The following is a 61,753-nucleotide window of genomic DNA, read 5'->3' as shown; positions in this document are numbered from 1 at the left end:
TGCTCTACAATTTCTGGCCCAATTCGGCCCAAAACCAGGTTAGGCCAAAATTGCCAAATCGATCTTGGTTAAGATTAGGGCTGGGGAAAAATACTGAAATACCGGCCTTATCGTACCGAAAAAATATCGAAAATACCGAATTTTTGGTATACCGTGACTTTCGGTACGGTATGATACCTTACCGAAAAATTTCGGTAAGGTAACGATATGGATTTCCAAATACCGCGGTATACCGCTGCATACCGAAATTCGGTATATACCGTAAATTAGGTATATACCGTAAACTAAGGTATATACCACAAAAATATAAACACAATTATATATAAAATATATTTTATATATTTTTAAATTATAAAATCTATTGTCAAATATAAATATAATTATGAATAAATTATATTTAATTTATTTTTAAAATTATAAAATATAAATAATATTCTAAAAAATCTAATTTTCTATTTTAATTGATGTTGAAAGTAAGGTATACCGAACTTCGGTATGGTATACCGAAAATGAGGTACGGTATCGGTATGGAAAATCGTCATACCGAAAATAAGGTATACCGAAGTTCGGTATACCGAAAACTTGGTAAGGTAAAGGTATGATTTTTTCGCATACCGTATTTACGGTAAGGTATACGGTATGGTGGTTTCGGTAAGGTATACCGTACCTACCCACCCCTAGTTAAGATAATGTATCATGTAATTTACTAACTCTATTTGGTAATATGTATTAAAATTAAATATAGGTAATATTTTTCAAATGCTACTAATTTCTATTACATATATTTAAAATATGAAGTGCAGGATTTTTCCACTCCCGAAATTTAAGGAAAAATCTTAATAAATATAGACAATAGTATAAAGTAAAAACCAATTCACTGATCCTTTTGATTATAGGATTACTGATCCACCAAATATCTGATCAAATCTGGTGTTCAATTTAGCCGCTCCAATCAACTGGTTCACTTAATCAAGATTGATGTAATAATTTGAATTTTCAAACTGCACTATAAAACTAAAGACAAGCGACAGCAAAAAACTACATTGTCAGATTAGATTAATCGGAGGAAGAAAATGTACATTAATCACTCCAAAATGGCAATATTCATATTCAGTTTGATTTCTTATTTGTTAGCAATGGAAGCAAGCATGTCGAAGGTGGCACTAGATTCCAATAATCAGGAAATCAAAGTGAACTGTTCGACGACTGATGGTTGGGCGAATTTTTGATAGTAGTAAATGCAGGTAATGAATATAGATCACGACACAAGGAATTACGTGGTTCGATTTACTGAGGTAAATCTACGTCCACGGGAAGAAAGGAGGGCAAGATTGTATTGCTTGATCTGGTTTTCCAGCTTACAAATACAGACTTGCTATATGATATTTGATGTCTAGAGAGCTCTCTCTTCTCCTCTGTCTATCTGATCTAAGTTCTATTTATACATTGAACTAAGATCGTGGCTTGCATCACCACTAACTAGGTCGTGGCTTACATCATCACTAATTAGGTCGTGGCTTACATCATCACTAATTAGATCGTGGATGTCGTGGAGGTCATGAGATCCTACATGGGTCCACCACTAAATAGATCGTGTAGTGGAGGTCGTGGAGGTTCTGCATGAGTCCACTATCTCCCAGTTCGGTCGAATACTGAGACCGAACTGCTGAACTATTGCCGAGCAGCTTTTGCCGATCTGAGAGTAGAGCTTGATTGGTCGGCTTTTACCGAGCTGTAGGCTGGGGCCGAACTCTTTGGTAATGCCGAACTGATACTCTTCCTTGGGCTTTGGGCTGATGGGCCGTCACTGCTATTGGGCTTGTTTAGTACGTACCCCATCACTACCCCCCCGAAAAGCGAAGTGAATCACTTCGGCGAAGCGAGTCACTTCGGCATTCTGGATAAAGGTACGGGGAAGGCTGACGTCAGGGGACGTGCCTTGCGCGTGACTGCATTAAATGCGACAGTAAAATCCGGCCGTTGAATCCTGAAAAGGTGGGATTCGAAACGGTGCGATGATTTTGAAATCTTCTCCGAATCTGATAAATACGTCCTTTCTTCATCAGTTGAACACTTTTGCTATTGCTTCTTCTGCATTCTCTCTCTTTCGCGTAAAAATTTCCTTCCGCTTTCAAGAATTTCTTCAGAATTTCTTCAGACTTTCAAAGAGTAAGAACTATGTCTTCTTCTTCTTCTTCTGAGTCAGGTAGCGGTAGGAAAGGGGATAAGGGGTCTTCTAGCCGGAAAGAATCCGGGGAGAAGACCGTAGAGTATTTTCACAGCATCTTGAGTAAGGATACTGTGATATCCCTACACGAAAAATATTTTTTTCCTGGGGGGAAAGTTGCGATTCCCGACGACCTTCATAGGGCTGACTCGCCGCCGGAGGGTTACGCCACCGTTTATGAAGCCGGCTTGGAATGCGGGCTTCGTTTCCCTCTTCCCCCTGCCTTTGTAGAGCTGCTTGATTTTTTTCAACTCCCTTTAGGTCAGGTGACTCCGAACTCTTGGAGGCACTTATCGGCCTTTGCTGCCGAACTGCGTAGGTTAGATAAGGATCTGTCTCTGAGGGCAATCCTTAATTTCTTCCAGTTTAAGAGAAAAGGATCTTGGTTTTACTTGATCCCTTTACAGCCTTTTAGGGCCTTCTGCAAAACCAAGTGGCCAAAGTGGCAACATCGCTTCTTTTTTTGTAATAGGACAGCGGCTCCGGGCTTTCCCTGGAGAGGGCCGAAGTCCGTGATTCTAGCCAAATTCAATCGTGTGTAGCATGTCTAGTGTCAATTTCAATTGACACTAAGATGAAGTGGTATGTCCAACTCATTTTCAGAATGAAAAGAAAAACAAATGTTAACTCGCCATTCGACCCATCCCCTTCATTTTAGGGCACATAGATACACATTCCGACCTATCAACAATGTCATTTTATGCCACATAGATATTTTGTTCTGCCACGTAGGATTCAATTTAGGCAAAATTTGATTTTACGAAAAATTGACTACATCCTCAAAGTTGGTGTATTGATAGATTTGGTCCATGTATATTGAGTTTTTTCCTTGTGATATTTTCTTTTATGTAGGGAAAGAGTGTACATTCCTTATAGAAAGTCGTTCATATACATGGCCGGAGAGGGGATGGGAATAACCTACGTCGTAGCGGACGGTCAGGGGCCGATGAATGAAACTGCTACTTTAATTACTCAAGGAGACAACATTATTTTTAAGGGCATAAGCTTCACTGTAAGAAACCCTAGTAATCATAAAACATATGTGTGTGTCACTGTGTGTGTGTTGCTAAACGGAGGCATGATTCTAGCTGGCATTGACTCCGTTTGTTGGGATATTCACACGTGAGTTGTCCTATAATGGAAATGAGAAGTAAAAATAGATCACCTTGTATTTAGTGAGTCAATCCTATAATTAATTCATTTTGAGATGGAACCTTATTAGGATTTGGTTGATCTCCTTCACGTATCAGGTACGCTTCAATGAATGAGATTTTACCTAGTCCTCGTAAAATCTGACATAGTAGGCCAGAAGTAAAATCTGTCATCTAGCAACAGAATTAACCGTCACATGGATCTGTGTTTATTCAAAATTAGTAGTCTTTTCTTGTTCAGTATTGCTAGATTGTTATTACATGGGTTGTTTTCAAAGCAGAATTCTTACAACTATCCGCGGATCGGACCGCAGAATCCGATGAAACCGGCACTAGCAGCAAAGGTCGAAGGAGACAGAACTGCGTTTTATGGATGTGGATTCTATGGATTGCAAGATACACTATGGGATGTGTCAGGAAGGCATTACTTCAAACACTGCACCATTGAAGGAGCTGTTGATTTCATCTTTGGCTCAGGCCAATCCATTTATGAGGTAATTTATTATTACAGAAAATTGTAGCTAGAGATCATTGTATTATGTTTCACTCCGTTCGCCATAAATTATACATTTGAGATTGCCATGACATTTTAGAAATGATCAAATGTGATAATTAATGGTGTATGAATGAAGTACTGTATATTGTTTGTAAAAAAACGATTGTGGGGTATAAAATAATAGTATCTTAGCATTCTTTAATTTTTATTGCTACAATTCATCAATTGGTGCACTCAATTTGTAACAAATATATCTCTCTCTCTCTCCAGAATTGTGTGATATCGGTTTTAGGTCAAGATCTAGGAGAAGAAGGCATGGGATACATCACCGCACAAGGAAGGGACAATCCAAATGAAACAAATGGATTTGTATTCAAATATTGCTATATAATTGGAAGAGGTAAAGCATATCTAGGAAGACCATGGAGAAAATATGCCAGAGTTATATTCTACAAGTCATTCATGTCGGACGTCGTTGTTCCTCAAGGATGGGATCCTTATTTCAACTCCGGCGGCCTAGAGTACGTTTAAGTTTAATTTTAATCCATCGTTTTCATCTTAACCATGGATAAATTAGTACTATCTCTGTCCATAAACAATTATCTTGGTTATGCATGACACGAGTTTTAATGCAAAATTAATAATAATTGATATTAGTGTACTGACGGTCACAAAGGTCGATTAAGGTAAGTAGAATATCCTCAGACTACAACGAAATGAATTAACTTTGATTTTGGACGTTCGATTGTAGGAGCCTATTGACAATCGCAGAGATCGATTGTATCGGACCCGGCGCTAAGACTTTGGGAAGAGCGGCATGGGCAAAGAGTAAGCTGAGTGGTCAAGGGTTGCAAGACTTGATCAACATCAACTACATTAATAGCGATGGATGGCTTACGCCAACATGATCACTGGCAATCAATTGGAAAAACATTGACACCTCAAGCTTCATAATTAAATTCACTGATCATGTACTGTTAGCCTGTTATTGATTTCTTGCAAAAAATAAATAGTTGGATAATTGGTTGTTCTCTTTTACACAAATACACTCATTTCATAGGTGATATAGTGATGGAATGAAATCTATATGTAGTACAAGTTTATTCATAACAAAAGGGAATTATTTAGTTGATTGGACAATTTACAAATGCAAGCAAATATAATTTACTTTTGTAAATGCAAAACACATGTTCAAATCATGCAACTAAACCCAACAATTATGTATGAGGGACTATATAAATGAAACATTTCAAAGGAAAAGAACAGATAAAGAAAGAGGTTGCTGAATGCAACAAAGTCTGATAAAGAAAATTTCAATTTAATTTGACTAGAGAAAAACAAGAGGCTCAGAGGAAAAGAACTGCAAGTTGAATCAAATCCAAGAAGCAAATAAGTAAACATCAAAATTGCCAAGGAGAAGAGCTACAACACACTAGCTTCAATATTTGATCGGAGCAATGACATCAAGTTGGGAACCAAGCTTCTCTTGGGCGATCTTCTCAGCTTTAACCCTCAATTTAGTCAACTGCTTCTTCCTCTCATAAGTAACCTGAGCTCTGTCCTTCCTCTTCTTCTCCAACTCCTATAAAACATAGGAGCCCGATGAATGTAAGAATAGCATATACCAGCAATCAAAATGTGATATAATATTAATAACATGCAGCTCAGACGAACAGAGTAATTACTTAGTAAGCACAGTGTAAACGCCAGCATAACTGGAAACATCAAGACAAAATCAAAGTCTGGGTGTATTTGGGTTGTGAAGAATAGGCCAGATATGGACAGTGCCAATAAGATTTCATACTTTCAACAAGATTACAATTTTTTCATCTATTCCATGATCAGAACAGAGCATACACATGACACCACAATTTTGAATGAAACGGGATTTCAAAAAATGTCATATGTGTGCACTACATAAACAACAGTATCGAAAGGAAAACGCTTTCCACAGTTACATATACTATGAAATCACCTTCACAGCAACTAGGAAATACTTAAAAGTCATAGTTTTTAAATATATATCATATTCCCTCAAAACAATCAAAATGATGATGGAACTTACCCTGATGGTATCATAATGGTTCCATCCAACTTCAGATGACAGTCTTCCCAATAAGCAATACTTGTGCCCAGCTTGGAGCCTCAAGACCCTTTTATCAAATTACAAAATAAGGTTAATAGTTTTTGCATAGAAAACAAAATTATATTTTCCTTTGATGAAACACAAACTCACTTAAGAGCATCTGGAATCACCATCCTCTTGATCTTATCATATGGCGGAGGCACACCCTCGTACACCTTAAGACGAGCAAGAGCAGCTTCTCCTCTCTTAGTCTTGTGAGGAATCATTCTGTGATAATACATTACTAAGTTAGCACAATCAAAATGTAATAAATTCAAACATTTGCAAATGGGATAAAATTTACAAACGGCGTAAAATTGCTACCAAGCAGTAACCTATAAAGCATGGACTCAATACAGAATCGAAGTTTAAATCAACACATGATTAAAATTTAATAACGATCTGGAAACTGAATAGACTAACCATTAGATCATATTGTAAACTTCACATGTCAAACCAAAGCTAAAATTGCATTACATGCGACACTATACCGAAAAATTATCTTCAATTGAAGGGAAAAACTGAATTAAACATTCATGCGAAGTTCAAAGAGTATTAACAGATCCAAATCGGAGCTGAATTATCAAACACGTAAACCGCAATCAAAGATGAAAAATCATACCCACGGATAGTCCTCCAGAGAATCTTCGAAGGAGCACGGAAGTGGATGGGGCCATGAGACGGCTTGGTGTTCATACGCTTGCGGAGGAATCGCAGGTACTTCATTTTCTGGCGAACGAGGCCGCCGGAGAGGCAGATTTCCTCGCAGCGGACGACGACGACTCTCTGGCCGTTCAAAAGCTCCTTCGCCAAAATAGAGGCAAGACGCCCGAGCATGTGGTTCCTGGCGTCCACCACCACTCTCTTAGCACAGATACCTGAACCAGACACCATTTTTCTCTCTCTGATCTGCTCTCGGATGAAATGAGATGACGGCTGTGGGGGAGATTAGGGTTTTGGGGTGAAGCTGTATCTATTTGTATGTAGTTTTTGGTTTAGTTAATAGGGCTGGAAATTGGGCTTTATGAGTTGGGTATCGAATCTGGTCTAGTTGAATTGGGCCTAGAGTTTTTATTTTTCAATACAGTATTCAATTCGTTTTTCTGGATTTTGATTTTAGGTTTTAAATAGATATTTTCTATTTTTCATTACTTAACTTTGGAATCTTACAAGTTATACATGTCAGTATTTTAATTAGCTTTCAATTATTGATTGTGAATAGACTTGAGAGGTCAAAATTATTCTCACGTCAAATACACATTTATGTCAAATATTTTTCAAATGTAACATGATAATTGTATTGTTTTTTTATTTTTGTAATACTTCAAAATGATGGTTGGATTTACAACAATTCTTAAATTACACTACATACCACTTTATGTCGTTGTATTATAATTGAACACTAACACCAATAATTGATGAATTATTTATCGTTGTTACTTTTAGTACTTCATTGTATCAATGCATTCAGAGCATCAATTTAGTCTTATATTTATTACAGAAATTTTTAGGATTCAAATCTCTTCATGCAAAAAAAATATTTTACTAACTCAAGTATATTTAGATATGTAGAGTTTCTCATACATTTCTTAACACGTATATTAATAGATGTTTTTTCATATCCTAGAAACCAAACTGAAATGCAACAAAAAATCAATAAAAACAAGATTATCTCAATTGCCAATATCTCTAAGCAGCTAAACTTCAACATTCACAAATATCTCTAATAAAAGCCATAACATCTCCATGAGAAGATCCCCCTACACCACTTGCACTCTTACAAATCTCCTGCACCTCCTTGGCCCTTCTTCTCCTCTCCTTCGCCTCCGGGCTCCCGGAATCCATAACCCTCAACACAACCTCTGCAATCTCATCCTCTCCCACCAAACTATCATCCCCCTTCTTCACTCTCACCCCAAACCCCCAATCTTCCACCACCATCTTACTATTGGTAACTTGATCCCAAAATATAGGGAATGTCAGCATGGGAAGGCCAGCAAACGCGCACTCTTTAGTCGAGTTCCACCCACAGTGCGACCAGAAGCCCCCTACAGAGGGGTGCGACAACACCTTCAACTGATCGCACCACGGCACTACTATCCCTCTGCCCCCGCAATTCTCCTGAAGGCGATCCTCCTCTCCACGCCCGACCCACAAGAAGCGGACTCCAGCACGGCTCACGCCACCAACAATCTCGTCGAACTGGGCTTTCGAGACAGAGAGGAAGCTGCCTTGTGAGATGTAGAGAACAGAGTGTTGAGGCTGAGCATCCAGCCATTGGAGGTAGTGTGGCTTGTCATCATCAAGTGTGGCATTGAAGGATGGTATTGCAAGGCCTAGGGAGTAGATTTTGGTGGGAATGGTTTGTCTTAAAGTGTCAATGACTTGGGATTCTAGCTCATAGACAGAGGTGAAGAGGAGATATTGAGCTTTTGGTACTAATTGAATTGCTTCTAAGGCATGAGGTAGAACTTCTTTGCCTTTGCCATGGATTGGACTTGGGAGATCTATGACTCTAAGTGGAGGGACTCCTGGGATGTAGTCTACCAAGTTTTCATCTTCTTCTTGATCTGAAAATGCAATGTTATGTTTCGATTAGGCACATTTCATAATCTTTTATGCCAACATAACTGAGATATGTATATAAAATGGCATCATTAGAGTATGTAGCTATGGACAACATGGTTCCCCATCTACCCACATAATGACTCAAACCCTTGGCCTATTGGTTAGAGAGGAAGCGTCTTACCAACTGAGCTGCACTTTATTGTCAAAAATAAATATAGATGTTATCATAGGTATGTGTGTACACTCTGTCTCAACTCTATTCTTTTGAGGCCACTTAATTTGAAAATAAATATGGAGTATTCCACTATAGTAAGAGCATGTTGCCGAACGAAGTTTAATTAAATTATGGATCATCCCGTAATTTGAAAAATCAAGTGCAAAAATCATGAAGTTGAATTTGTTCACAATTATTCTACAACAAATTTTTTTGTGACATTGTATCTGATATTGTAGCCATGAAATCATAAGTGGACGACGCCACTAATAAATAAATGATGTCGTGTATCCATAAAGAAAACAATATCAATAATATATTACACGTAAACGACTCGACCCAATTTGCCAGAATTTAAGTAAATTTCACTTCCTCTCTTAAAGATAACATGTAGTAGCTTAATTATGTATTCCCAATATGTGAAAACTAGCTACTGCTGGAAATGCACATGACTGTAAATCATACACTTGGAAATGGTTAGTACTTTTATTCTCTTTTAATGATATGGGCTATGTCAAATTAAAGTGATAGTGACATATCATCTTGTAAAGAGATAAGAGAAACAATAATATTTCAAGAAAATACCAAAACATGAAGATAAAAAAAATGAGATGTATATAAAAGAAAACCGACCTGCAATTTTGGAAGGGGAATGGTGGCGTTGGAAGATGAGATCAGAGTGGTGAAAAATGGAGAAGACGGTAGCCGACATGGTATAAAACGAAGCCACCGGAATATTCCGCCGGCCGCCGAGGCCCACCACCCACGTCATGTACGTGTCGTAGACGATGACGGTGGGCTTCGGCGGCGGGAGGCGGTCGAGGAGCTCCTCCACGGGCGCCTCCAGCTTGGTGAGGACGGCGCGGTAGAAGGTGGGGAAGTCCTTGCCGCGGCCTATCTCGGAGGGGATCACGTTGGGGACGGTGTGGAAGGCGAAGTTGGGCGTCGGCGGCGGGGGAGTGGAGGCGAGGAGGGTGAGCCACTCTTCGGTGACGAGGAAGGAGACGGTGGTGTCGGGGCGGGAGTCGAGGATGAGGCGGCAGAGGTTGAGCATCGGGTTGATGTGGCCTCGGCCGGGGTAGGGGAGCGCCACTATGTGGGGGGGGAAGTTTTGTGCGGCCATGTTTCTGCGGCGGAGATGATGGTGCTTGTCTACTTATTGGTGAAATTGCAAAGCTAGAGGCATTGTTTTCACATACTCCTATTTATTGTGTGATTGTTTTAGTTGGTTTTATGTACCTTTCATTGTTTTAGTTTTTCAAATAAAAATTTAATCACAAAGTGTTATTTTTGCATTTTAGGAATGTTATGTTTTGACTCAGTTCAAATCGGATTCGAAGGGTGAGGAGAAATAAGGAGAAAATAAAATGTAGTAGAATATACAACAAAATGATTTATTTATTTTTTAGCTTGGTTTGTCTCTTTAAAAATGAAACATTTTCTAAAAAAGAATATAATATTATTTTTATTTTTTCATTTCTTTTATTTTATTCTCTTTTCATAAAATCATGTGTTGAAAAATAAATGTTGGATGTGATTTATTTTGAAAAAAATAACTGCGATTAATTGCAAATATATTGAAATGAAATGATTACTTGCAAAAGTGAGATATTTTATTGCAGAAATTCATTTAAAATTTCAAAGGTTGGGCTAGGCCCGATGGTCCAATTTAATGTAAAATGTTTTGGGGCCTTCCACTACTACATCCTAATACAAAATAATTTGGGCTTTCCACTATGGAATATTGCCACATCAATATGGAGAGTATACACTGCTACCTGTACACCGTATTCAAAATAAATTTAAAGTGAAATCTTTTAGGTTTAAAGTGAGACTATTACATTCACACCTACCACAACACACACTATCAATTTGTTAGAATTCATGTCAGATATATAATGGTAATTTTGTTTAGGAAATAGTATTTCTTAAACATAATCGGTAGAATCAACATAATACAAATCTCTAGTAACAAGGAATGACAGATTTAGGCGGAATCGGGGTCATTCTATGCTCACCAACTCTGCTCAATTCTATGTAACGAGTCTTATGCTCTCCATTCACTACTGTATGCGACAGTTGACACATGCCGATATCAATCTTCAATTTCTATTGTGTCTGATCCTACGAGTTGTATCACTCCTTGACCTTAATGCTAGATGCTACCACAATCAATTCTGGCCCATTTCTGATAAGTCAACCCATATCTGAGCAAAACCATAGACGTGTGGGGGAGAAAGCGTTGACCTTAAATTAAAACGTTGTAAACTATTACTAAATGCCTTCTGCACATTTTGTCTTGCTACTTATTTTCCGTGGCTTATATATACATAAAACAATAAAAGGCCAGCTTGTATTTTAGATGCATGTTATAGGACAGACTTAACATATGGGTGTTGAGCCATCGAATCAAAGGGTCCACACAAAAAACTCGGTACAAATGCATCACTAAGTAACATCGATCACATGTAAATATCTCAACACATTCACTCACATGTAATATCTTAATAATATCACTCATGTCCGTCACCTCCAATGTTAAATTTTATGAACACGAGGTATAATTTCATTTATTGAATCGTACATGATACGTGAAGGGAAACCATCGATCGAAACCCTGGCTAAGTTTTATCTCAAAACCAATTGTGACAATAATGTGAATATGTCAACAATAATGAGAACAAAACCCAAAACCACATAGATTTATGATTATCTTGGTGCACAAATTCATACAAACATTATATTTGTATATAGTTATACATATTATATCTTCTATCACTTCATATGCCATTGTTTGCATGGATAAAACTGAAAATTTGTTGAACTGAGTTTGCCAGATCTTCAGCTGTGAACCTTGCCTCCCCATTGATCTGCAACACACAAAGATTTAACAGAATTTCTAAGCAATATTTTCTCATAAACAAACACATGTTTATATTGTGATAGATCATACCTTGATATTGAAAGAATAAAGAACAGTTTGTTCAATAGTAGTGATATTAGTATGCAGAATAGTGAGCTGCAAATCTTCAAGTGCAGCAATGGTTTGGATGAGCTGTCCATGCCTTCTCCTCGACAGAATCTTGATCAAAGCATCAAACCCTAAGAGCTTCACCTCCACATCAGCTAAAAATGACTTGCTCTCCGCGGTTTCTTCTCGAAGACCTGCAGTTTCTTCATCATTTGGAATGGCTAGCATCTGAGGCTGCTGCACGGCCGTGGATGGATCTCCAGCTGGCCTTGCCCCATCTCCGTACAGCCTCCGCCTCTTCTGCGACTCGAGGCATTGGAGGAGCTGCTCCAGCTCCCTCACAAACTCAATCGCTCCACCAATTATAGATGCTTGATCACCCTATATATATAATACATATATCAATTAATAAAGTTAGATAGAGCTAAGAAGACATTTCACATTCTCCTTAATAAGGTTTCATCAAAATAAAGATTAAACTCAAATTTACCATAAATTAACAAACCTTGAAAACTCCTAATTTTATTTCAATATCCGAATATTAATCTTTGAGGAAAGATGGAAGATAAAAAGATAGAAAAATTTGCCATGTGTTTTAAGTTATAACATAGTACAAAAATTCTCAAAATTTATTCAATGATAATATTAAAAAAATTATTTATTACCCTTACTTTACCACGTAGCTCCGGCAATGGTCTAGCTAGAAAACCTAGACGGTATGAAAATTTAAAAAAAAAAGGCTAAATGAAAAGTCACATCAAAATTTACCTAAACAAAAAGGCGATGAAATTATCGACAGATAATCCGTTGGTAAATATACTGACAGAGGTTGGCACGGCCAATTTACGGTTCGATGAATAACCCTAATTAAATAAATTATGTAGAAAGATTTGGTTTACCCTTTGAACATAGGAGCTAGGCATGAGAGACCTCAAGACACGAAGATGCTCATTCATTTGCTTCCTTCTATTCCTCTCCACAGCAATATGAGTCATTCTTTGGCTCTCAACTTCTTCCACAGTCTTCGAAGTTCTTGGCCTTTTCCTCTTGCTCTTCCCTTCTCCTTGAGTGCTCTTTTCCCCACCTCCCACCACCCCTTGCTCTTCTCTCTCTACATCCTCTCTCTCCTGAGAGGCGATCAAGGAGATGCGGTGGTGGCTCTCGTCATCATCTTGCTGCAGCTTGAGGAAGAATCCGTCTTCTTCCTCGGGCGCCTTGCCTTGATTCAGCCCTAGTTTAGGGCCGAAGTCGGCAAACTGCATCACATCTGCAAAGCTCAGCTTGTCGAACGAATTCGACCCGCAGAAGTTGGATGATGATATAAGTGGTATTGCTCCCATTTCTTGATTGATTGAATCTTGTTGTTGTTGTTGATGATGGTTGTGAAGCTCATAGTCAAGTCCAGGGAAATTTTCCTGCCAAAGAGAAGGCTCCATGTAAGACAACATTTTCATGAAATGATACATCAATTTTGTAACTTTAATACAAGAAAAAAGATTCTTGGACCTATGTATATTTATATCATACCATGTAATTTCCTTCTTTCTCCATATATGTGTGTGATTGGACAAACCCTAGGTGGGCTCCAGTGATCAAGTGACAAAACCCTTGTGATTTTTAATTATTTTTTACTGCTGAAAAGGGTCCACCAAAAAACCTGTTCAAGTTACAGCAATTATGAAGATATATCTTGTCAAATATCAAGAGAGGCATAAACAAATTAATGATTGGGTTTGACATATCATATGATGACAAAAATGATTAATCATACAAACGAAATAAAGACACAACGTGATGAAACAACACTACCCTCCTTGAGAAACAGAGTGGAAAATTCAAGAGTGGGATTTTGTACAGAAAATATTGTATATGTGATGAATGAAGATACATACTTATGATCTGGAAGAAAAGGGAGCTGATATTGTTGTCTGAAGCAGATTTATTTTTACTTTATAATATGCACATATATATGTGTGTGTGTGTGTGTGATTCATGAGGTTGGAGAGGAGCCTGTGGATTAATTTCCACCTCACACAAAAAATTAATTATCATGCTACACTTTTTTCACCCTCTTTAATTAATGCATATCACAGGTTAGCACCACCACCTTCTTTTTCATGACTGCTGTAATTGACCAAACGCTCGAGAGATCTAAACCCTTTTGAACTTTGAATCTTGAAAATTGATAGATGAGTTTTGATCTTATATTTACTACACTAAAAAAGCATGGATTCCTCACCAAAAAAAAAGCATGGATTATCGACAGAATTGTACACACATTAACAAGATCAAATCTTTAGGTCACACATATAATCTTTGTTAAACTAGCCAAATTAATACTCCGTATATATTTCAATTTTTATTTTGTGATTATGATGAATTATGTAGCATTCAGAGAATTGAAGTGTTTCAAATGAGTAAAGAAACCTTTGGAAAGACATCCGTAACTAATGTTAAATTAGTTAGAAATTAGTTAGGATTATAATTATAATACTGAAATTTCTAATAAAAGAATATTCAAAATTAACTTATATGATAAGCCTCTTGTAAAATGCACGGGGAAGAATAACTTATAAAAATATTCTAAATTGGTATTAATTTGAAATAAGTTTAATTGGATCTCACCATATTCTTTTAGGCCAAGCCTCTCACACTTCGTTTTTCAAAGTGTTGTTTATATCTCGTTTACTTTTTCAAGTATAGTAGTCTTATCTCTCTTGTATGTCTGTCTTTTAGGCTATTGCAAGTTACTCAGAACCAAAAAATGACAATGCGTTAAACTCATAAAAAATAAACTAAAATGAGTAAATTGTGGATATTTACTAGCCAGTGAAATTGCATCATTTTTTTAACATCGTGTATATTGTTTTTGTACCGAAACATACCTCAAAGAATATTTGTGAAACTAAGATATCTACATGGAGAGAAACCCAAATTTGTTAGCTCCTCTTGACTGACTGAGATTCTGCAGATGAATGGCACTTGACTACTGAACAACTCCTGAGCAGCTAGAACAAATCAACATTCTCCATGGAAACACGCGGAACGAACCACAAAAAGTTATCTTCAACGCTAATGGATTACGAGCTGAACACAAAGGGTGGTGGGTGTGCAGGCTCTTCATCGACAGGCATGGCTGTGGCCGGTCCCTGCTGCCCAGGAGGGGCTGATCCACCAAACATGTCAAACAATGACGAGGGCATATCAGTGATAGAAAATTCGTCGGGCTCATCTGGTTGTAGATATTTGAATACCACGATTCCTGAAGATGCTTTCTTAACTGGCGTGTATCTGCTATCATCGAAAAATTTGATGAATTTCTCTTGAGAAAGCACTACCCTTGCAGGGTTGGTTAAAACTTCATACGATGGCTCAGGTTCTGTTTTCTCCTCCGCGTTGTTATCAACCTGACAAGAGAAGCAAAGAGAACCCCGGGTTAAGCAAATATTAAGTTCACACTTACTGAACAGCAAAGGCAATGAAATGTCATTGCAAATAATAAGCATATTAGAATCAATTCACCCTCTAAGAAATGCTTCATGAATGAGATCCCAGAAAAGGAAAGCATATGAATCATAAACAAAGTGAGAGATAAGAGAGGGAAGTGTCAATATTATAAACAATGGCATCATACAAATATTTACCTGCATAGAATCCCCATCCTGGTTGATTGATTTACCATTTACAGGACTTGTTTCTGCCTTCTCGGCCATGATGTTCTCGAACAGACTCTTCCTAGCCCTGCTTCTCTCGGCCTCTTTATTACGATCCCTGATTGCCTTTGCCAGCTTATCGGCCAGCTTCTTGGACTGCTTCATCTTAGCTTTCATTTCCTCGGCCTGCCTCCCGGACTCTTTCTTAAGAGCACTGATTTTGTCTCTTAATGATGTTGATAAGATTGCAGTGTGCATATTAGAAGTTATACCAATCATGGGGACAGTAGTAGGCTTAGGGTATGCAAACAATGACGGCTTAGCTTGCGATAGGAAATTAAACTTGGGTATATTCAGGTCATCGTTCACACCAATTAATGCAGTCGGTGAGAATGCCAAACTGATGAAATAGAGGAATGGGTGCCAGAACCAGTATTGACTGAAAACAGCAAGACCAACAACGGCAGTCATTCTATCATGTTTTGTCTTTGAAAGTAACTTGATGGTCACATTCCGTCCTCCAGCATCTATAATCCCTGAAGCTAATATAGCACCCATCACGCTCATGTTATCTTCGTGCTCATTCATGATTATCTCTCTCAATTGTCGCCTAAATATTTAGCAAAAAGGGTGAAATGAGAAAAAGATAAAGCATAGATAAAGTGAACATGAAATTCAGATACAATACCTGAAAGCACCAGCACGAGCGTCACTAGCTTCACTGATCTGAACCATCACCATTGCCATTGCAATTAGAGCGCCTTGACGGACAAAGTCGACAACGTCCGATGTTAGTGGCTCTAGCAACGATATGGCCTCAGAAAGCCCGGTACCTGCACAAGCAATCCCAACCGCCAGTGCAGCACCATAACGTATGTGTGGATTGTAGGACGTCGATGACAGGGAGACAGTTCGAGGGCACTACATGTTAAAGAAGTTAATACAGCATCAAAATAAATGCAAGTTGATTTCTCAAAAGTCTCAGAGACCATCAATAGACAGCACAAAAGTAGGAATAAAAATGGAAACCCAAATACAAAACCTGTTCAGGATCAGAGTACAATACAAATCCAAGGGCAAGAACAGCAGTTCGTTTGACATCATCGCTTGCATCTGATACGGAAAAATGCAGCAACTTACGAATGGCCTTATTGTTTGATGTTCCTCTGTATGCCAAGGCTAATGCATATATGCCTCCATAACGCAATACAGGGTCTTGATCACTAGTCATTTTCTCAATGAGTCTATCAGCTTCTTCCTCTCTTCCATAGACTGTAAGTGCTATTCCGAAGGCCAAACCCCTGTTATCATGTCAGAGTCAAATATAAAGTGATATAAAAAGTGGTTAAAAAGTCTCTCAACCTCAGATTCACGAATAGTCACCTAATAATCTTCTCATGTTGGGTTTCATGTGCATCTGCAAGCATAAACCAAGCCATCTCAGTAGCAGTTCCAGCCATCACTAAACCCAAACTAATACCAGCAGCCTGACTAGCAACGGCACTGTCAGCATAGAACACATCATTTACTTCCTCATAGACTTCTTCATCAGTAGTGCCTAATGCTACCAAACCAAGAGCCAGGCAGGCACCATGCTGAATGACCTGTAGCATTTTATCATAGCAATATGTTACTAATTATTGCTTGGGGGAAAAGGAGGAAAGAAAAACAAGTTTTAAAGAATGGCTGGACCTCTGTTTTAGTGCGCCTTAGGGTTTCCAGCAAAAAGGGTGTTACGCCTTTCCCATGATTTGCATGAATTAAACCAAGAGCATACAATGCTCCACTTTGCGAGTATGGACAGCCACCATCACCCCCATCCTGCGGCAAGTAAGGTGCCATGAGGGACCTTCCTTGTTGTAGTTGACCACGATAGATGACGCCAAGTCCTGCGGTTGTACTGAATTTTGCCCAATGTGTGGCCTTCGCTACCCAGTCCTGACATTTCATTGAAGTATTGGCTGAAATAACACCAAAAAACGGATGGAACAGAATCTTATGAAAAAATGATGTTAACAAAGAAATATGTGCTTACCATATTTTCACTCAGAAATGTCACAACAGATGTTCCAGCATGCATAATAGCATTAGCATATACAATTGCAGTATGGCAGACTCTATTTCTCGTCACAACAGACTGCTTTATTGTCTTAAGAATAAGGAGATCTGATCTGTAAGCAGACGGGAAATAAATGCATCATGGATTATAGAGATTAAAGACAAAAATAATATAGCCTTACTTGTTATGGCTGTGCAAGAAATACTGCATCAACTGTATGGAAGTTTCTCCATCCAGAATTCCTATGATTTTTGGCAACCCTTCGGCATAAACTGCTTCAACTGGATCAGTATGTACTGTGCCTGCTTGATATACACCTGTTATTTGAGCATCCTCCGTTGTCAGAGCAATTTCAGTTTCAGCAGAATCTGGCTGAGCTGACTCCGACACCTGAGCAGACTCTGCAGGCTGTGACTTGGGACTGGGAAGCAGATCTCTCACCTTCAAAAGGAAAGCTGGATTCTCATTTTCCACAAGATCAAATGCAATCTGAAATGCCAATAGTGCATCATCGACATTGTCTGATCTTAAGAGTTCATACAATATGGTTGCAACGCCATCGGGCTCATCTAGAAACATTAGGTGCTGACACATGCTCAAATAATCAGGAGATGGCAGCTGCTGATATATTTTGACCATAAGGCGGAGTATCTGTAGAACCACATGTCAGAATGCATGCATATAGCAAAAAAAAAAAATCTTAAATCACTCGAAACTATGGATCAAAATGCAATTCAATCATTCCAATATGAAATTAATCATCGTCTGGTTGTAATTTAGAGGCCGACTGACATAATACAGACTTAGTTTTGAAACCTCCGAAATGAAGGTCTACTCCAGTCTCTGTATACAACACAACTAGCACAGAAATATATATGCTAAAGTAGGTTACCCCACGTCGATACTCCAGCTGTTTGACAAAGGAATGGCAGACATCTATGCAATAGTTAATTGTTGAATGAACATTGTCACTTTTTACAACTGCTTCCTCAAGCTTATCCAATCTTCTACATTCAATTGCCATCCCTATCGTTTGTCGATATTTTCCATCTGTTGTACATCTGTAAAAATGGAGAACAGTCAGCAGGAATACACATGTCAGGAAACCACAGAATTATGTTTTGTAACAGCAAGCTTACTAGACATACTTATCCAGCATTCTTTCAACAATCGCTTCCATCCTAGGGTCAATCATTCTCTCATCAATCGCTTCCATCCTAGGGTCAATCACCGGTGATTTATCGTTCATCTCAGCTGCTTTGGTCTTCAGCTTTGCATATTTGTCTATTGCTTTAGCTGAGTGAGACAAGAATACAACATATACTATTAAAAACAGTAAAGCATTAAAGCACATCCGTAGGGGTAAGACAACAGCACCACTAATTACTCATACAAAAACTATCAAGTGGCCACTGTCATCTTATTGAAAAAGAGAGTAGAATAAGAGTGAAAAATTTTCAAAGGGTAACCAAAAATTTCTCACCGAGTAGAGCACGGACGTAGTCTGAGTCCTCAGATACATCAAAAAGAGGGCCAGCTCCCAGAGCATAGGACAATGAATCATTCAGCTCACCCAAATAAAGGAAAACCTAATGATAGAATGCACAATAATTTTAAGAGAAAATAACTTAACGTATGTCTGAATTGAAGCTAAATTCTTTTCACATAGTTGATACCACTAAATATATTCCTAACTAAAAATAGCTCCTATTCAAATTCAGATCGTATGCTTCTTCACAAAATAATGAAATATACAAGTTAGCACAGGCAAGATGATACCTTTTCATGCAACTGTGCAACTTCTTCAGGACCTAGCAGCAGCAGTTGTAGTATTTTTATGATGATTGGAATGCACTTATCCAGATAGCAATACATGTATGATAATATTATCTGCCTTGTATCCGCAAAATAACCTATACATGCTCTTCCAAAATAAAATAAAACTTACAAGTTATACTAAACAAACTTATTTAACAATAGCAGCACTTCCGTCATCCAAAGCCACAACAGTTTGGACTCACGCTCTCAGTTTCTCTCTCACAAACAAAATTGACTTAAGATTCTATTTACATCTACTTATATCATAATAAACTTTATGTGAATCTAATACAGCATATCCTGTGTATTTCTAATGTGGATATTGACTAATGTTCCTCAACTATGTTTGTGTTCACAATGTTCCAACTGGCAGCACTGGTGTTTATTGTTGTATGATTTTTTTACCCCCAGGTAACATTGGCAGCTTTTATACTCAACATGGGATAATGAAGTTAAATATCAAACATGTTCCAGCATTGGAAAGCTTAAGATTGTACTTACATATGTCTAGTACATAAATACACGCTAAAGTTACATAGTAGAGCATTGCATAACTAAGTTTGACACACTAAGCTCTGACATTATTTTCATTAATTGAAACATAGACTCAGTAGAATAGGAGTATAACTTACTAAAAAGACCGTTTTACAAAGAAACAAAAGTAAATAAATATATATACCACTCACACTTTCTTCAGCACAGTCAAATAGTACTAGATTAAAAACAACATAAAACAAAAATAAAATAAGTTATAGTTTCTGAAGAATTAAAATCAGAGAAATATTTCATGACTCGTCTGCATAACAATACCTGACAAATAAAATGACACACGTATATAATTTTCTGATGGACCAACCAAATCAAATATCAAAACAGAAACTGAATTTTTTTTAAAGAATGAGATATTTCACCTTTGATAGCAGCAACAAGGCAGCTAGCTCCTTTTGGCCATAATCTTCATCTTCATACAAACTTTTTCTGCAACCAAAAGCAAAAGGAGACGATTCTTCTCTCATGAAAAAAGCTTCAGATTGACTAAATATGAGAGACATGGCTCATACAATGTTTGATAACATTTATAAAAAGCTTATCACCATGTAGCGGATTTGCGGTCATCAAAATCAAGAGATATATCATAGAAGATCTCAGGATGGCTAGTTAATATCTCACAGGGCACAAATCGCCAAAAAGAACTGGAAAGCAAAATCAAAACATTAACAACTCAGAATGGGCAAGCTATAACTCAACCAATGATATAAAGTTTGCCAAAATTTATGCACAATGCAAGAAGAATCTAGTTAAAAGTACGCCAACAGAAATATTACAGAGTAATAATTATCATGAGAGAGTAAGCCTATATAAGAAACAGGCAAATGTATACATACAAACATTCAATAATCTAAAACTGAATGTCATAGCCCAAACAACACCAAATCTTAGCTCTGTTTGAGTGATTCAGTGTTCAATTTCCCGCCACTTAACTTAATGTCTTCAACACTACAGCAAACACCTGAATGCTAAATTCCTCAAGTTTTGCGTATATAACCACAATGTTACCCTAATTCAATCCAAATTAGGCACAAACTCAGCCATTCATTCCCTCAAAATCCACATCACAAAGAAGCAATAACTTGATAACAATAACCCAGCAATCACGACAATGCACAAAATTCCAGTTCATAATTCAAATTAACTTAAATGCTTACATAAGCAGGATGCAATCGGCAACCTCAGGCCAGAAGTAGTCGACAAAGGCGTTGAGATGGGTGAGAGCGTGCAACTTCAGCGTCGGGTGAGTTTCCTTCAGCATAGCCAGAAGTCCACCGGCAGAACTCGCCTTCAGCGCCGGGTGCTCTGCAGCCATTGTAGATAGATTGGGGCTAGGGCTTGAAGATGATAGGAAGATTGAAGAAGATTACGAGAAATCCTATTGAAGTGTTGGCGGTTTATTTTCTTGGAAAAAGGGGCAAAGTTTCCACCTGAATGAATAGTGAAGCAGTTAAGCTTTTCCCCGCCTTTCAAATGGTTTTTTTATTATTTCAAATTTCCTCTTTAACTTACTTTATTTATTAATAGGTCCCTCCACTTTTCAATCATTCTGATAATTGATAGACATATTTTTAACTCAACGATTGATCAAATGTTAGAAGAAAATTGATACTACTGCTAGTAGTATTATTAGTTTAGTGTGAATTAATACTAAAGAGAAAAAGTAGAAGAGAGAACCAAAAAAAGTGGTTAGTCGTATTGCTAAAAATAGAAAGAGAATAATTTTTCTGTATAGATAAAATAAAAAAGGTCGACAATTTCTAATGGATGAAGATAGTACTCCAAAATGAAAAGTGATATGCCATTCGTCGACAAACATAATATACTTCATTCATGTGCAATTAATAGTCATATATTTTCATTTTCGGTCATCCATAAAAGTTGCAACCTTCTATTTCTGGTATTTTATCAATTTAATATGTTTGGTCTTATTCTCCTCCACTTGTGATAAATCAAAAAACTATGTTTTTTTCTCCACGTATCATATTTTATCAGTTTTACAATAAAATTTATATAATCAATTAGTAAGATATTGATAATGGACGAACACGAAATATGCATCACACATTTTGAAAAGCACATCTTGTACATTACATATAAGAAAAAATTCACACATAATAATCTTATTTCTAATGCACCAACTTTTCATTAAAGAACTCTGTCATCTTATAAACATGTAAACAATTAAGTACTTATTAAGAGTACTCATTAATAAGGCATAAAGTTATATCGGCAGTTGTGTGGATTTAATTGATGAAATGCATGTACGTAGTTTGAAGACAGTTGGAGAAGATAGTGTGGATGATTATGTGACTATGCTCATGAGTTTATTTGACATGCATTTTTCATTTTAGGATTTCTTTTATGGGTGATATGATGGGTTTCGTCTTCTCGTTGTGTTGTTGGTTTATTATTGGTGGTTATGCGGTTTTGACGGTTAGTATCTTAGACCATCTCCAATCATACACCAAAACTCATTTTTGGTGTACACAATTTCTCCAACCATCACTAAATCTAAACTCATTTCTGGGGTTTTCAATGGAATAACATCATACTTGGTGTTACTGTAAAATTTTTGTGATATAAATATCCAAAAATAGTGTAAATTTTAAATATGGTGTAATAAATGGTTGGAGTAAAACTACTTTTTGATGAAACACATACTCAAAAATGGATTTAAGTTTGATGTAAATGGTTGGAGATGACCTTAGCGACTGTCCAAAGCACGTGTGGATGTGCGCAAAAGCATGCAAGAAGCTAGTGGCTGCGAGTCACGTGGTATTTTGTTTTTTATTTCAAAAATAAATTTATTCATGTATTTTTTAAGTATATGATGATTATTGATTTACGTATTTTGGTGATTATTATGAAAAATGTCAAAATGATAGTACCTTTTTTATGCCAACTAAAATTTAGAAAGTTTTTGCCATATTTAATTAAGTAGTAATTCTAAATTATCCTAAACATGGAAGTAATGGTAGATTTATGCTCAACCGTTTAATTAACTCTATGCTCTCACTTTTTCTAGTGCAATTAAGTGCTATCGTTTATTCTTAATCTCACTCTTTTCATTAAAACGCCGTGCTATGGTTTTATAATACGAGCTCCATTTCAAAAATATACTACTCATTTTTTGTCATTAAATATCTCATTTTTCTTTTTTCCCCCAATAAATATCTCATTTTATTTTTATTATATTTGGCAAGGAGGACCCACATTCCACTAAATTATCACCCTACTCACATTTTATTATAAAATCAATATATAAAAGTGAGACTAACATTACATTAACTTCTTTTACCACTTACTTTTATAAAGTCAAACAATATTTTAAATTTGAGCATATCAAAAATGGGACATGGATGGAGAGAGTATATATATACTACTCCATCCGTCCCACAAGAATATGCACTTTTTCCTTTTTAGTCCGTTCCACAACAATATGCACTTTCCAATTTTGGAAACTATTTTCTCTCTAATAAGGTGGGATCTATTTCCCACTAACAATACTTAAATTATTTTTTCCCTCTACCTCTCTCTTACTTTACTAATTTGACATTAAAACCCGTACAGAATCCAAATTGTATATTTTTTGGGGGCGGAGTGAGTAGTACATTAAATAATAGTACTTAAATGAATAAATGAACACGTGACTGCAATAAATTTAGTAGGAGTAGATCAGAAATTGAACTCGAATATGAGTATTGTGCATGTATCGGCGCTACTCACTAAAATCCAACCACTCAAAATCACAACTATTTCTGCCCAATCTGGATAAGTACTTGAATTTAAAGATTTTGATTACAGTTGAAGAGGGAAAGAGAGGGGGAAAATCGTTTTATTTCCACTAGTTGGGCTACAAAATTATTACGTAATTGACAGTAAGAGCAACTTTAACTCACAAAATTTGGTTAAATTTTGTTCAAATCTCACAAGATTCAAATTTGAAATATTAAATCGTTTGAAATATCCATGTAAAAAACAATATTGTTTCATTAAAAAAATTATTTGAGCACAATCGTTTGATACACGGATGAGATAACTGAAAAAAATTAGAATTTCTTAATTTTATAGTATAAGTTTTCAAATATTATGGAGAGGTGAAATTTAAATGACTACTAATCTAGTTATTAAATTGGACACACATTTACTCCAAAATAAGTTGGCAGTTGGGTTGTAGGGGACCAACTATACAATGTGCTTTATATAAATTTTTAGAGATAAGTAACTTTTTGTAGTATAAATATAGTGCATGGTCATGCAATTCTTGCATGCTGTTTGATGAAGATGGGCTCAGCTTCTCGATTTCTTGTTGGTTTAGTTTTGGTGATTTTGTTTGTGGATTGTTTGGTTTGTGCAGGTGATCATGTTGTGGATGATGAGAAGCTGTTGGGGAAGCCGTTTCTTCGGAAGCCGAAGCCGTTTCTGCGGAAGGGCTTTGGCTTCGGCGGCGGCGTAGGGCTCGGCCACAGGAAGGGGTTCAAGCGTAGATTTGGCGGTGGTGGGATTGGCGGAGGGATTGGTGGCGGAGGAGGGTTTGGCGGCGGCGGGGGTTTGGGTGGAGGGGGTGGGTTTGGTGGTGGTGGGGGGTTGGGTGGAGGGATAGGTAGTGGTGGAGGGTTAGGGGGGGGTGGTGGATTGGGGGGAGGGAGTGGTGGTGGTTTGGGAGGCGGAGGCGGCGGAGAATTTGGTGGAGGAGGAGGTGGAGGAGGAGGGCTAGGAGGTGGGGGTGGTCTAGGGAATGGTGGAGGGCTTGGAGGCGGCGGTGGAAGCGGCTTCGGAGGAGGAGGTGGACTTGGAGGTGGGGGTGGTCTTGGCGGCGGCGGCGGTGGCGGTGGTTTTGGTGGTGGAGGTGGAGGTGGTGGTGGCCATTGAATTCGTCCTTAATTATTTGTCATTTCATAATTTTCATCTATGTTGAAGTAGTTGGGAGTGTTGAATATTGATAGGTAATTGTGTTTGTGGTGTTTTTATTTATTTGTAGTAATTGGTGATGGATGTGTTTGTTTTTCCATGAGATATGTGATGTTTCTCTGTAATAAATTTAATACTTTCCTTGTATAATTATTTCTTCTCTTTTTTTTCCTTGTAGACTTGTAGTCATGAGTTCTTAGTTTGTTTCAAGTTTGATTAATTTCCTTCCAAACAATAATATATTCGCAAATAAATTCGCACAAACTATATTAGTGGTGTAATGCTAGATAAAGTGGGGATCAAATATTTTTTTTTTAAATTTATTGTGAAAGGCGTAGTAAAAGTGACAGTGAATACCAAAGTAATAGTCTATTTTTTAAAAACAGCAAAAAAGCAATGAAATTAATGTGTAAGGGACCAGACATTAATACGTTAAAGTTGACATATTAATTTTGGGACACATTATATTGATTAAATACTTAAAGGAACTGGCTATATATATTAGTAGATAAGGGCATCCTTTCATATAACTAGGGAGGATGGTAGGTTGGCTAGAGAGCTCCCATAATTTTAACAATAATGTGAAAATGATACAAAGACATAGTCGACACTTGGGTCTAATTAGATGATCTACATATCTACCTACCAATACTCCTTAAACAGAGAAGTTACATAAAATTCAGGAGATAATGGTACTTTTTTCTTTGATTTAACAATATTAAATTAAACTTCAAATTAATGGTTGGTGTATTGTTTTTCTCGAGTGATTTAATGAAACATAGTATAAAATTAGTTATACTGTATTAAATCGAAGTGATTTCTGCGAAGTGATTTCTGCAAAGAGAGTTGGCGTTCAAATTATCATGCTCGAGTCATATTTCATTAGATCCTTTAATCTATCTATACATATATAAAATGTAAGTTTTGGGCCACTTTTTGAAATATTTATAAATTGTGGGTATCAATTTGAATATTTATAAGAGTGCATAATCAATGTATCACAACATTCATATTCCACAATTAATATTACGTGCCATTATAGCTTTTACCACTAATTAATTTTTTCAATTTAATTTTCAGTTTTCTAACTTATTTATCACATTTAAAGGGGACGTTTATAAGTTTTGTATTTGGAAGGTAAAAACCATTTTTCATAATAAATGGAGGAAGTGAAAAGTTATGGAGAGGCATCTATTTTTTACTATAATATGTTGTTTGCTAGATTTTAATCATCATATTCCTATCTTTTTTCATAATATTCTTTGTTGAACTTTTGCATAAATTTGAATTAATTTTAGGTATTTTTCTTACTCTTTGTCAATATTGTTTTAACATGAAATCGGTTTTCTATATGATGATTTTTTTTTTCATTTGTTTAACATAAAATTAGTTGAACGTTTTGCATAAATTTTAATTGATTTTAGGTATTTTTCTTAATCTTCTTCAATATTGCTTTAACATGAAATCAGTTTTCTATATGAGGATTTTTTTTCATTTGTGTATTAATATGTTTGTTTGGCAATCCCAATTCACCCATTTTTTCAATTTTTTGTGATTGGAGAATTGTTTATTTCTTTTGTTTTATTAATATGATTTTTGCTATTCTAAAATCACAATGTCGCCTTTAATTTCCCATGACTTTATGCACTCTTTTTTTTAATAAAGTATTTGATGTTGCTGAGAATTTTGATCTTATATCTTTAAATCTACTAATTTTGGGGATTTAGATTTTTTTTAATATCTTTTAAACCTACTTATTTTAGTTGATTATATTTAATATAGTCTATGACTTTCTTTTTCTATTTTCCTTGACAATTGTAGAACTATTACTATGTTATATCTTACAAGTCGAAAGATTTTTATATATATAAGTTTTAACGGTGGGTTAGGATGTAAAATATCATTGGATGTTATGTAATCTTTACTCTCATCTATTTCAGGAACAAAAATCACCGCTCCAACTCCAAGAAATGGTATACTAAAGAGTTGAAGAAGCGAAAAAAAAAATCTAACCTGCTGCGCGAGGAAAAAAACAAGATTGAATATAGGAAAAACAAAAATATAGCATAAAACATTTAGTTTATTATTAGTTTATATTTCTTTATTTAAGTGTAGTGAGCTAAGGTTATATATTTTTAGCTTTAACAATATGCTTTGATATAAAATATTGTTATATTCTTATTTTTTTTACAAAATTAATTTGTGATTTATTTTGACTATTTTAACATTTATCACTAATTTAAGTTTGACGTGTTAATTTCAACTTTAAATTCATTGATTTTGTATTCTTAACTTGAAGTTCGCTTGGAATTTTTACTAATTAACTATTTTTTATACTAATAAAGAGTTTACGAAATAGGGTAATTTTAAAGTAAATAACCAATTTTCATGTTTAGTGTTTAATTGTGTTCATTTGTTTCATTATTATCATTTTTACATATTTTATGATATTTTTGGATTTCTCATGACCCATTTAATTTCTTTTCTAATGCAGGAATATTATAATAACATATCATTGAATTTTTCAATATGCATAAAATAAAACTTAGGAGCTCAACAAGTATATTTTTTATATCTTGGTATTGTGTTTTACCATTGAACTAAATATGTTCGGAGCGCATGTTAATTTTGTTAACATAATTTAATTATAATTATTTAAAATATATATTTATTTATATATGATAGCTTTATTTATAATATAGATCTAACAAAGTTCTAATTAACATGCATGTTCATATTAATTTTGTTTAAAACTTATTTAATTTTGTTTATTAAACAATTTAAAATTAAAGTGAATAAAATAAACAGACAGCACGAGTGTGATACTAGTTTTGTTTTAATTTACAGATATTATAGTAGCTTACTAGCACGAGTGATATATACATATATATTTAATGTTTTAGTAATTATGTACTAATAGAGTAATGATCATTAAAATCGCACATTGATTTTTTGTGATTGTTAGGTATTAAAATTAACAAAAGGCAAAGTCATCATAGCAGATATAGTTGAAACACCTAGGAATTAACTTACGTGACATAAAAAGCATCAATAATTCGAATCTTGGACTGTTATATATATTCAAATCATCATATCAAATCACTTTCTTTTTTGTCTGGAGCCCCCATAGGCTCCTGGGCCACCTTTTTACAGGACAAACACAAAAATCCATAGCTCATAGCATCATACTCATAATAATTTTCAACAATGCCAAAAAAAAACTCAGAAGATTTAATCAAACACAAAATGAGTATGCATGAAGACAACACTTCACTATTGACTTCTCATCTTTTTTCATTTCTGAATCACTGCCACCAAAGATTCTTGAAATAGCCTTCTCATAGTTTGATCACATGAAATTCACCAGATGTGAAAGGGGTATTATAAAGTGGTAATTTATAGCATTGCTTGGCATTAAACGGTGAAAAATATTACACACGCAAAAAAAGATAATTATACCTATTCTTTGAACTATGAAGATTTGTTTATCAATGTAGAATATTAAAATTATGCAGCAAGGGAAATAAGGAACACATTCTTGTGTAATTAAGAATGAACCACCCTTCACCAAATAAAAAATTGTTTACAATACTGCACTTTACAAAGATTTATGTTTTGTGAAAGATAAAAAATACTAAAAAACACTTAATTACCTGAGAAATCAGCAACTTCTTCAAAACCCTAATTCTTCTCAAAATATATGCCAAGAAATCGATGCAAACTCGAACATATATTCAATTGGATTCTGGATTCGGACCGCTAGGAACTTCATGAGCAGCTGCACGAAAGGATTTTCTAGTGGCAACAACGGAAGCGTGGTGATGAGATGCCCTTTTCTTGAAACCAGTACTAGTTTCATTTTGCCTCATCTTGTAAGAAGATGATTGTTGCAATAACATACAAGAGTTATTGCAATGCAGAAGCAGTCTCCCTTTTGATGAATTTGGGAAATTAATGGTCAAGAATAGGAAGAGGATGAGTGAGAAAGAATGGAAACTTGTGCTGATTTTTGCCATGAAAATATGAGCAAGAGAAATCCCACCAACACCCCCCAATATTAGTACTCAAGAAATCAATATCCATGAACCACCAAGTGGACCTCAGTGTGTGTGGAAAATACAAGATAAACTTTTAGTTGTTTTTAGGGTATTGAAGAAAAGGTAGGGAAGAAGAAATGGGGTTTTTTTAAAACCACATGGTGTGTAAGGGTTTTAAATGATTTACTATTAACTAGGAGAAATATACGAGCATCATGTGAGACCAGTGCTTTTCAGCTTTTATCATGGTTGTCCTTGAAGTATTTAATAATTGCATATTCACACCCTTAAAGTTATTTTGAGCAATATGTATGTGTATAAAGTCATTGTTTGGAGCAATTAGATTTTTTTTCTGCTCAGCTTTTGATTAATTTTTCATTTGGTACTTATATGGTGGACCATGTAATTTTGGTTTGGTGTTAGGAGCACGTTTGCTAATTGGTGAAGGATTGAGACGTTACATAACTATTGACTACATAGATTACCATAATTGATACTCCCTCCGCCCCTCAAATTTTGTCACACTTTGATCGGCCATGGATTTTAAGAAATGTAATGGAAGGTTAGTTGAAAAAGTTAGTGGGGAGCGAATCCTACATTTTCTGCCCTTTTCTCTATTTATTTGTGCGACAAATTTTCTTGAAAAATATGATTTGAATGCGCTCTTATTGCATTAAATTGTTATCAATATATTTTCTTTGAGGGAAAAAAAATTATCATAGCATTCTGCCATGCATAATGTAGTGTTAGCCTCGTTATGCAAAACTAAATGGTCATCTTGATAAAAGAAGATAGAAAGTAAAGTAAGCAATTAATAAAGTGACAAAGGTGGCTGATTGGTATCTTTTTCTGTTGTGATTTTCATCTTTAATTCTTACTAATATTAAATTTGATACTTTGCTTGCGTTGCTAAAAATTTGTGCTCTTTCACTTGGCCAATCACCATGCATGCACTTGAAATTAATTTGAATGTGCTTTTTTCATGTAAAAATTAATTTGAATGTGATTTTTATCATTTATTCAGAATTGTGGTTTACTTTGATTCTTTGTTCGTCGAGGTTCACTTGCATTCTTCGTGTGTCATTCCTTGTTAGTGACAGTCACCACGTTGCTTCTATCTTCTAAGAGCATCTCCATCCGTGCTCTTGCCAACCAGCACAGATATGGGTCCGGACCCACTTTTACTCCCTGCTCTTAGGCAAGAGCACAACACCCACATCCGTGCTCTTCCGCAAGGACAAGCTCAAGGGTCCCACTATTCTATTATTCAATTTAAATAAAAACATTTCCACAAAATTAAAATGCATTAAAAATATCCGGAATACTATTACAAAAAAAATTAAAAATCACATAATTAAAATCCTATAAATTAAAAAGTACATAATTAAAATCCAAAAAATTTAAAATTACATAATTAAATTCATAAAATTAAAAAAACTTACTACTCGTGGGCGAATTTCGCCCAAATGTGTTTGATTAGGTCTTCTTGTAGCTCAATGTGGGCTCGGGTATCGCGCATTGTGTTCCTTGTTTCGATCCTCTCGCCCAGCGTCGTATGCACACCTCGGCGTGGGGGAGACCTTGCGGTTGAGCTTCCGGCTCCATCCTCGTCGTAAAAGCTAGCCGTCATCGGTCCTTCGTCAGCTATAATCATGTTGTGCAAGATAATACACGTGTACATGATGTCCGCTTCCGCAATGAGATTGGTGAAATCCATTTGAGAGGGTTTGAGTGAGTGAGGAAGATGTGGATAAGTTGTATGAAAAAATATGAATGAGAGATGAATAGGAGATGATTTGATGAAAAATGGATGATAAATGTGTGTATTTATAGATGATTTTGGGAATAAAAAAATATTAAAAAATAAAAAAAATCCAGAAAAACGGTAAAAAAAGGCCATATTTTTTGGAATCTGAAAATATATATTTTTTATTTTTGGTATTATTTCGATTTTAAAAAAAGAATTTCCAACGGAAATGCCGTTGGCCAATCAGAACGCACCATGTCAGCTGATCGCTGGCACGGACGTGCTCGATGCATCGAGCAGTGCCGCGTCAGCGGCAAGAGCACAACAGCGAGCAGGCGGTGCCCGCGCTGCTGGCACGGACGGACGGACGGACGGGTGTCCACCCTCCGCTACGGATGCTCTAACGCTCTTAACTATTTTGATCAGCTGCTACAAAGATCATGACTAATCTACAGTAGCACATGCAATTTTATTTAAATAATGATTTTTTTTATTAATCCTTTAAAAATATCTAACTTTCCTAATGGATCAAAATGATCCAAAAGGGCTTGGTCTTGGCCCCCCTAATATTCAATATTGCTCCAGTAGTCTCCATGGGCTTGGGCCCCTTTATATTAAATATCTACGATCTAATCTATCAATTATAAAAAGTGTTAAAACCAAATTATTAATGTAAACAGATATAGACGTGAAAGAATAGATAAAAAGGAATTCAACGAAACGCAGCCGTTTTAGTTGTAATCGTCTTCATCTTTCAGATCTTCGTGTTTGCACACCACACAGATCAATTGCGCATCTCTCTCTCTCTCTCTCTCTCTCTCTCTCTCTCTCTCTCTCTCTCTCTCTCTCGATCGATCATGGATCCTCAGAGAGCTTACTCTCTTTCCCTTCTGTTCATCCTCTCTCTTCTCTCTCTACACTCCAAGGTCTGCCCTCTCATCCTTTCTCCCTACAATATGCACGCACTCCGTGTTCAATTTCTGGATCGTAAATGCTGAATGTCTATGTATTGTAGTCGAATTTGAATTTCCTTTGATTTATTTCAGGTGATTTATGGGGATTCCTCGGTTCTTTTCCTCGATAGTCCTACTCGCCAATATCTTCGCCTTTCATCAGATCAGGTAGGTTTTCTGATCATGGAGTGAACTCTTGATTTCCTTTGCGCAGATGTTTGAGTGCGTTATTGAGTCTGTGTGTTAAGTATCTGATGTGGCGTTCCAAGTCTGGCGAGAATTTTTAGCATAGATATCAATGTTCGAAAGAGTTCTATGCGATGATCGTTACCAAGTTTGTGAATTTATGTACTTGAATCTGGAATGTTTTCCTTTCCTGGCGATTGTTTGATGGATGAATTCAGTTCTGCTGTGATACCAAGTTGAGTCATTGACCATGGAAAAGGTCCCAAATTGTGGCTTTATTGTTAAAATAATGGATCTAGATAAGTTTCCCCCTTTGTTAGTATTTGCCTTTTATCTTTCTGGATCAGTATGAATCATTAAGATGAAAAGTGATACTAAATCTCAGGCCAAGCTTAGTTTCATTCTGATGCATTAGTGCAGAAGAGAATGACTGTACTTGCTGCACTATGAATGCAGTTTGTGAGAAATTCCTAACACAGCTTATGAAAATTACTTTTTTCGTGGGCTTGTTTTAGATTGAAATAGTAATGTGTTTATAAAGAAAACCGGGATGATCTGAAAAGTATAGGGGAATTGTTTTAGATGTTTGCATGTCCAAGGGTTATTGAATTGCTACAAGCTTATAGAAAGCAACATAGTTTTGATGGACAAACAAAGTAGTAAGAAAGCCAGAGGCAGCAATGTGAAGTTCGGGGTATTCTGCTGCTTTCTCAATAAGACCCTTAGGACCCTATCTTACATTCCTTTGAGGGGATGAAGTGCAAGAGCTGTGTTATCTATTTATGCAATTAGAAGGTATTAGGCTTGTAGGAGTTTGTCAGAAGGTGGATTTGGATTGATGCATAAACTTCTGAAATTATTTTATCAAGTCTTTCTTTCCCCATGGTTTATATTCTCCTTAAATCCACCTCCCCCAATTCTTTTCAAATCCAGTTTGATGGTTCCTATGCCTAGAAAGGTCCATCACTTTTTGACTTTCGTGGTTGGTGATACTGGCTGACTAGCTCACTTGTGTGGTGGATTACGGTGATGGATGTCACATGTCTCTGTTCCCTCAAGAACCTCCGTGGACACCTGTATCACATCTTGTGATGCTTGTATTCCCTCAGTTTACTCTACAGTGTCCCAGTCTCTTGTGTATCTCATCTAGGAGGTCTGATTAGCAAAAATGATACCATTTGAGAGGTCAGGTTACCATTACAGTATTATGATAATATCTATGGTTGAAAGGAATTGAAGTATTTTGAAGTTTCTTGAGTAGCATTTAAAGGCTGTAACCATGCCAAACGTTGTAGGATGATATACAATACCCGCAGCTTCATGTACACTGCAGTTAGGTATGTCATGTTCTAAATCATTAGTTTGAATACTTGGTTCTTCAAGACTTCCAGTGCTTATCTGCTTTAGGGTTTTGCAATGCTGCACGAACCAAAGTGATTTTGTTAGTGGATCTATTAATATCTTGAAATCCTCTGTTGAAAATTGAAATTTATAGTCAAATAGTATTTCCTAGTCTTTCATAGAGGGTTTAGCTCTCAATATATGCTGTCATATTTATATTTTATATAGTTTAAACTCTCGTCTTGTATCTCTGACACTGAATGTAAATAATTTGACAACCTATTTAAATTTCATGCTTCACTGAATCACTATGAGAAATAAAATCTTTGAATCTTTGCAGACTGTTTCTCTTTCCCCATCCGAAATTGGTGCTACTGCGTCAGTGTTGCTTGGCTTTGCACCCCCTTCTACGCTCTCTGCTGAGAGCTCATCCAAGGTACAGTCTAGTATGATTTATACTTCATCTTGTGCATATACTAGTTGTGTCTATGCTGTCAATGTTTACTTACTTTTATTTTGTAGCTGAATGAGGTTCTTGCACCCAACCCATTCGATAGGCCCGGTGCCTTGTTGATGGTTGAGGTTACAGGAGCTGAAGGTATGCTTCTCAAAGTTGGTTTCTATGTTCAGCTGTCCTATTTTTTTGCCGTGTGGTAAAGCACACCCCATGTTGTAATGCATACAGATGCTCAGCTTGTTGGTCGCTCAGATAAATCTCCATCTAGTAGCACCCTGAAGATCAAGGTTGAAGGTACAGAAAGAGTGGACATTCAGCTTCCAGGTAATGGGTCTTTGTGATTTCACATATCTCAACAGTTATCTTCTTGGAATATTTTATGGATGTACTGTATTTTTTGAGCAGGTGAAGATGAAATTTCAATGGTGTCCCTGAACGAAGTCTCAAGCAATGCTGAATGTTCAGACAAAGAACTGAGTGATTATGTTAGTTCTCTCTTTTCCCACCCACCAAATCCTACACTTTTGTGAACTTAATATATGAGGATTTTTGTTTTCTTGTAATCAGGCATCCTGGTTGGGTGGATCATATGCTGAAGATGCATCCCAATCACTGAACGGGGAGCTACTCATTCCCATTTCTAATGGTGCCTTTATGAGACTTCATATGTCAGAGGTTATTGATTTTAGTTTTTCCGGTGGTTACTAGTAGCTACTTTCTTTCTTCAAATAGCTCAAATAATCTGTTTTGAATTCGACAGAGAGCTGATAGAGAATTCGCAACAAGTCTCGTAATGCTTATTAATAATATGAAGAAGGCTATGGAGTTGCATCGAGTATTGACAAAAAGTGAACGCAATCCTGCAGAGCTTATGACAGGCAGATTTGATGGAATCAAGGTAATCCATAATTTACTGAAACCATTTGTTTCTTACGTGATTAAATAGTTTTGGAACCCAGTAATCAGCAGAACTGTATTCTTCTGATTGGTTTAATACTGCCACATTATGTATAAGTTGCCCATACAATAAACTCCTGGAACTTTGACACCATTTTGTGCTGCATAAGGGTTGGTTTAGTCCGATGACTCCATCTCTTTTATTTTCTTGTGTTGAACGAGTGTTTTATTTTCTTGTGTAGAACGAGTGTATATGCAGAAAATTATAACCTGAAATGTCTTATTTCAAACATAAACATCTTGTGGCAGTTCATGATTCCAAGTCTTGTTCGATGCTTTATTTTGGCAGGCTTTACAAGATCGCTATGGAAGGGAAGGAATTGCTCAAAATGGAATGGAAGTATTTGTCAATTCCATATCGAAGATGCTTGACTCTTTGCAGGAAGCATACCATGGTATCCCCATTTTTCAATTATTTGCACGAACTACTTGCTAACCTAAGTTTTTATTACGTTACTAATACCTCTGATGATCTTGTCATCTTGAAGAGCTTAATGAGTTTTTACATTTTTTATCTGCTTGTATAGTTATTCTCTTCTTGAATAAAATTGAATGTTGGGCTTGTTATTCAGCCATATGAAAATGAATTTTGCCTGAATATACATGTTCTTGTCTTCTTTTTAGCGTTGATGTTCGAAACTGATATTAGGCCCATTGGCAGGGAAAATTGTTGGAGTCATTGCCCACAGGGGCTTGGTTGATGCAGAGCAAGAGAATATGTTCCATTTCACAGTAAATACTCGATCATCTGCACGTTCGCTGCAGCAAACAAAACTCTCACCTGAGAAGATCATTATTGCAGAAATAGCGTTTGTTAGAATTACCTTGGCCTGGATAACAGGGATCATTCTTCTTATTGCCACTATTTTGGGGGTAAGATTTCTTTTTAAATGCATGCACTATGTATTTTGTTCAATTAATCCACTCTACTTGCATCAAGGATAAGAAACTGGGATTTTATTCACTATATAAATAACAGAGTTTTCGACCTCTTAGCCGATAATGTCTTTTTGTTGGTTGCAGATCTACTTTCTTCTCAACATGTCAATCACCAAGGACACCCTTTTATATTCGAATGTCAAGCTCGACTAATATCAGCAAAGTAGTGATTTTACATTTATCACTGAAATCTGGGAGGCGCTCGCTGTCTGCTATGAAACACGATGCTGTCTGTGAGGATCAGTCGTTTTGCTTGTGTATGCAGCTTCAGAAGCTTCTTTTTTGATTGATTATTTAGTGGGTAGCTCAAATTTGTCATAAATGTATCTGTCCTTGGGAGTTATTGAGAAATCAGAGAGGAAGTCTATTTATTATGTTTTGGTTTTGTAATTATATTTGTATTGTGCCTGTAGACAATAAAGGCATGAATCTCATGCTCTACATGGATATTCATGTGTGCTCCCCTTCAATGTTTTACTTTTCAATTTGAAATAAAACCTATTCTGGAAATGGAGATTTCTACATTTGTAGTACTGCTAACGCAGCCTGATGCCCGACCATGGTTGCCACGCGTGCATGCAACGCAACCTGGACTCTCGGTCACGCGTGGCATTCCAAAATTGTCTTGGTTAAATATATTCTTTGTGAAATTGAATTACTCACTTTCTCCTTTACTTTATTCATACCTCAAATTCATCGAACTCTATTTTTTTTTCATTTTATCTTCTAAATTTCACTATACCTTTTTTTCTAATTTTTCCCATATTTTTCTTATTGGACTTCCAAAAAACAATTACAACAATACTCCTATCTTTTATTACTAGAAATCGGTACAAATACCTTTAGCATTCGATCATAATAATTACTCAAAAAATAGGAGAAGAAATTTATAAATAGTGATAAAGCTAGGAAATATTAAAGATGCATTATTGTATGTGTTAAATGATAAAGGGTAAAATAAGCACGAGAACTTATACACCATTACTTATGCATAATATATTAAAATCAATCTATTGACAATTGTGTAAATAGTTTCATAGATTTTAATTCACAATTAATTATACTACGTAAGAAAGTTTTTAGATAAAGTAAAAGAAAATTTGCTAATATCTATAATAATGATTAGATAAATTGAAAATAAACTGACTCTACTACTATTATTCAATTGTAGAGTAAAATAACACACAAATATCCACCGCCTCCACGTCACCATCATCATCTACCTCAACCATATTTCCCACAAAAATCTCCAGTCTCCACAAATTCCCACCCATCACAACAAATGTTTCCCTCCACACTCCTTCTAACTCCAAGCCCCACTCTTTCCCTCATCCCCAAACCCAATTCCAATGCACTTTACTTCAAACCCTTATCCAAATCCCACGTGTGCTTCGCATTTCCCCCCAATCACGACCCCATCGACGAGGAGGCCCGCTGGCTGAGGGAGGAGCAGCGGTGGTTGAGGGAGGAGCAACGCTGGCTGAGAGAAGAATCTCGGTGGAACGCCGAGCGCCAAGCTCTGCTGCAAGAGATAAACAGCCTTAAGCTCAGAATTCAAGACCTTGAGCGCCTTAATTCTATCCAGGGCGCCTCCGTTTCTGAAACTGTCGGAAATATTGCCAAATTGCTGCAGGTATATACTAACAAGAGGATGTTCCTAATTTCGCGTTTTTCTAATCATAATTCAACATCTTGATTTTGCTGTAAGTGAATTTGATTAGGCTGATTGGTGGATTTCAAGTTTTATTTTTTGCCTTTTTCTCTTTCCTGGCTGGAAATTGAATTTTGGGGTTTTTTTTGTTAGATTTGTGACAGTTCATGTAGGTGTGATGTTTCTGTACCTATCAATCCTATAAGTTTTGTTCCAAAGAATAATTTTGATGATTATAGATGTCCAGTTTTCATTTTAGGCTCTCAAGGAGGGAGATTTAACGAAGAATGTGAACCGAATTGCTGAGGGCGGAACTAGCGCTGTGCGGTTAGTGGTTGAGGCAGCGAAAAAGGAGGAGGCGGAGGAAGAAATTGTCGTAAAGGAAGTGATCAGTGTTCCTGAAAAGAAGGAAAAGGTGTTAAGAAGTGCAACATTGAGAATAGGATCAGAAGGAGATGAGGTTGGGGCAATGCAGGTATGGTTGTTTTGTAGCTATGATCGCGTTTCGATTCTAAAAGGAAAATAGTTGTATGATTCATATCCTCAGCCGGCAGCCCCCCTTACGTATTGCTAAATTTGGGTGAGGAGCTTTGGCTACAGTTTGACATTCTGATCCTTCTGTTAACGTCACACCGGTATCACCTTAAGCTACACTTTTATACAAAACTTAAATTGTTCAATTTTGAAGTATCTTGATTTACTGTTTTTTGGAGAAGGGAATAGTAAAACACCACTAGTTATAATGGCTTTGTTAGGAAACTGGAACTTTCCCTTTGGGAAACTCTCTTGTGGGAGAGAGGGCTCGTTTAATCCCCACCTCTCCCTTCCGGGAAACTTTCACTGGAACTTTGTAGAATCAAAAGTACGCTACATTACTTATTCTCCAACGTTGGTTTTGAGATTTACCTTATATTACCTTACAACTTATTTAATGGTTAAGATACAACTTACAAGAATAGGCTCAAGGCTCTGTTATTTGTTACTATAACTTATGTTGTGTGACTGAAATATCTTGTTGACCGTTGATCTAAAGTTTCTGGTTATACTCACCACTGTTTATTCCTATTCATGTTGTCTTTGATAGGAAGCCTTGCAGAAACTCGGGTTCTACTCTGGCGAAGAGGACATCGAATTTTCTAGCTTCTCAAGTGGAACGGAGCGTGCTGTAAAAACCTGGCAAGTAAGAAGTAAAGCACTGAATTCATTAGATACAAGTAAGAAGTAAAGCACTGACGTACAATTGATGAATTTTCTCTTTTTTGGCAGGCCACGTTAGGATTGCGTGAAGATGGCATTATGACTGCAGAACTTCTGCACCGGTTATTTGGAGGTTCTGAGTCGGGATTCACCAAAAATGAAGAACCTGAATCAACTGATCCAGAGAAAGTACTTCTCTCATCGAACCTTTTGTTCGCCACTTCAAGGCAGCTAGTCTGAGAAAATTACTGTTCCATAATACTATGCCATTCCACTTCCTTTCTTGATTGCAAAGCTTTTTGTTTTCTGTTTTGCATTTCTTTCTGTGATAATTAATGCTTCGTTCATCTAAATTTTAGTTCAATGTAGGAGAAATGGATGTTTAAACATAGATAATACATGATGTTTAAACTTTTTTTTCTGCAATGAAATGAAATGTTGATACAAAGTCTAAACCAATTTGTGCAACTTTTTTTTTCATAGGGAGCTAATGGAGCCCCAGTTGCTTCGACAGATATAAATGAAGTTCAAACAGACGAAAGTACAACAGAAGCTGGGGTGCCTCGAGCTAGAGTTTTTCTTCTTGGAGAGAATCGGTGGGAAGACTCTTCAAGGCTCTCTGGTGGAAGCAAAAGAATAGCCAAAACTACAAAAATAAACTCAACTACCAATTGTCTTACCTGTCGTGGAGAAGGCCGTTTATTGTGCATGGGTAAAATTTTACTCAATCTCTCTCTATATATACCTTTAATCTGTCTTGGAATATTTTCTTTACATTTGTAAAAATTTGCTACAACAAACCACATAATTTACAAAGGCCAAAAAAGAGTAAAACTGGCTCTAAGATCTACTGGCAGACCATGTAGACCTCAACAGATAGACTACACACAATAGCCCTTCGTGTAAGCAACACGTTCGCCTATAATCAAGTAAATGGAGATTATAGTTTTAGTATGTATGACATTTTTTGTGCTAATATATAAGGGGTTTTGTTGCAGAATGTGATGGAACTGGGGAGCCAAATATTGAGCCACAGGTTAGATGAGATTGATTTAGTAATTATAAGTAATTAATGTTCATATTTTGGATTTGAATGAATATAACATGATGGGGAGCTGTGTGGTGCAGTTTATAGAATGGGTTGATGAAGGAGATGCAAAGTGTCCATACTGTGAAGGACTTGGATACACAATCTGTGATCTTTGTCAGGGGAAAACCACCACTTGATGCTTCATTACATATAAGATGAGTGTCACTTTGTCATGAGTTGTTTTAAGTACTTTTCTTGTAATAAATAAGGATAGATGAAGTGTATTATTTTAATTTTCTTTTACTAGCTACTCTAGTTTTTTATTGGGTTGACATTTCCATAGATAAAGCCAATATAATTGTATAGGCTGGTTTATATTTTGTAGCAAAAACATCTTGTATTTTAGATATTTTTAAAATTATAAATACGCATGAAATTCCATCCATCATTTGAGATTTCATTATGTATCCAAACTTTGACGGAGGACTATACCTCATTTTGTGAAGTGGAAACTATCAATTAATGTTTTTTGTTGATAATAACAAGAGCTAATGCTATTGCTAATATACAAAATCCAATATGAAATAAATATGTACAAATGTATATATATAAATCAACTATTAGACTAACTCAACTTCCCCAAAAAACACAAAATAGAAGAAATTAAGAAAGAGGGACTGATCAATCTTGGTAGGTTTCAGCTAAGTATATACATATGGTTTGCATTATACTTCTGATGGAGTATATCATCGATTTAGTGATTTAGTGTTATTGATTTTTTAAAATCTATATTGTTATTAATTAAGTGTTTATTTTCGAATTTGCAGTTTGGTCATGAGCGACATGAGAAAGAAAGGTAATGAATAGTAGAGCACATCTTTTTCATTTGATTAAAAAATAATCGTCTTTCAATAATTTTTTTTGTATAGACTTGTGATAAATTATTATCAGGGGTGCGTTAAAATGCTAACTTTTCTTAAATTGTTAACTTGTTAACTCATCAACGTAGTGTATTAAAAATGTCAACACGATCACATTAAAATGCCAACACATATTTATGTTGACATTTTAATAAACTGTGTTGACATTTAAATATCAATATCAATATAATGTATTAAAATATCAACTTAAGTTTATGTTAACATTTCAGTATCATGGTGTTGACATTTTTAATACATTGCATTGATGAGTTAATAAGTTAGCAACTTAAGAAAAGTTAGCAACGGATCACACCTCATTATTATCATGTCTATAAAATATTTATTAGTTAGAAAACGATAAAATAGATCGATCCAAAGAAAAGGATTATTTGTACAACAATTCTTTTTCTTCTATTTTTGTGTGCATGGATGTTTGTTTTATGCATCAAACAAAATAATGATGAAATATAAAATACTAAGACATTATAAAGCTTCATTACATGTAGCTAGCATCTGTTTATTTTGATAAGATTTATTAACCTTAAAACACTATAAACACATTTATAATAAATAATATTTTATGAAAACAAAACATATACTCCGTATAAAAAAACTACTAAGTAATAACAAGACAAAAGTAAAATTATGTATTTTTGGTGAAAAACTATATGATCAACTGTCAAGAATTTTAACCAGTGATTCCATGGTTTCGAGATTTGTTTTTATTTTTGGCGGAAACCTGTTCAAATATTGTTCCTAGAATGCCACACATTATTATCGGTTAACCCTATTAATCACTCAATTATACTATTACTATTTCATTTCATTGCTGGCATATGTAATGTCACAGGTACACCACTGAAGAATCAAACTGACTATGACAATGAGGTAATTACCTGGCTTACATTACTTATAAATAAATTGGTAGTGCATAAATTGTACATGTATAATTTATTTTTTTAAATATTTTATATTAAAATTTGATTTATAAATATTGATTAGTTTAAAATAAATTACATTAATCATTTTACAACAATTCAGAAAATAATAATTTTAAAATAAATATCTATATATTAAAAAAACTTATTATTTTATTGAGTATTGTGTATAATATTTTCAAATCAAGTTCGAAATCATGTGTAACATTGTCACAAATTTTTCATATCATTTCTTTTTTTAGAGACATTATGTTTATTTACATGTAAATTTATCTTTATTATAAATGATTATCGACTAATTAGCTTTTTCATCCTCCACAGATTAAGAAAACCGTAAATGAAAACGTTGTCGAATGGGATAACACCCCTCGTATTATCTTTGATGGTGAAGATAGGTACGGAATAATTTTGATTGATATTAATCACATCATTAGTTAAGCTCTTTATATAATTAATATAATGTTTGATGCATAAGCGTCATCAAAGATAAGAGATTTGGTTCATCCGCGCCTAGAGAGGCTCCATCACGAGGTCATCGTAGAACGAAGGGGGCAATCATCACGCCCCCTAGAGGTCGCGGTAAGGGTGAAGGACGATACACTGCCCTAAGGATGACCGCATCCAACCCTTCGTGTTTTGAAGAGGAGGAGGACGAGGATGAAGATGAAGAGGAGGAGATGATGAAGAAATAAAAAAGATTATTTCTTTTTATTATATGTTTCAAAACCAATATAATAATATAAGACATGCACCATGAAAGCGTGCATAATAATCTTTGTTTATATGTATTGCAAAGACTTTGAATAAGGTTTATTAAAACTCTACTTATATTTATATACGTATGAGTTTATATTATTTAAACTTTTACTATGCTCATTAAATGTTGTTGTAGTCGTCTCTCACTAGCTAAATAAAATTTATTGTTATTTACTTATTTACAACGAATTATATCCTGCAGGATGTAGGACTGTAGATATTTGACTATAATTTTTTTATGAGTAATAAAACATAACATATTAATATGTTATAAGTAATGGCCCAAATTCAAGAGTGTTACCATTTTAAACTGAGTAACGAAGGCTAATTTCCCAAACAGGGCTGCCTTTGAGTGTAAATAGAAATACGGCCCAACTGAAAATTCTTGTTGGGCCATCGGTATAAATCCAGATTTTCAATTTATTTTATTAATCTTCATATTTTAAAAAAAATGTCTCAATTATAAAGAGATAGTACTATCTAAAAAATATTTTTTAAGTAATAAATAAAAATACTATTTCCTTAGTCCCAACTAAGTTGAGACATATAATATGATTCCCAACTAAGTTTAGTTACTTTCTTAATTTATTTAAAATGAAAACATCTGATTACTCTTACTTTATTTCATTTAATCCACTCAACACATTTTCTTATCACGTACTGAAAATTTTTGCCTCAACTTAATTGGACGGAAAGAATACCTTTTAATGTGAAAGGACTTAGAACGAGCCGATTTTACTAGAGCACACTGCATACACTTGTCAAGTTCGATTGTACTCCCTCCGTCTATGATACGTTCCATAATCAATCGGTATGGGTTTTAAGAAATTGTTTGACTTTATGTAGTAAAGTGAGTAGAAAAGCTAGTTGAACGTGGGACCTATTTTTATATATTGGTTTTATAATAAAATGTGAGTGGAATGAATTAGTGGAATATATGATCCACTTAGTAAAAATGAAATGAGATATTTATTAAAAAGCGGACAAAAAAAGAAAAAATAAGATATTTAATGATGGACTATGCTTCATACTTCTCATAAAACAAACATTACATATAAACTAGCAAGTTAGTAAAACACTTCCACCAATTATTTTATTAAAAGTCCAAGTTAGTAAAACACTTCCACCAATTATTTTATTAAAAGTCCAAACCTAATGACACATATTACATGTACCACTCTTACATTGTTTTACTAGTATACAATTTAATTTCATCATCTTCCTCAAAGCAAACCATATCATCTAAACTCAAATGAACCCACGCCTCAATCCCACCACCATCTTTATCATTCACGAGCACCGCCGCCCTCTCAAACGGCACCCGCGCTATCCCAACCGACGCCGGCTTCCCCCACCCGAAGTCCGCATCGTACAACCCGAACCTACTCCAATCACTAAAACTCAAATTATTCATCTCCGAGCTCATCAGCCCTCCGATCAGATCCGCCTCCGCCTCGACAACAACGTCCTCGTATCCACGCGAAAGCAACCTAGCGCAGTCGGAGATAGTCTTTTCGATGGCTTCGCTCATCACACACGCAATTTGTTGGAGTCCCAAACCGTCCGCACCGTGCGAACACTTTGCCACGGCATGCAAAGCGAGGTTTCCGCAGGAGTGGTTGGGGAGAGGAGGGGTGGTTCTCGGCCGCATGTTGACGGCTTGAATGAGGAGGGAAGGCCTCGGGCGGCCGTGTTTCGTTGTGTCGATGCGGATTATGGCGTTGGCTAGGACGGCGGAGACGAGACGAACCTTCGAGAAGATGGTGTTGTTGAAGGCTTGTTTTGGGTTCAGTTTTGATCTCAGATTTGTTATTGATTCCTTCTTGAATGAGAAACGCTTTGAAACGATAGTGGTGGTTTGATGATTGGTTTCTGATGGCTTCGTTTCACCGAAGTAACTTCGTTTCTTACCTGGATAAATATAAATATATAAGTACTCCTACTACTAATTATTTACCTTTATTACAAAAATTAAGCCAAAATTATTAGAAATACAGAAGGACTAACAAACACATTAATTCTTCTAGATTAATGGTAAGGAGTCATGTGCTAAATAACATATTGGAATTAAAGACAAAAAATAGTTTGCCCGTTTGATCATTTTGTGACGTACACAGTTTAAAAATTCATTTTTTAATAAGTGAACCATATACTCCATTAAATTATTATTACACTCATGCCCGTATCATTATATAAAAAAGAAATTCATACTTTTTCTCAACTACTCTGTATGTTCTTTCATGAAATTAAACAATTTAGAGTAATTTATAGAACAATTCACATTATTTTTCAATATGTCTAGTCAATCATAGTACTTGCAACGACGCGAGTTTTAATACAAAATTAATAAAGTATAAAAGAGACAGAAAGAAAAAAGTGATTGGAGTATGGTTAGTAGAAACTAGGACCCATCTTATAAGAGAGAAAAAAAGCTTACCAAAATTAGAAGGTGAGTAGGTGACTAATTTTGTGGAACACCCGAAAATGAAAAATGAAGACTATTTTTATGGGACGGAAGGAGTAATTTTTAAATAAATTCAAATATAAAAAGAAAAAGTAAAGAAAAATTAGGATTAGCTAGACACAATTACGTGGATATGTCAGAACCATCAAATTTTTACGATAGAAGATCAAAATCGTACTCCTTACGTCCCAAAGAATATGCTCTTTGGATTCGGCACGGGTTTTAATGCAAAATTGGTAAAGTAAGAGAAATAGAGAGAAAAGAGTTTTAAAATTGGAAAGTGCATATTCTTATGAGACGGATTAAAAAGGAAAGAATGCATATTCTTGTGGGACTGAGGGAGTAGTAATTAAAACCAACACAATACTTTTCATGAGCCTAGCTAAAAAAAAGAGCCTAGCTAAAACAAGAATAAAATTTGTTACCAGGAAACAACAAATGAGGATCAAAGTTGGGAACAACACCGATCCCTTCTTCGCCCGCAAAATTCATGCTAGCATTCGACCAAGCAGCAAGAAACGTCCCAATCGAAGAAGCATCGAAAATCTTATGCGAAACACTAACACCGACAGCAAACCCCCCGCATTTCACCAACTCCGTGACCTGAACCGACAGCAGCGGATCGGTGGGGCCCGTGAACTGGTCCCCTCGTCGCGGAAGAAGATCGTCCACCTCCACATCGTCGCCATCGGCTACCGCTTCCACAAACTCGGCGCCCTGGTCAACACAGTCAACGCTGAAGTCCTCGTCGATGTATCTTCCCGCGAGAGGGTAGAACCGCGGCAAGATCCCCGACAAGGACTCTTCGAGCACGTTGGCTGGTTTCGCCGGCTTTGATTGGTAGAAGAGGACGACGCCGAAGTTTGACGGCGGGCTGAGCTCGTCTATGAATGAGAGTTTGTAGTTGTTGAGGTTTCGGGGAGTTGGGGTGCATGGTTTTATCAACTTCCTTCTTACTATGTTGATCTTCTTCATGCTTGATTGGGGGAATTGTTTATGCTATATCTTTGTTATTGATTCATGTGTGGTATTTATAACATTGGATTTGTTAAGAAAATGACTATGTACGGCATTGTAAGCCTTCACATTTTGACTTTTGGCGTAGACAAAACTTATGCTGATTAGACGTGTGCGGCGTGAATATTGGTCCGTCATTTAGTCTCCGTGACTGGTCCTTATCTGTAGCAATCGTATGTTTGGTTCGACACACATATGATTTCTAGTTGGCCTGAGAATTTGGCCAAGGCCCCGCGACTTAATGCCCATTTCTTTAGTTACTCGTTCTTTCCAAAATGTTAGGTTACGTATGTGCACAACTCAGTTAGGGATATTAATTTCACTGAATTTACCTAAGCAACCCCAGTGTTGCCAGAATAGGAGTTGTTTTAATAGCTGAAGCTCAAGCAACGAAAGGAAAAAATTGAGGGATAGTGAAGATAATGAAGGATTTTGGACAAGAGAGAAGGGGATAAGGGACGTAGAGTGAGGTTCTGTTAATGAGTCGGGCCGCATTCCATTTCTCGGGCTTATGAGAATAGAAAAGATACACCAAATAGTATGAAATGAGATCAATTCCCCATTAAATCGGAGTTGACTAGCTTTAATAAACTAAATATTTTATGAATGAGTCAAAGAGTTAGGATATGATATTTTTTAACTTAAATATCTATATCTATATTCTATCCCAGCTTGAATATTGATAATTTGTGTCTACGTTAACTAAATCTTTTAAATATTTTATGAATGAGTCAAAGTTAACTAAATATTTTATGATGAATCAAAGTTAACGAAATATTTTATTAATAAGTCAAAGTTGACTAAAGTGATTGCTTTTCCCAATACTATTCTTCACACAGCAAATTTCGTGTGGCCAGCCTTGCCATAGGATTTCAATGTTGATGAAAGCAGGGTTTGATTAATTTTATGTGGCAGACCTTTGTCCGTGAATAGAAATCTCGTTTTTTCATTTTAGTTCATCCTCGAATAGGAGTCTCGGTTCACTTTTATTAATGGTAATAGGGTCTCACATTCCACTAACTCATTTCACTCACATTTCATTTAAAACTAATACTATATACAAGTGAGACTCCTATTCTACTAACTTTTTTCCATTCACTTTTCTTAACATTTCTTAAAATCTGTGCAGCTCATAAATGGGACTCCTAACGGCGTACGGAGGAAGTACATTCTAATGACGAGACGTGTGAATAAATTCCAATTTTGGCCTTAAATATTACACAATAATTTTCAAAGCATCTTGCCTAAAATTAACAAACCACATGCAAAAATATTTTGTGGTTTCATCAATTTGATAAAAAGATCATCTTCCGTATGTCCTTGCGCTTGATCAACCAGCACGGAGAAAGTAGCAGCTTCTGCCGAGAATCCCTTTTGGCGCATTTCTTGCAAGAAGTGCATAGCCTCACAAAGCTCGTGTTTATCTAGCAAACTTCGGGTGATAATGTCGTATGTAACGCTATCAGCCACGATTCTCCATCTCTATAAGCAAGCATTTTGCCTTCTCCATGTGGCCATCTCGATAACAACGTGAGGTTGCAGACATTTAGATAGAAGTTGGTTGAAAAGATCTATCGCAACATCAAGTTTTCCATTTTTGCGTTAAACCTTCAATCATAACACCATATGTGAATTCATTAGGATTAACTCCTTTCTCTTTGATCATGCACAGTAACGAAAGAGCCTCATCTGTCTGTCTCTCCATTCTTGCATAACCCATCCAACAATGTAGTGTAAGTAGATAAGTTAGGCCTTACTCGACGGGACTCCATATCGTTGGAAAGCTTCCAACCATCAGAAAATCTATCTTTGCCAAATTCTTTTGTCAAAATTGTTAGGCTCATGGGCAACAAGGGCATTCTTCCAATAGAGTATCATTTCCACCCTATGACACAATTTCCTTGGGCAAAACTTTCTTCATCAATTTGATAAGAAAATCGTCTTCAATCTGTCCCTGCACTCGATCAATTAGCATGGAAAACGTAACTTGATCTGCTGAGAATCCCTTTCGGGGCATTTCTTCCAGGAATGGTATAGCCTCACGTAGTTCATTTTTAACTAGCAAACTCTGCACAATAACGTTGTATGTCACGCTATTAGGTGCACATCCGCATTTCTCCATCTCATTAAGTAAACATTTTGCCTCATCCACGTACCCTTCTTGGAAAAGTGCACCAATGATCACTGTATATGTTCTAACATGAGGCACCAAACCTCGAGAAGGAAGTTGGTCGAAAAGATCTCTAGCAACACCGAGTTTTCCATTTTTGCACAATCCGTTCATGAGAGTATTGTACATGACTATATTAGGATTAACTCCTTGTCGTTCAAGCAAATGCAGAAACGACAGAGCTTTTTCAGCCTCCCCATTCTTGCACAGCCCATCCAACAATGTACTATAAGTATATGAGTCAGGGTTTATTTGTCGAGCTTCCATATCCTTGAAAAGCTTCCACCCGTCTGCAAATCTATTCTTACTAAATAATCCATGTATCATGGTAGAATAAGTGCATGTATTATGCACCAAACCTTTATGGAGAAGTTGGCAAAAAAGAAGCCAAGCTTCGTCAACTCTTCCCTTCTTGCAGTATCCATTGATTAAGCTGCCATAGATGTTAATATTAGGCTTAAGCCCCATGTCCGCTAAGGAATCAAGTACTCGTTTCGCTTTATTGATTTCTCCTCGCAAACAATACCCATCTATCAGTGCACTATAAGTGACAACATCAGGACAAACGTTTCGCTGCTTCATAAGTTGCAAAACATCCTCGGCCTCTTTCACATTTCCTTCCTTGCAAAGTGCATCAATAAATATACTGAAAGTAATGACATTGAAAGATATATTAGAACTAGCCATTTTTCTCAACAGATCTTTAACCTCCTTCAGTCTCCCAACGTCGCACAAGCCCTGAATCATCGTATTATACGTGTAAACATCGGGTGGAATACCCTTGTCAACCATCTCGGATAGTAGGCGGAAAGCATCATCCACCATTCCAACCTTGCACAATCCATCAAGCAATGCACTATAAGCTTTAACGTTCGGTCTCCACCCACTTCTTTCTAATCTACGAACTAAATCACTAGCTGCAACGATCTGGCCAGCTTTGCGAAGCCCATCTATCACGGTCAAAATCATGACATCATCGGGCTCACATAGTTTCAAACCCAAAACCTTTTCGAACAATTCCATGGCATCGATGACCTTATCATCTAAAAACAGCCCTTTGATGAGAATGCTGAACGTAGCGACATTTGGTTCGTAGCCGCTCTTGAAGAAGATGCCCAATGTAGCAATACCGAAGTCTACTCGTTTCATAAGGCAATAGCAATTAATCACGCCATTCATCGTGTAACTATTCAAAGGGGCGCCCCTTTGACGCATTTCATCGAACAAGTTGAGGGCAGCACAGTAGTGTCTCATCTTAACAACAGCATTCAACAGTTTCGTGAAGTCTGAAGCTGAAGGTTGTGGCCGCATTCTCAGCATTTTGTGAAACAAGTGGATAGCATCGCCTAATTCTTTAACACAGCTAGGATCTATTCTGGGGTGCTTAGGTGGAAAGGGGCTATCACTGTGAAAATGAGAAGAGAAGATAAAGAAGAGAGGAGTGAGATGATTACCCAATTTATGCGACCATGAAGCTGAAACAGCAACCCTTCTGTGAATCAGATCAAATGCAGAAACCGCAACCCTTCTGCTCATCTTCTTCGGTGTGATTGAGTTTGAACTTTGAAGAAAGGAGAAACAGTTTAAAGTGAATTAAACTGAATTGTATCTTTGAATTATAAATTACACAAATCAATAATCAATTAATAATTATAATATCCCTTACTCAGAAGATAAAAATTAATACTTTCTCTATGCAAGTAATTGAATTTTTATATAAAAATTGAAAAACTAAAAAAAGAGAAAAAATCATATTTAGAATATTAGTATTAGTGATTAGTGAAGATGAGAACTTACCTTATTAAAAAAAGTTGTTTAAAATAGAATGTGATTAATTTTTATGAGCAATCTTAATGAAATAATAAAACAATTAATTATGAATAGATGGAACACAACTCTCGAAGAATTGCGACAAAGATTATGCAGTTGAAGCTTTTGCACGAGCGTTTAATTAGCATGAGCTTGAAGTTCATTAAATACAATAGTAATTAAAATAATTAACAAAAAATCCAGATTTCAATAAAACAAAAAATTGATAGTTAAAATCTAGAGATTGTATAATTTGTATGTTTAAAATTGAAAATCACATAACTAAAATACTAGGATTACATAACCAAAACAAAAAATTAAAACAATAATACCATAATCGTTAAAAACATTTATGGTTTAATTAAAAAAATACTAAATAAAAATATTTTATATTAAAACAGCTAAAAATATTTATAGGTAGGTGACGCTTTTAAAATAAAAAATAAATAAAGTGCAAAAACGAAGCCGAATAAAAGTTGTATAGCAAACAAATAATGACAAAAACCTAAAAAAGGGGAAAATGACTCTATCAACTAGTTATCAAACAAGCTTTATTCAACATTTGCAGCTGTATGATCAAATATTGTGTCTAAATACGATAATCTATGATCAAGTCTCACAGATTGGTCCTAGGCTTGGCAGTGCCAGCCGAGACTCGCCTCGTCACAGACCGCATTGTCACGAATTCCTCAGCAGCAGAAGGGTGAATTCCAACCTAACATATAGTATCAAGTAAATGAAAATTGATGAGAGGGAGAGAGGGGAGCAGAGAAAAAGAAGAGTTTGTGAAACTCACTGTGCTATCAAATTGTGCTTTGGTAGCTCCACATTTTAGAGCAATGGCAATGCCCTGTGACAGATGATACAAATTTTAATGTTTTTACTTGGTATGAATATAGACAAGAAACAAACTAAAATGGGGAATAATTGATATGGACGGACCTGCATGATCTCAGCTGCGTCTGGCCCACACATGGATGCTCCGAGTACTTTATCCGTCTCAGCATCCACGACAAGCTTCATCATAGTTTTCTCCTGACGTCTATACCAGCATCATGCAACAGAGATGACACATTCAATGAACCATCGTGCGTGTATATGGTAATAGCATTTTTTCAAGAAATCAAGCATTCGATACTTTTTGATACCATCGTAATAATATTAAGCAATTAAAGCATACCCGGAAATGGTGTTTTTCATGGGATTGAACGTAGATGTGAAAATCAAAACGTCGCCCTTTGCTTTCTCTACAGCCTCTTGCTCGCTGAGACCAACTACGGAGAGCGGTGGAATGCTGCCGAGTAAAACATTATACAAGTTTCAATTATGGATTGCTGAATGCACTAAAATATTAAGCTCATATTGGCAAAAGAAACTACGAATATACAAATTGTTCTGATGTAATTATCTAGACGGTAGAAAATGATCGTAGAAGGTCCTCTTGGCAAATGAACATCTGGAACTCAACAAAAGAACTAAAAGCATTTCCGGGCAAAAAATGTGATTGTATGACCTACGCGTTTGACGCCGTAAATAACGAATAAAATAAGGTTTGCTAAGGAAAAGGTGGTAATACCAAAACACGGCACAAGCAATATTACTGTAATCGGGTGCCATTGGCTTTCCTCCAAATACAGTGTTCTGCAGACAACATAAAAGAGGTTTTAATTAACAATATCGAAGCGTGAGAGAATCAAAGTATGTCCAAATACATAGTCGGACATGACTACTGAAACAAACATGGAAGTAAGAGCGAGAATTTCAGGGTAACGTACTGCAAAGCAGGTGCCTTCCATTAAAGCTACCGGGGTAAGATTCATTCGGTTTGTAACATCACCTATTGCCCATATGCTAGGCACGTTGGTTTGAGAGTACTGATTAACCTGACATTCCAGAGATAAAATAAGTTATGATCACCGAGAAAGAAACCAGACTTCCATATCTCAAAGGCGAACTTCACAGAATGCAACATGTGAAATTTTGACAATCAATCATGTCAGTAATATTGAATGCTTAAAAGGGAATTATCCAAGTTCATCCGATTCTTCACTCAGATCTAAGAATTCTCGGAAAAAAGGAGTAATTTAGGACAAAATTCTAAAAAATTGCATAAATAAGAACTCACCTTTATAGCTCCAGCCTTATCGAGCTCAACACCGACGGCTTCCATATTCAGCCTTTTTGAGTTGGGAGCCCTACCTGTAACCAAGGAGACGATCATATACAGTTTCTGACTAGAGGAGAAAACAGGTTGGCCTAACACTAGAAATGCATAATCGGATCACATCTAAACATTGCAAGATGAGGTATTACGACTTTGGCATATGAAACAAGCTCCAGAGAACCGTGTACTGATGAACTACAGCGCTAAATATAAACACAAGACCAGCAAGAACAAACCATTAACTTTTGTGCATTAGCTCTAATGAATTTGAGATTGCTGTCATCTAGACATGATCAAAATTAAGATGAAGTGATATAGCAAATGCATAAGTAAGGGAAAGTTTGAAAGACATGCATTCGAATAATTATGAGTCATGACCGAATTACAATCAACCTAATAAACCGAATACGAAAAGACAGCATTTCCTGCAAGACAAGTCTCAGCATTATGTATTGCTGGCAACACAAACATCAATTAAAACTTAAATGTATTCATGGCAGTGACTCTAGAATTACCAGTGGCAAACAGCACAACATCAGCAACAATTTCTTCACCATGGTCACTAAGAACTTTTACACCGCCTTCTGTTTTAGACAGCTGCATCATAAAGTAAATACAATTAACATTTACATAAATGGATACACGATATTCCTAAAAGAATACAAAATCCAAAGATCTAGCGCACTGACACACAATGCAGCAGAACTTTGTTTCTGTTATCAGCCTTGTTTCTTCTTTCAGTAAATTATTGTGCTTTCAAGCAGGAAACAAAGTAAAGAATAAAAAGATAGAGAAGGCAGCATGCACCTCCTTTAAGTTTGCACCGGGATGAAGCTTAATACCCCTGCCTTCCAGATTTTTCGCAACCACTTCTCTCATCTCATCATCAAACCCTCTGTTGTAAGATTTTATGTGAAGAGTTAGAGGTCCAGTTTAATCAACAACATTACAGGAACAGGCTAAAAGGGAAGGCAAAGCTAAGTGTATAAAGGGGTAAATTAGTTAAAGCAACGCTATGTTACTTAGAGTTGCAATTTTAGCATTTAGCATGAATTAAACATTCCAAATACAACACCACCTGTGCATTACTACATCACAATTTTTTCAATCAAAGTTTGTGCTATCCATCCGAAAAAGGTTCTAATCCTTTGAATCCTATATGCTATCCTTGTTACTTCACTTTATTGATATGGCACATCCATTGAGTCCTAGGTCCACTTCGAAACTATGAAGAAAGTGGTATAAAATGTGCTACCTAAAACGTCATACACCGTGGGATGAGACAATATAGATATAAATACCACACCAGCGAGCAAAGCAGTTAGCTTAGCTTACGAGACAAAATGCAGATGAAGCAAAATAAGCACGTGAATAATACGAAAGCTTGATAGCAACAGCAGGCGGCTAAAAACCAAGGTAGACGATGGAAGTCACAGAAATCTTATGACCTTAAAGGAAGATCTTTTCTATAAAACAAATCCACTTTCGTGCCCATTCCTCGCCATATTGAGGCAAACTCAACTGCAATATACCTACATTAAAGAATGAGCATTGGTGTAAAAGGAAAGCAGAACCAGAGATAAAAGGCACAGCGAGGAAGAATAATACCCTCCACCAAGTATGACAGCATGCTTAGGTAGCTCTTCCAAGCTCAATGCCTCATCTGATGTGATGCCTAATTCCTAAAAGGAAAGCAGAACCAGAGATAAACAATTAGTTAGGTAAAGTGAAAGAGAAAGATTTGACATGGAGAGAAATCAAAATACAGCAGACATTAGGATCAATTCTATGCACCCAAATAAAGTAAAAAGATTATTATAATTAGATCATATTGAACACAGCTAACATACCTGGCCTGGAATAGGTAGACGCTGAGCCCGGCTTCCAGTTGCAATCAGAATATGTTTTGCTGAATAACTGATTTTTGTTCCGTCCAATTGAATAACTTCAACCTCATTAGGCCCAATAACTCTTCCCTCTCCTTCAAATAGCTTAACTCCAGCACCGGAAAGTAACCGCTTGTAGATCCCATTTAGTCTATTTATTTCATCAGTCTGAAAGAGAATAAAATGAAAGGTAACTATAAGAATCTTAATCTTAGCCACAAACAATCTTAGCAAATGTTTTTACTATAGGCTCTTCTCTAGTAATTACTTAATTCATAGTATGAGCCCTAGCAACACTTAATTTGAACTATGAAGTTTATCTTCTAAGAAAATATCTTATATACTTCACTTACCTTCTTTTGTAAAAGCTTTTTCCAATTGAAATCAATTTTCGCATTCACATCCCACCCATAATTCCGTGCATCCTGCAAAATCCAAAGCAATACTTGGTATAAAAGAAGCAAAGATATCCATTTCAATACTACTTCGTAGCAATCATAGTAATATGAAAAACTATTGAAGACCAGAAATCTATGCATTGAAAACCAGCTAAATTACAGATCATGAAAAACTAGCCAAGCTAACAGACAGAATAAAAGCAACAGCCCAACAAAGATTTTCAGAAACACAGTATAGCTTTCGATTATCTCCTCGTATCATTAAATGAAAATCTCACCTCCAGTTCAGGCCCAAAAGAAGCACCATACACCAAAATCTTTTTAGGAACACAACCACGAATCACACACCTGTCGTATACAAAAGTGTTGGTTATTAAGCTTTACTCCAAGCCCATTATTCCAAACTTACCATTATAAAGTATAGAGTAAACTCTATAAAATCAAAATGCACTAACTAACAGAAAACAATTATTTACTCCTAAGTTATATTTAAAAAATGTATTGGATATTACATTACTAATTACGAAGTAAATAGTGAGACAACTAAAAATTTCAGAAAGTACTATGCAGAAACCAATCTAATCCAGGTTCCTCATGACTACAAGAACATTGGATAATGGATGGTTACCTCATAATTCAAGTAGTAACAAAAAACTAGATATGTCGCGAGTTTAAAAGATATACAACGAAAAGTTACACTGCTGGAATGAAGGAAAATTCAAATTGCATCCATTTTAGAGTCTGCTAACAGCAATCATTTCGCTGAAATAGTATTATCATTCAAATGAAGTTTCACTTCTTGGGAATTTATATAAATGCGGAGGTTTTAAAAGAACATGAGTCATAGGCTCATAGCCAGTGCCATGAATCCCAGCTAACCACCAGATACCATGTTCACACTTCACAGTAAGGTAAGAGTCGTAATACAACAATTCATTAAGTCTAACCAATAATATGTTGTTCTCTGGGAGGAAAAACAAAAGGTGACTAGAGATAATGAAGGATGTGTAGCACAAACTAGTAAAAAATCCATCAAATGTCACAAAAATCCAGAAAACAAGTCACATGACTGAAAGAGGAGACGCATAACTATGAAGCAAAGGTGTCCAATAATTTATATACTTACGTTCCACCAACTCCTCCAATAACTTCAGAGCTGATAGGATGAAATGGAAGCTCACAGATAGCTACCTGTTAACAAATGAAATCCGGTTAAATCATTAAAATAACCTAGCATAATCTAAGGAATACAACTAATTATAAAAAAGGAGCTTCATTATAGCCAGGTGAACTCAACATCTTTCAAAACAGGAAAATGAAATTTGACAAGTATATCATGAACTAGGGGGTGAATGTCCTATCTAAGTCTCAGTGGTCAATTAGAAAGACCAAGTTCGCGATTGCTACTAGTACTGCCAGACATCCATTCTCGAACATTATGCGACGAATTCATAAGGAATCGCAAATACTTCCTAGTACTAATAACATAAGAAATTATCGATGTTAGACACTCAGGTATTCGGGTACAATAATCATGAATTTATCAAGACAAACAGATATGAAAGAGAAACGAAACTTCACAACCAAGGAACACGCATTTTTTTCAAGTTAGCTCAGCAAATCATCTTCCAGAAATTGTACCTTAGCTCCATTCTGGGCTGAAAAACGCGATGCACGGACCCCACCACTGCCTGCCCCGATGACAAACAAATCGAAGTCATAGTGACTTTCGGCATCATTGGTTTTTTCCAACTCCCCATCAATAAGCATCTTCCTTGCCATAGTAATATACTGTACACCCAAAAAGGACCACAAACAACAAAAATAAGAAATCCCTGATGTTGGTACTGAGATAAAAGTATAGCAGCCAAGTACACAAACTCAATAATCAGATATGACAGCATCTTTTTTCACAACCGAGAAAATCAAGTGCAGTAAAAAGTTATAACCAAACCCAGATCACAGTCAATAGAGATCCTCTTCATGCTCAGTTATATGCCAAAAGATGGTGGCTTTAACCTAGTCAAACGCCCAACAACCTAAATTCCCCAAGAAACTGGGAATTTTTTTTTTAATAAAACATATTTTTCAAGCTCACGGGAATTATCTACGATTTTCCTTCGTCTAATCGGGGAAAAAAAGAACCCACATTTACCTATAATTAAGAGCGAGGAATGTGATCTCAAGTGTATACTAAAACGAACATGAAAAAAAGCAAGAAATTGAATGGGATTAACCTGCCTCAACACTCTCTCTCTAAGATTTCGTTTCTCCTTCGTAGCTCATGGGAGGAATTCCTTGGAGATATAGCAAGAAATCAAGGGAAGAAAATCTCCAGAATATAGTGTCTGTGTTTATTAGAGCATCCACGGTGGTTATAGCCCAGCAATAGCTTAGTCATAGCCTAGCCACAAACTCCTACTGCCACATCATTAATACTAAAAATCCTCCTGCCACATCAGAAATAGCTCAGCCATAGCCTAGTCATATCATAAATAGCCCAGCCACATCAATAGCCACATCACTAATAACACAATATACGGAATTTAATTTACGAGACATATACAAGAAACATTAATAATACTATTTTAATTTTTAAAAAAAGTACAAAAATTTTAAAAAAGTACATTAATAAAAAAAATTACATTCAAAATCGCAAAAAAGTACATTAATACAAGTGGTGCGAATGAAAATGAAGTGCAAATCGCGTATATATAGTGTTTCGAAAATTAAAAAAAAAACCGTTGGGCCATGCGCTGGGCGATCCGGGCGCTGCAATGGCGCCGAGCGGATCGCCCAGCGCATAGCCCAGCGGATTTTGACCGCCTAGCGCTAGGCGAAATTCATTTCCGAAAAACCGCTCGGCGGTTTTCGGCTCCTGCAATGGTTTGCCTAGCGCCGGCGCTCGGCTAGGCGGTGCGCTAGGCGCCATTGTGGATGCTCTTAGGAAGGAGAGGACTTTAACATAAAGAATTGGTAGCCATTATTTAATTTGGGTAATAAGTTGTTAAGAGAGTAGTACATTTATTTCTAATTTTGTTTTTATTTAATACTAATTGCTTTAAAACTAATGTCCAGTTTTTTTTGTCTCTTACATTTGCCCTAAAAAAAATTTTGGTCTCATACATTAAATTTGTGACTTTTTGGTCCTTAACATATTATTTTTGTACATTTTGGTCTCAAACATATTGTTTTGATACAAAATAATCATTTTTGTTAAAATTAGCCGTCAAAATGTTTGATCAATTTAATAATTTAATTATAATCTAGGATTAAAGTCTAATTTTGGTCATGTACATTTTGCATAGAATTCTTTTCGAGTCTCATACATTGAGTTTGTGACATTATTTGGGACTAAAATGTATCAAAACAATATGTTAGGGACCAATAGATCACAAACTTAATGTATGAGACCAAAAAGAATTTTAAGACAAATGTAAGAGACCAAAATTTGATTTTCATCTTGCTTTAATATAGTGTACTAATCCAATATATTAATATAGTACTACCCTCGTTTCTTCATAGTTTGGTCATTTTTTCATTTTGGGAAGTTTCCTCATAGTTAAGTCATATCTATATATAACATTTTTTTCTCACTTTTACTTTATTTTCTCTCACTTTTCTCGGTACTTTATTCACTTTCTACTTTATTCTCTCAACTTTTTTCTCTTTCTTACTTTTTACTTTATCTACACCCTCCGTCCCCAAAAAACAGGACACATTTGTCATTTTTTATTGTTTATGAAAAATAGGGCTCCACATTCAAAAAAGGGAAGTTTTCAACCAGTATAGTAATTAATATTAAGTATAGAAAAGTGAATGTTGAATCAGTTTTATTTAAAAAATGAAATAATAACCATTATATTTCATTCTTATCTATATTCTCACACTTTAATTATACTAGTATCACACCCGTGCTATGCACGGTCCATTTTATTTTCTTCCAATTATGAAATATTTTGTTTAAATTATAAACAATTGTGAATTTAACTTTTAAATTATAATAAATATAATGAATTACTAATTATAGTTAATCTGAATGAAAATTTATTTAATTATTGAGAATCAAGAAGCGGAAAAAATAAAAATGAAACCTTCAAACAACATAATTAATCTCATTAATTAATTAATAATGAGAATGTAGAAAATTCAAAATATATTTATGTATGGTGCATATTAAACACTATTTATCATAATTATGAAATTAAATTAAAGTGTACATATCAATTTTAGAGAGATTATAATTATACTAAAAATAAATAAATTATTAGTATTAAATAATTAATACTGAGATTATCAAATAGATAATTTTATAGTATTAAATTAAATATTTGAAATTAGATTATTGCCACTATAATATTCATTATAGTTTTTTAACTATCCTCAATCATCTTTCAAAACATTCATTTCATTGCAATATAGTGATCCTATACACTAAAAGCCCAAACCTTGAAACCTAAATCCTAAACCCTTAACTTTAAAATATACTCATCATGACCAACAAATGAGCCAAATATCAATAAAATTCTTTCTCCGTCTCAGTTCAATTTTACTTTGTTGATCACTTATTTTATTTTGAGGGTTTTAGATTTGTATTTGATATCTTACCCTGGGTCGGGCCACTTGATAATCCTCACTGATAGTAGAGGGTTATAGCTAATGTCGTGATTGGGATCTCTATTAGTGAAATGGCTTTCTAAATGTTAGGTTTTTTGAAAATTAGAAAAAAAAAATATAAGTAGTATTGAAATGTACAAACCATACCTAATAAATAGAAGTTCATTCTAGCGTCAAGATAAATGAGTTTTGCAGCGGCGTTGCTTCATCCCCAATTCCCAAATCTCTCTTCCTTCACCCATTCCCCTTTATTCTCCACCATCGTTCGTCCGTTCCTCTTCAATTTTTAGTTTGAGAATGTGTATGTATGGGCTCGTTTATATATTGTTGGATGGTGATATGAATGCATTTAATTGTCTCTTGGATTCAAATGTGCAAGACTCTTGTCATTCCATTCATAATTAAGAGTCTCTTGAATTCAAATATACAAACTCTTCCTATTGTCATAATTAAGAACGACATTACGTGTTCCACGTAAATCCCTTTCACATAACGTTTTTAATTTTTTATTTCAGTTTTCGTGTTAGAATGAGAACAGTCTCATTTCTTGATTAATGCATTCAAGTATGAAACTGCTGATTAAAAATTTAGTGCATGAAAAAAAATATTTTTTTAATCTCATCAAATGTAATGTAATGTTAATTGAACTAAATATGTATATGAAAACTTACGGCATTTAAATGTAAATTCATTAATAGATTTAGTTCTAATTAAATTATATTTTTAATCTAAATGGCATTATTGCAAATAAAACAAAAATGAAATAAAACAAACACAGTCGTGGACTGCAATGAGGAGAGTATATCAAGTCTATGCACTAATGAAAAATACCTTTAACAAACATTTACATTTCTATACTACAAAAACACAAATAATATTTTTTAACAAAATAGTTAATCCACTACTTATAATATTCAAAACATCAAAATTATTACCATTAAAAAAAATACATTTTGAAACAGCTATAATTGATTAATGATAATCACCTTTATTGTTAACTTATGTATTTTCAATATCAATTGGGAACGTTTTAATCCACTGTAGTCATTGACAGATGTATAGTACAAATACATTGAAAACATACATTATCAATATTGAAAATTAATGGAGTTCGCTAAAAAAAAGTTAAAAGATATACAGTGAAAATGAGATTATGGTCTTCTTTAATACCATAAAAGTAATATCGCCACAGATAAATAAATTATCAACATTTACGCTAATAATCTTAAAGAATATTAGTGTTATATGAATATTATGACTCACATTGTATTTAAAGTGGAACATAAAATGGTAGAAATTTATTTTCATTATAATAATGTACATAATTAGACATTATTTATGGAATTAAATAGTTATTCACACTAATTCTAGACGATGACGAAATGATACATATTGAAATAATAAAAAATGAAATCATGAAATCTAGAAATTGAGCAAACATTACATGAAAACTCCAAAAAAATAAAATTGTTGCATATTATAATCAACAGTAATAATATTGCTCAAGAATCTATACTAATTCTAGGATTATTCGTAAACTATAGGGAATCAATAGATGCCTGAAACTCTCTAGTCTCCACTCTTCTTGAATCTTCCGCCCCTTCATCCCTTACTCTTTGGTCTCTACTCTTCTCAAATCTTCCATCTCTGAACATCTCACTTTCCGAACCATCCCACTACAGCACATCTAAAATTGTGATTGACGAAATTTGTTGGGTGAATAAGTATTTATAGAGAGATCTAATCTGCTAACATTATTACATTAATTACCGTTCCTTTTGCATTTATCAGTTTTTATTACATTTTACGTGTAGTTGATTGGAATATATTGGAATATGAATAGTCTAGCCTAATCTTTTATGCAAGTTTGCAGTTGTTCTCAATAAAGCAGATTTTCTTTTTCTTATTTTTACGATAGAATTGTACACAAATATGTATAATTATATTTTATTCAAAAAGTTTGATCACTCATAATTTTTTTTTTTTATATCAAATCAGTTGTGCCACCCAAATAATTAAATCTTAAATCCTCCTTGCCACCTCAGTCAATAATAATTAATAATTAAATCCTAAACCCTCCTTTCTACCTCAGTCAATAATAATTATGGAGTAAAGTATATATGATAAATAATCAGTAATAATTGTATGAAGTAACGCATATGTGAGTAACTAATATTGAATGAAATTTTACCATATATCCTAAACGCATGATTGGGATTATTAAATTTTTACATCGTGGATTATTAAGATGTAACGCATGTATGAGTACTACATATGAATATATAAATTTGAATTAATTAGAATAACACCTGAAGCTTATAAAATATTTAAATTTATGCCCAAAACTCCCCTTTTATATTAGTATAGATTAATGGTTACTGAAATTATAATGCGAAACAAAAAAAAAGCGTTTGCTTTGAAAAAAAAAAGTAGTAATGTAAAAATATTTTAGCATTAAATGAGATAATCAAATGAATAGTATCTATAATTGATATATTTACTAAAATGTCATTTTATAGCCAGCCAATATTTTAGCATTAAATGAGATAATCAAATGAATAGTATCTATAATTGATATATTTACCACATTATGGCTGCATAGCTTTCCTTTACCTTTTTTTTATAGACTTGTTTCTTTATCAGATTTTTCCGAAACACTAAAGCATTTGCTTTGAAAAAATAAAGGGTAGTAATATAAAAATATTTGGGCATTAAATGATATAATTAAATAAATAGTATTTATAATTGATATATTTACTAAAATCCACATTATGGCCGCATAGGTTTATCCTTTTTTTATAGGCTTGTTTTCTTTAGCTTTTTACTAACTAATTCACCATTTGATTACTAAAATAACCGAGAAGCTTATTGTGTAATTTTTTTCCCAACCTATTTTAATATTTATGAAATGTTCAACAAATTTGGGTCAAAGTGACTTAAATTAGAATCCTTAAACTGAATTTTCACGATGCAAATAAATTAAATTTTATATTCCCATATATAAATGCCATTTAAAGAGAAGTTACTATATACTAGTCCATATCCATGGCTATATATATGAGACCCCAAACCCTTGAAATCTCATGCACCAAAATGTCTAAAATCATGAGCTTCAAAATCCTCTTCTTGATCACTCTATCACACGTCTTCTTCTCCAGACATCGGCCATCAATTGCTTTCTCACGAACGAATACACCGTTCATGTAGTGACCTTCCTCCCTGAGGACTCTCCGCCACTGGAGTTTCACTGTGCATTTGGAGACGATGATCTCGGCACTGAATTCAAGTGGTCGTTTAAGACGACACACCACTTTGTTCTTCTGTACTCTCCATTGGGGTAAGAAGAAGAAATCCCTCGACGTGTTTAAATCGTC

The 61,753-nt window shown here is 35.4% G+C and overlaps 10 protein-coding genes and 1 pseudogene across 14 annotated transcripts; 4 read left to right on the top strand and 7 right to left on the bottom strand.

Annotated features, from left to right (window-relative positions):
• Positions 1-2,801: 2,801 nt before the first annotated feature.
• LOC121757458 (probable pectinesterase 29) lies at positions 2,802-4,782 on the top strand. Its single transcript, XM_042153003.1, has 5 exons — positions 2,802-2,809; positions 3,080-3,239; positions 3,660-3,872; positions 4,145-4,395; positions 4,626-4,782. Exons 1-5 carry the CDS (start codon positions 2,802-2,804, stop codon positions 4,780-4,782), a joined length of 789 nt encoding a protein of 262 aa, XP_042008937.1.
• A 391-nt stretch (positions 4,783-5,173) lies between these two features.
• On the bottom strand, positions 5,174-6,952 carry LOC121793652 (60S ribosomal protein L13a-4-like). Its single transcript, XM_042191695.1, has 4 exons — positions 6,622-6,952; positions 6,111-6,227; positions 5,940-6,027; positions 5,174-5,456 (listed from the first exon to the last, which is right to left on the bottom strand). The coding sequence occupies exons 1-4, from the start codon at positions 6,891-6,893 to the stop codon at positions 5,313-5,315; spliced, it is 621 nt and encodes a 206-aa protein (XP_042047629.1). The 5' UTR covers positions 6,894-6,952; the 3' UTR covers positions 5,174-5,312.
• Positions 6,953-7,635: 683 nt separating this feature from the next.
• Positions 7,636-9,999, bottom strand: LOC121793643 (UDP-glycosyltransferase 87A1-like). Its single transcript, XM_042191684.1, has 2 exons — positions 9,415-9,999; positions 7,636-8,569 (listed from the first exon to the last, which is right to left on the bottom strand). Exons 1-2 carry the CDS (start codon positions 9,902-9,904, stop codon positions 7,704-7,706), a joined length of 1,356 nt encoding a protein of 451 aa, XP_042047618.1. The 5' UTR covers positions 9,905-9,999; the 3' UTR covers positions 7,636-7,703.
• Positions 10,000-11,453: 1,454 nt separating this feature from the next.
• LOC121796934 (transcription factor FAMA-like) lies at positions 11,454-13,774 on the bottom strand. 2 transcript variants are annotated; one of them, XM_042195700.1, is made up of 5 exons: positions 13,645-13,774; positions 13,280-13,409; positions 12,652-13,167; positions 11,735-12,133; positions 11,454-11,651 (listed from the first exon to the last, which is right to left on the bottom strand). In XM_042195700.1, the coding sequence occupies exons 2-5, from the start codon at positions 13,301-13,303 to the stop codon at positions 11,562-11,564; spliced, it is 1,029 nt and encodes a 342-aa protein (XP_042051634.1). In that variant the 5' UTR covers positions 13,304-13,409; positions 13,645-13,774; the 3' UTR covers positions 11,454-11,561. The 2 variants fall into 2 exon arrangements, with proteins under 2 accessions (XP_042051634.1, XP_042051630.1); XM_042195696.1 differs by lacking the exons at positions 13,280-13,409; positions 13,645-13,774 and having other exon boundaries at positions 12,652-13,206.
• A 779-nt stretch (positions 13,775-14,553) lies between these two features.
• On the bottom strand, positions 14,554-21,265 carry LOC121793629 (26S proteasome non-ATPase regulatory subunit 1 homolog A-like). 2 transcript variants are annotated; one of them, XM_042191665.1, is made up of 13 exons: positions 20,989-21,265; positions 20,194-20,260; positions 18,948-19,053; positions 18,613-18,760; positions 18,357-18,525; positions 17,646-18,115; positions 17,441-17,576; positions 17,098-17,343; positions 16,789-17,009; positions 16,448-16,706; positions 16,094-16,326; positions 15,397-16,015; positions 14,554-15,159 (listed from the first exon to the last, which is right to left on the bottom strand). In XM_042191665.1, the coding sequence occupies exons 1-13, from the start codon at positions 21,144-21,146 to the stop codon at positions 14,833-14,835; spliced, it is 3,159 nt and encodes a 1,052-aa protein (XP_042047599.1). In that variant the 5' UTR covers positions 21,147-21,265; the 3' UTR covers positions 14,554-14,832. The 2 variants fall into 2 exon arrangements, with proteins under 2 accessions (XP_042047599.1, XP_042047607.1); XM_042191673.1 differs by lacking the exons at positions 20,194-20,260; positions 20,989-21,265 and adding an exon at positions 19,244-19,340.
• A 2,804-nt stretch (positions 21,266-24,069) lies between these two features.
• On the top strand, positions 24,070-24,895 carry LOC121804032 (glycine-rich protein 5-like). Its single transcript, XM_042203584.1, has one exon. The coding sequence runs from the start codon at positions 24,113-24,115 to the stop codon at positions 24,704-24,706; it is 594 nt and encodes a 197-aa protein (XP_042059518.1). The 5' UTR covers positions 24,070-24,112; the 3' UTR covers positions 24,707-24,895.
• Positions 24,896-31,273: 6,378 nt separating this feature from the next.
• On the top strand, positions 31,274-35,872 carry LOC121793615. 2 transcript variants are annotated; one of them, XM_042191654.1, is made up of 12 exons: positions 31,293-31,336; positions 31,381-31,455; positions 31,576-31,650; positions 33,350-33,445; positions 33,532-33,607; positions 33,695-33,790; positions 33,872-33,951; positions 34,034-34,141; positions 34,227-34,364; positions 34,713-34,818; positions 35,085-35,296; positions 35,447-35,872. In XM_042191654.1, the coding sequence occupies exons 2-12, from the start codon at positions 31,387-31,389 to the stop codon at positions 35,513-35,515; spliced, it is 1,125 nt and encodes a 374-aa protein (XP_042047588.1). In that variant the 5' UTR covers positions 31,293-31,336; positions 31,381-31,386; the 3' UTR covers positions 35,516-35,872. The 2 variants fall into 2 exon arrangements, with proteins under 2 accessions (XP_042047584.1, XP_042047588.1); XM_042191650.1 differs by having other exon boundaries at positions 31,274-31,455.
• Positions 35,873-36,582: 710 nt separating this feature from the next.
• LOC121793605 (protein disulfide isomerase pTAC5, chloroplastic-like) lies at positions 36,583-39,688 on the top strand. The gene is made up of 7 exons (XM_042191639.1): positions 36,583-36,995; positions 37,273-37,488; positions 38,098-38,193; positions 38,280-38,399; positions 38,694-38,922; positions 39,209-39,246; positions 39,339-39,688. The coding sequence occupies exons 1-7, from the start codon at positions 36,645-36,647 to the stop codon at positions 39,435-39,437; spliced, it is 1,149 nt and encodes a 382-aa protein (XP_042047573.1). The 5' UTR covers positions 36,583-36,644; the 3' UTR covers positions 39,438-39,688.
• Positions 39,689-42,982: 3,294 nt separating this feature from the next.
• On the bottom strand, positions 42,983-45,299 carry LOC121804418 (pelargonidin 3-O-(6-caffeoylglucoside) 5-O-(6-O-malonylglucoside) 4'''-malonyltransferase-like). The gene is made up of 2 exons (XM_042203960.1): positions 44,744-45,299; positions 42,983-43,765 (listed from the first exon to the last, which is right to left on the bottom strand). Exons 1-2 carry the CDS (start codon positions 45,291-45,293, stop codon positions 43,035-43,037), a joined length of 1,281 nt encoding a protein of 426 aa, XP_042059894.1. The 5' UTR covers positions 45,294-45,299; the 3' UTR covers positions 42,983-43,034.
• Positions 45,300-46,522: 1,223 nt separating this feature from the next.
• On the bottom strand, positions 46,523-49,685 carry LOC121807547 (annotated as a pseudogene).
• Positions 49,686-49,809: 124 nt separating this feature from the next.
• Positions 49,810-56,093, bottom strand: LOC121807532 (glutathione reductase, cytosolic-like). 2 transcript variants are annotated; one of them, XM_042207795.1, is made up of 17 exons: positions 56,000-56,093; positions 55,404-55,553; positions 54,889-54,953; positions 54,041-54,110; positions 53,718-53,789; positions 53,329-53,532; positions 53,087-53,160; positions 52,927-53,010; positions 52,286-52,373; positions 51,994-52,075; positions 51,440-51,513; positions 51,090-51,197; positions 50,891-50,955; positions 50,495-50,608; positions 50,257-50,356; positions 50,111-50,164; positions 49,810-50,029 (listed from the first exon to the last, which is right to left on the bottom strand). In XM_042207795.1, exons 2-17 carry the CDS (start codon positions 55,542-55,544, stop codon positions 49,931-49,933), a joined length of 1,494 nt encoding a protein of 497 aa, XP_042063729.1. In that variant the 5' UTR covers positions 55,545-55,553; positions 56,000-56,093; the 3' UTR covers positions 49,810-49,930. The 2 variants fall into 2 exon arrangements, with proteins under 2 accessions (XP_042063729.1, XP_042063733.1); XM_042207799.1 differs by having other exon boundaries at positions 56,004-56,093.
• Positions 56,094-61,753: the final 5,660 nt, after the last annotated feature.

The sequence above is a fragment of the Salvia splendens genome, chromosome 1 (genome assembly GCF_004379255.2).
Source record: "Salvia splendens isolate huo1 chromosome 1, SspV2, whole genome shotgun sequence".
NCBI classification, from domain to species: domain Eukaryota; kingdom Viridiplantae; phylum Streptophyta; class Magnoliopsida; order Lamiales; family Lamiaceae; genus Salvia; species Salvia splendens.
The sequence above is the reverse complement of the archived record's forward strand: the minus strand, read 5'-3'. Positions and strand labels throughout refer to the sequence as shown.

Coding starts and splice junctions, on each gene's coding strand:
- LOC121793605 (XM_042191639.1), top strand. CDS start 36,645: ATGTTTCCCTCCACACTCCTTCTAACTCCAAGCCCCACTCTTTCCCTC. Junction 38,923..39,208: donor AGGCCGTTTATTGTGCATGG/GTAAAATTTTAC, acceptor GTTTTGTTGCAG/AATGTGATGGAACTGGGGAG. Junction 39,247..39,338: donor AGCCAAATATTGAGCCACAG/GTTAGATGAGAT, acceptor TGTGTGGTGCAG/TTTATAGAATGGGTTGATGA.
- LOC121804032 (XM_042203584.1), top strand. CDS start 24,113: ATGAAGATGGGCTCAGCTTCTCGATTTCTTGTTGGTTTAGTTTTGGTG.
- LOC121757458 (XM_042153003.1), top strand. Junction 3,240..3,659: donor TTAAGGGCATAAGCTTCACT/GTAAGAAACCCT, acceptor TTTTCAAAGCAG/AATTCTTACAACTATCCGCG. Junction 4,396..4,625: donor TTCAACTCCGGCGGCCTAGA/GTACGTTTAAGT, acceptor GTTCGATTGTAG/GAGCCTATTGACAATCGCAG.
- LOC121807532 (XM_042207795.1), bottom strand. CDS start 55,544: ATGGCAAGGAAGATGCTTATTGATGGGGAGTTGGAAAAAACCAATGAT. Junction 52,374..52,926: donor AGAAAAGATCTTCCTTTAAG/GTCATAAGATTT, acceptor ATCTTACAACAG/AGGGTTTGATGATGAGATGA. Junction 51,514..51,993: donor TGTTGTGCTGTTTGCCACTG/GTAATTCTAGAG, acceptor CCTTGGTTACAG/GTAGGGCTCCCAACTCAAAA.
- LOC121796934 (XM_042195696.1), bottom strand. CDS start 13,206: ATGAAAATGTTGTCTTACATGGAGCCTTCTCTTTGGCAGGAAAATTTC. Junction 12,134..12,651: donor CTAGCTCCTATGTTCAAAGG/GTAAACCAAATC, acceptor TTATATATATAG/GGTGATCAAGCATCTATAAT. Junction 11,652..11,734: donor TTTATTCTTTCAATATCAAG/GTATGATCTATC, acceptor TGTGTGTTGCAG/ATCAATGGGGAGGCAAGGTT.
- LOC121804418 (XM_042203960.1), bottom strand. CDS start 45,293: ATGAAGAAGATCAACATAGTAAGAAGGAAGTTGATAAAACCATGCACC. Junction 43,766..44,743: donor TCCTCATTTGTTGTTTCCTG/GTAACAAATTTT, acceptor ATATTTATCCAG/GTAAGAAACGAAGTTACTTC.
- LOC121793629 (XM_042191665.1), bottom strand. CDS start 21,146: ATGGCTGCAGAGCACCCGGCGCTGAAGGCGAGTTCTGCCGGTGGACTT. Junction 19,054..20,193: donor CCTTGTTGCTGCTATCAAAG/GTGAAATATCTC, acceptor TTCTATCATTAG/GTTTTCCTTTATTTGGGTGA. Junction 16,016..16,093: donor GCTCGTGCTGGTGCTTTCAG/GTATTGTATCTG, acceptor CTAAATATTTAG/GCGACAATTGAGAGAGATAA.
- LOC121793652 (XM_042191695.1), bottom strand. CDS start 6,893: ATGGTGTCTGGTTCAGGTATCTGTGCTAAGAGAGTGGTGGTGGACGCC. Junction 6,028..6,110: donor GTGATTCCAGATGCTCTTAA/GTGAGTTTGTGT, acceptor ATTTGATAAAAG/GGTCTTGAGGCTCCAAGCTG. Junction 5,457..5,939: donor ACCATTATGATACCATCAGG/GTAAGTTCCATC, acceptor TATGTTTTATAG/GAGTTGGAGAAGAAGAGGAA.
- LOC121793643 (XM_042191684.1), bottom strand. CDS start 9,904: ATGGCCGCACAAAACTTCCCCCCCCACATAGTGGCGCTCCCCTACCCC. Junction 8,570..9,414: donor TTCCCCTTCCAAAATTGCAG/GTCGGTTTTCTT, acceptor TTGCATTTTCAG/ATCAAGAAGAAGATGAAAAC.
- LOC121793615 (XM_042191650.1), top strand. CDS start 31,387: ATGGATCCTCAGAGAGCTTACTCTCTTTCCCTTCTGTTCATCCTCTCT. Junction 31,456..31,575: donor TTCTCTCTCTACACTCCAAG/GTCTGCCCTCTC, acceptor GATTTATTTCAG/GTGATTTATGGGGATTCCTC. Junction 33,446..33,531: donor CTGCTGAGAGCTCATCCAAG/GTACAGTCTAGT, acceptor TTTATTTTGTAG/CTGAATGAGGTTCTTGCACC.